Source organism: Leopardus geoffroyi, chromosome C2, assembly GCF_018350155.1.
Source record: "Leopardus geoffroyi isolate Oge1 chromosome C2, O.geoffroyi_Oge1_pat1.0, whole genome shotgun sequence".
In the NCBI taxonomy this organism is placed as follows: domain Eukaryota; kingdom Metazoa; phylum Chordata; class Mammalia; order Carnivora; family Felidae; genus Leopardus; species Leopardus geoffroyi.
Genome location: NC_059333.1, coordinates 16,205,620 through 16,277,708, shown reverse-complemented (window position 1 = coordinate 16,277,708; position 72,089 = coordinate 16,205,620). Strand labels below are relative to the sequence as shown.

Below are 72,089 nucleotides of genomic sequence, written 5' to 3'. Positions count from 1 at the left end.
GGGGAAAAAATGGATCAGCTATTCTCAAAAGGTGTTAATGGTTCACTGCTGAGCACTGTGGTCTGCAGTGTCTGTTGAAGGGTAGAACCCATGCTTTTCATGCCCTGGGAGTCACAGCAGACCTCTCCCCCTGTGATGCTTCCAGTAAAGCAACGGCCTGATACTTCACTGGCTGCTCCCATGGAGGATGGCTGCACTTACCCCATTTCTTAAGAAAAGACAAGAGCATGCATTTCTTATGATCCCTGTGAAGGGTGGGATGCGTGCCGGGTATTTTACATACAATCCCTTATTTGACAATCACCTTTTCAATCTCTTCAACCACACAGTTGCATTTTACAGAGAGCTATTTTATAAATGTTTATTTATTTATTTTTGACAGAGAGAGAAAGAGAAAGAACACAAACAGGGGAGGGGCAGAGAGACAAAGGGAGACAGAATCCGAAGCAGGCTCCAGGCTCTGAGCTGTCATCACAGAGCCCGACGCAGGGCTCGAACTCACGAGCCGTGAGATATGACCTGAGCCGAAGTCGGACACTCAACCGATTGAGCCACCCAGGCGCCCCTACAAAGACCTATTTTATACATAAATGGTTATAAAATATGTAAACAATATAAACCATATTTTGCAACTATTTTGTTTTTATGCTTTTAGAGAAAAACAATAGGCTGCAATTCAAAGAGTGAATTATGAACTGGAGAATTTTATGTTGTTTTCGTCTTGCAGTTTCGCAGCAACTGTGATATATTCTCACAGTGGGGATATTATATCTCAATTCACATGTTGCTTAGTTTTTTTTTTCACTCATAATTTTGAATCATAAAATACACAGAGTCAGAGACAATACAACTTTTAGATTCTCTTCTTCCCAAAACAATAACTGAAGTACCTAAAGCAGCCACTACTGACAAAAAAATTGTATTTTTCATTTACGGAAAAAGTGCAAATAACTGCTCCATATAAGCCTAATTCCAATTACTGCTGCAAAGGAGAAACACCTGTGGTTGTAGCAGCTCCACTTAGCTTACAAGATGGAACCAGTCAGTGGAAGTATTTTATGGTGCAATAGTGTCACCTGGTGGTTCACATGAAGATTTCACATTTAGTTGCAGAGAGTGACTATCTGGATGTTTGACAATGTTCCTGGCCTCTTTTCATCCACTTTATTACTCTCCTGATCTCTATTAGATACAAAGAATCTAATCTGTACACACAGACATTGTAGACTCTATATAGTATTTAAAACTTATGAGTGAGGTGGTTCCAGGAGTTCAAGCCTTAAACCTGGACAAGAGGGCACTCTGCTCTAGCCCATTTAGGGGGGTCCCCTTACTTCCCCTGGCTGTGCCTCTCCTTGCAGATCAGAGCCCTGGGGCCAAAGGACGTGCCTGCCCAAACCCAGCCCTTCTCTTACTGCTATAAACCCTCTATCTCACCTTCACCATCAGTTTCACTTCCTTGCATCCTGTTAATGCACGAATGCTCTCATTTTGCCTCAGGTTTTAATGACAACAGCGGGCTTCCACTTCCCAGACACGATTTGCGTTAGAGCAGCTTCCCAAAATAACCTGACACATGCCTTCCCAGCAGTAATAATAATAAAGGGGAATTTAAGATACAAAAACAGGACGTGGGATAACTCTTCCCTCCCCTTCAAGTCTTCGTGTCCACAAAAACCATCCACATTTTCCAAACCTTAGACCTCTGCTGCCACCTTCAGGACGCTTGTCATAACAGCACGTTCTGAAAGGCTGTTTACTTCCTGCAAAATGTTACATAAAGTTTCAGTTATACAAGATGAGTAAGTTCTAGCCATCTGCTTTGTAACATCCTGCCTATAGCTAACAACACTGTATGGCACACTTAAAACTTAAGAGGGTAGATTTCATACTGTGTGTTCCTACAATAAATAAATAAAAGCTATTTGAGAGAGAGGGGGAGAGAGAGGGGAAGAGAAAGAGAAGGAAGGAAGGAAGGAAGGAAGGAAGGAAGGAAGGAAGGAAGGAAGATGGAAGGGCAGACGGACAAGAGCATGCATTTAATATGATCCCTGTGAAGGGTGGGCCCGTGCTGGGTATTTTACATACAATCCCTTATTTGACAATCACCTTTTCAATCTCTTCAACCACACAGTTGCATTTTACAGAGAGCTATTTTATAAATGTTTATTTATTTTTGACAGAGAGAGAAAAAGAGAGAACACAAGCAGGGGAGGGGCAGAGAGAGGCAGGCAGGCAGGCTGGCTACCAGAGGAGAGGAGCCTGGTTGAATCTTGTAATAGAACCAGCTAAGAAAGAAGCGACTGGCATTTAGACCATGGCATTTTACTAATCTTATAACACATTTTATGTGCTGCTGTATCGAATAATAGAATAAAAATAGCTAACACTATATATATAATGTAGCTATGATAAATAATAAAAGCATGAAAATGTCATGTTTTATACATGTAACAAAACCGTGGATATAAATGATGCAGACATATCCTATAGTAAGAAGGGATGGCACTTACATGGCTCGCTATGTGGCAGGCAGGATTCTGTGTATTTTATCACTGATACCATGTTTACACATTTCTTGTCTGGACAACCACATGATACTATCATTAGCCCTATTTTACAGGTAAAGAAACTGAGGCTGTAAGAAATTAACTTGTCTGAAGTTCCGCAGCAAGTGATAGCTGGGCTGGGATTTAAGCCCCATGTATCTGCCTTCAAGGTCAGCGTTCCTCACAACTGGATGAACCCCTGTCCTTTCAGGAAGCTGGACAATGACAAGAAAGCATGAGGCTGTGAAATAAGAAAACTCAGATGTGGCGTTGCCTGGCATTCCTTCACAAGTATCACTAGGTGCTGGGAATGCAGAGGGGAATGAGACAGGCAAGGGCCTTGATCACTATTGTGCAAGCTGGTAGGAAGGAGAACTTCCCCTGGTAAGAAGAGAACACAGAAGAGACCTGTTTTTATTTTCAAAAGAAAAATATGTGTGATCTGTGTAGCTTATAAAATACATAAGATATTGAGAGTCAAACTAAGGTGGTTAAGAGAGGAAGTAACCAAGAAGCTGTTTTATGTTGGATGGTCTGAAAAGGGGTGACAAATACTAAATGATACTAAATTTTCTGGAAAGAAATTTTTTTTTAACTATCGAACTGAAGTTCTATGGAGATAAAGTTCCAAAAATACATAGGAGCTGGTGCAGAAACCCCAAGGGAGGGAAGCATGTCGACAAGCTTCAAGAGCACAAATAGGGCCTGTTGCAGGAGTGAGGAAGAGGAGGGAGAAGGAGCAGGGCAGAGGTCTGAGAGCCCGGAAGGGCTGCACTGTGGAGGGCTTCATAAGCCAGGGCCATGAATGGGGATTTTGTAGTAGGTAGGGAGAGAAGGCTTCGGAAGGCTTTACACCTGTTAAAAAGATCACTCTGGCTGCTCTATGGAGAAAGGGTCTGAAGGAACAGAGAATGGAAGCAGATGTCCCAGATGGAAATGACTTGCAACAGGGCATCAGGCAAGCTGTGCACATGCTTTCCAGTAGTAGTAATGGGGGTGGACAGGTCTGTCCATATGCTGTGGATGTCTGTGTTGTGAGCATGGACTCTACAGGTCACGTGATTTCAACGTGGAAGGGGAATGGAGAAAGACAAGTTGAAAATAATGCTCAGATATGGGGGGTTGCTATGGCCTGGGGGGGGCAGAGTTTAAGGGTGAAGGGGAACAAATCTGGAGTTGTACTTCAAGATTTGTTGAACTTCCTGTACAACAGGAAGACTTGTACTTCCTGTAAATCAGGAAACCCATTCTGTCTTTCTGATTGTGTGACTCCTCAAGCTAATAATGAACCTCACTGAGCCCCACTGTCCTCATCTCTAAAAATGCTGGAGCAGATCCTTTCTGGATAACTTCTCTACATGGGATTTATTGCAGTTTGCAAAGAATGGCTTTAAAACCTTCCCACCTACAGGTAATCATGGAAATCCACATTAGCTTACTTTGGATGATCCTGTGTGGAAAAATGAATGAAGGAAGGAAGGAAGGAATGAATGAATGAATGAATCACCGACCAATCAACCCACAGTGGGATTCAATCCTCAAAGTGAGTGTCCAGAAACAAAGATGAAGTTACCTTCTGGAGCCATAATACTCCTACCACATTACTGGTATAAAATGAATTTTCATGTTACATAATCTGAAAACTTGGGAGGTAAAATTCCTCTAGACAACAGAAATATCTGCTTGTGGATTTATACATACTTTCAATGAATGTTGTATACTGAAGTAAGTTCTTTTTGATTTAACAATGCCATTGTTCTTCACATCACTTTCCATCAAGTACTGGACCACCTGCACTCAATTCTTTTCCTCGGGTTATTTTTAGAGGGTCCCGTGAGGTTTGGAGATTATTGCTGGAATATCTGGGTTTCTTAAAGAAAATCCCAGAGAATCAAAATGGTTCTGGACTCAGCATATGTGAATTGAAAATAGAGAAGTGGAAAGAAATATTCCATCTTCTGGAAAAATAGGCAGAGTTATCCATTATATGGAGCTAAGCTGAATTTAAAACTTGGTCCTTCTTTCCACTGTCAGAAAGAGACTGTAAGGGTGGGGTGGGAATATCCCTGCCCTGTTCCTTAGAACTTTTATAGATTTTTCCATTTTCTGATTTGCTTTCTCCAAATATTTGAAGGGCAGCTGAATTATTCATGTTACCAAAACCACTAAAAATCTATATTTGAACAAACTGATCCAGATTTTTGATAAATCCTGTTGTACAATAAACAGCATACACATCGTCATCTACTTCTAAGATATTGGAGACTTAATACTTCAGATTCCTGATGCAGGGTGAATGAGCTCACCTATAGTGGAGTGTATGGAGTTCTACAATGTTGCCTCTAGTTCCTAACGTTGCTATTGTGGGCAATTCCAGCATCAGCCAAAAGACTGGGCTATCCACCCTTTAAGTGTCCTGGGAACCCTAAAACCCTATCAGTCTATGCCTCCATCAGAAACAAGAACATAGTTTGTTTCTTGACAGCAAGGATAATGATCAATATCTTTATGATCATAATAGTGCATAATTAACTTGTGCCTTTTATGTGCCAAGCACTGTTTCATGCACATATTCTCATGAGAACTTATAAGGTAGATACAATTATTGTCCCATTTTTCCAGAGGAGAAAACTGAGGCACAAGAAGTTGAAATGACTTCCTCAAAGTCAGAAGGTCCCTGCCTCCAGAGTCCATTTTAAGATACTTGAGGACACAAACACATTTCTTGGCATAAAGGACACACAGCCAAAGCTCCACACAAAATTTTTAACAGCAATGTCACCTTTTAAAATTTTTAAGAGTTTACAATACCAACTCCAAATGCTGATGGGGATGGCCGAGGAGCAGGAGCTCTCATTCCTTGCTGGTGGGAATACAAAATGGCACAGCCACACTGGAAGAGAGTTTGGCGGTTTCTTACAAAACTAAACATACTCTTACCATATGATCCAGCAATCACGTTCCTTGGTATTTAGCCAAAGGAGTTGAAGAAGTATGTCCACTCAAAAACCCACACATAAGTGTTTATAGCAGCCTTATTCATAATTGCCAAAACTTAGAAGAAACCAAGATGTCCTTTAGATGGTGAATGGATAAACTGTGGTATAGCCAGACAATGGATTATTATTCAGCATCAAAAAGAAATTAAGCCATGAAAAGACACAGAAGAAATTTAAATGCACATTACTGAGTGGAAAAAAAGGCCCACCTGAAAGGATATATACTATGCAATTCCAACTCTACACGATATTCTGGAAAAGGCAAAACTACGAAACCAGGAAAAGATTAGTGGTTGTTATGGGTTGGGCTGGAGTGGGGAGGGATAAACAGGTGGAGCACAGAGGATTTCGAGGGCAGTGAAAATACTCTGTATAAAACCCTAATGATGGATGCATATCATTATACATTTGTCCAAACCTAAAGAATATATAATACCAAGATAAAGTTTACCAAGGTAAACTATGGATTTGGTTGAAACACGTCAGTGTAAGTTAATCATTTGTAACAAATAAACCACTCTAGTGAGGGATGTTGATAACGAAGGAGGCTATGCATGTGTGAGGTCAGAAGGTATATGGGAACTCTCTGTACCTATCAATTTTGCTATGAATCTAAAACTGCTCTAAAAATATGTTTTCTTCAGTTTGATTCCAATCAAGAGGTGTGAATGCCAATACTGTTAAGGATTTGGTAACCTTGAGCCTGATCTTCAGAGTATGACTCTCTAAGAAACAATCTTCCCATTAAAACATAGTCTTTGCTCACAGTACAACAAGGATGGTAATTTCAGGAACGAGTAAGTATTCAGGGGATAGCTGAGATCGGATATGGCTCTCAGCCAATTTAACTGATCAGTCTACCAAGAAATTAGAATGAGTATAACCAGAGATTGGGCATCTTTTACAAGAACCTTGGAGGTGTCTCAATAGCTCTGTAATGACATTCTCTTTCAAAAATTAGCATACTTTCTAAGAAGATAGCAAACTGTGTCTTTACACACCAAAACAACTGGCTGAGAAATAAATATGATTAGTTATTAAGTCACTCACTTTATTATTACTATTTTAACTAACCCGACTAAATGAACCATTGCTTTGCCAAGAAGCAGGCAATCAGTGATCACCTTGAAGACAGAAAGGATCAATGGGCAAGAAAATATTTCTGATATATGCAGTATACAAACTTACAGTGTTCAAAACCCAGTGAAGGAATGTATTAGTATATGAAGCAATACAAGCATATGTCTATGTTAAATCAAGAAAAAGAAAAACACATGGAAATCTTATTACAGAATGCGCTTTGAGAAAAAAGAAACATCTTCTGTAAGCATGGAATTAGATTCCCTTAAGATTTTATTTTTTTATTCTCTTAAGATTTTTAATCCTTAGCTGTAATGTTCTCACTCTGTTTAGTACTGTTGTGTAGAGCACCACAGGATAGTACATGACCATTTAATAAGCAAATTTAGTAACTGTGGAAGTAACCACTGATGTCTACTAGGCCAAACCCATTCGACAGATTAGAAAACATCTCACAGAAGTTAAGTGATTTTCCAGGATCATACAGCTCATTGGTATCAGACCCAGGATTAGAACCTGGTTCAGTTTCTCTTAAAAAAAATGAAAGAAGAAATTTTTGGTAACTGAAATACACCTGGGCATTTGATATTAGTTATACAACTTTTCAGCCAACTCTTCCAAACTCGCCATATTTGGAGATTTCAAAGAATGTTAACTATATTGTTTCACTATCATGACACAGGGAAATCCTGAGGCATTTGTTACCTGATACTTCTAAGGGCTGCTGGCTTCCTATCAGATTTTTGAATCTGTAAATGATATTTAAAAGAACCAGCTATCATTTAGAATAATACTTGTAAACATATCTGCTGTTCAAAGTGACTTTGTTGAGCTTAGAATGATTGAAAAAAAGGAAGGTTAATATACATGTTAGTGAAAAATTCCACCATGGATTATTTTACGAGTAGACTTAAACTCTTTTCCTTTTCCTTTTCTTTGGTAATTGTACACATAAAACCAGCAGTTGGTTGAGGACAAAGAGATGCTACAAATGAAGATTTAGGCCAAAAAAAAATTTTAAGCCAATTTTTAACATCTATATTGTTTAGAACCAGCATAAGTAAAAGTTTTCTTTAAAATAAAACCTTCAGTTCACAGAAAGGATTTAGGAAAATAATAAATAGAACAGAACAAAAAATTCTTTAAGTCTAAAACACAAGTCAGGTTAGTCAATTATCTTGATTGTAAAATGATTGGTCAGCTCCCACACACTTTTTCTTCAAAGCTCTAAAATTAAGTTGATGCATTTAAGTCCTGGAACCAATTTCTAATCTACATTTTCTCAGTTCCTGTTTGCCAGTAAATAGGCTAGCTGGCCCCAAATGGCGGGGGAAATCTGCTCTCACATTACTGAAACAACTCAAAAGTGAAATACCTGAGAGTAACATCATCAGTCTGGTTATCTGGGTCGTCCTAACAAGCAGAGAGTGAATCAACTGACTCTCAGGATAGTTAAAAAAAAAAAAGACCAAATAAACAGCTGCTCTTTCCGTAAATAACACATCACCAGGCTGTGCTTTGTCCCTGATAGCAGAAAGTCCTTACAGTATATTTTTAACTTAGGTGGGTGAGTCTGAGTTCCAGTCATAACTCAGACATAGAAATGCCCCACAATAATCTTGAAGCTTCTTCCAGAAATATGTCTGCAAAGTTATGATTCTTGCAATACAGATATGTGTTTTCTTCTTCTGTCATATCATAAAAAAGGGAAGTGTTTCAAGTAGACACTCACTTACATGATTCTGCTTGCCTCTATTCCCATCTAGAGACAGGACCTCCCTGCCTGGGATACTGAGTGCCTACACACAGGGGGCAGAGCCTGGATTAACCTCAGGAGAACAGCGTTCCACTCTCAAAGCAGCCTTTTACCAACTGTGTGTCCTTAGTCAAGTCACATGTCCGCCTCTGATGGGTTCAAGGGAGAGGGAAGAAGTAACACCAGCTAGCATGCCTCCAAGAGTTATTTTAAAGACAGTGAATGTGAGATGAACTTGAAAAGTAGAAAGTACTATAAACTGCCTGGTGATGGTGGTGTTATAATGCAGTTTGCGGCCAGGACCATCCCATTACTCACTGCACCATGGTAGAGGCCAGAAAGGTTATCACCAGACGTCCCCATGTAGAAAGGGAGCCCATCCTTCTCCACCTTGGCTAGCTTCTGAACGGGCATCACCATAGCCTCATTTCCACAGAATGATTTCAGAACTAACAATAGTGATTCCTCATAGTTAAGAAGTAAAAGATGACAGGACACGACTCAGATGTTTCCAGAATCTATACTGGCCTCAATCAGAAAAGTATGTGCTTTCGTGCATACGGCCAGAATACATTGTCCGGCACCTCCCAGGGCCCTAATCTGGGGAAAAGAAAGGTTAACATTCTCGGCACCTAGAGAAAGGATGCAAGTAGTGGCATCCTGTGCCTTAATATGAAAACAGTGTCCAGGAGCTTGTAAATCCTCTATCAGCCTTTAAAAGAGACTATGTGAATTCTCAGCAGTACTTTATCTCCAGAGATAGCTACCCACAACTCTCAGAGTTAGTGTGAAAAAAAAGCACTATTTTATAAACCACACTATTCTAGAAATAGAAATCGTTTTTGCTTAGTCATATAAAATTCTTTCCTACAACCTACCTAACCTCTATTTTTGTCTACACAGAGATTCAGACAAACATATGCATGTGTGTGCCCACACACACACTGTTCTAGTCTCTCCTTTTTGGGATGTTCCTTCATCTACAAAGGCAGTGGAAATGCAAACTGGTGCAGCCACTCTGGAAAACAGTATGGAGATTCCTCAAAAAGTTAAAAATAGAACTACCCTACGACCCAGCAATTGCACTACTAGGTATTTATCCAAGGGATACAGGTGTGCTGTTTCAAAGGGGCACATGCACCCCAATGTTTATAGCAGCACTATCAACAATAGCCAATAGTATGGAAAGAGCCCAAAGGTCCATCGATGGATGAACGGATAAAGAAGATGTGGTGTGTGTGTGTGTGTGTGTATGTATGTACACACACACACACACACACACACACACACACACACACACACACAATGGAATATTACTAGGCAATCAAAAAGAATGAAATCTTGCCATTTGCAACTCCGTGGATGGAACTAGAGGGTATTATGCTAAGCAAAATTAGTCAGTCAGAGAAAGACAAATATCATACGACTTCACTCATGTAAGGACTGTAAGATAAAATAGATGAACATAAGGGAAGGAAAGCAAAAATAATATAAAAACGGGAAGGGCACAAAACATAAGAGTTTTTTTTTTTAATTTTTTCCTTAACGTTTATTTATTATTGAGAGACAGAGAGAGACAGAGCACGAGCATGGGAGGGGCAGAGAGAGGAGGAGACACAGAATCTGAAGCAGGCTCCAGGCTCTGAGCTGTCAGCACAGAGCCCGATGCGGGGCTCGAACTCACAAACCGCAAGATCATGACCTGAGCCAAAGTCGAACGCTCAACCGACTGAGCCACCCAGGCACCCCAAGAGATTCTTAAATATGGAGAACAAACAGAGGGTTAGTGGAGTGGGTGTGGGAGGGGGGATGGGCTAAATGGGTAAGGGGCATTAAGGAACCTATTCCCGAAATCATTGTTACACTATATGCTAACTAATTTGGATGTAAATTTCAAAAAAAAAAATAAATTAAATAAAAATAAGTAAATAAAAAGGCAGTGGAATTCCAGAAGTTACTAAATATATTCTGATATTTTTATGGAGCACAAAAGTAAAATAGTGCTTTTTTTATATATAAAAGATAGTATTTTTCAGAAAGAAGAGAGTAGGCCTTTTGGATTCTTATCTGGAATTTTCTAAAATCATTGAATACATGTTTGGAGTAGAGCCCTGTTCATTTTCATGTCTGCGAATCCCACACCAGGGCGTTCTAAAACAGCCCCAGCCCTACGTGCAGCTTCTGTTAGTGCCAACACCAGAGTGGCCCAAGGTCCCCCTCCCACAGGTGAAAATGTAACCTCGTGAATCCACAGCTCCACAGAGTACCTGACCCTTATATGCAGATGTCATTTCCCAGAGAGAAGAAGGGAGTGGAAATGCATTTGGTACCAGCAGCCTGTCAGTTCCTCCAGTAGCAAACAATAAATGCATCTGAAGAAGTTCTGGGGAACCAGTCAAAAGGGGGGCTTCATTTCTGAACTTGGCTGAGCCCACCCCATGCCTTGTAAATGTCAATGTGTGTACGTGTGAGCATCTGACATTGCTCAGCAGCACATACCAAAGGCCAAGAATTTGGCAGAGCTGGGGCTGATCAGAATGCCTAAAAATATCCCATTTTATCAAAATCCATTCTGGTGCCTTTTAGCATTTAGGCAAAATGCTAGAGCAGAAGGATATGTAGGAAGCATAAATTCTGAGAGGCTTCCCAAAAATTCAAGAAGACACAACCTCATTGGGTAAGATGCAACCCTTCAACTTAAGTTCTTATTTGTCTATTTTTATCCCAACAGATTTTTTTTTTGTAAACCATGTAAGGCAATGTTCTCTCATTTATAAATGTTTACAAAATATAATCTAATTTAACTCAACAAGTAGTTATTGAGAACCTATTATACACAAGGCACTTTGTTGGGCCCCATGGGGAGTATAAGGTCAAATAAGTAAATGTCCTTACTTTGACACTGCCCATAAAGACAGGAAGAGTTGAGAACTTTTCTGGGAATGAGCTGCTCTTGGGCCAAGCAAACCATGATCCATGCTTTAGAAGAGGCATAAACCAATAGTTAGAGAAGAAGAGACAAGGAAAAGATTAATCTGTCTGGTGAGGATTGGCAAAGGCTTCTTGATGATAGTGCCATATTGATCTGGGTCTTTGAGTAGACGGAGTTAGCCAACACAGAGATGGGGAAACACTACAGCCAGAAGGAGCAGCATGAATATGCAGAGATAGAAAGTGTAGGGCATTAGCAAAATTAGTGGGAGATCTTCATGTCCCTTCATTATCACAGGTGACAGGGTTTTCCAAAGTGAGAAGCCTAATGGCATCAGAATAAGAGCTCCCACAATCTCTGCAATCAAATGTGCTACAATGGAGCAGATTCTAAATGAGAGGGGAACTATCATTTCTGCAAAATGGCCAGAGTGATGATTTACAATGGAGGTAAGCAAAGCTTAGCCTTATTTGGTGACAGGTAAAAGAGCTGTCCTTTGACTGTCACATCCATGTACATTTCACTGTAGTCATTTTGCCTCATCTTTCTTTCCTTACCAGCAACCCAACTCCCCTTGGGCCTGACTTTTAATTTAGGTATCTCCCATCCACAATAATAGACTTACAAAAAAAAGCTGCAACTCATGGTTTCAACCATGTTTCCATAGAGTCTGGGGGAGTAAATCCAAGAAGCGTAATATCCTGGGTGGTCAGAGATTTTGAAGACTTGCTCGGGAACTACCTTTAATTTGACCCATAGGACGATAAAGAATTATCTAGCATTTATGAAGAGAATGGATTGACGGGGCGCCTGGGTGGCGCAGTCGGTTAAGCGTCCGACTTCAGCCAGGTCACGATCTCGCGGTCCGTGAGTTCGGGCCTTGCGGCGGGCTCTGGACTGATGGCTCAGAGCCTGGAGCCTGTTTCCGATTCTGTGTCTCCCTCTCTCTCTGCCCCTCCCCCGTTCATGCTCTGTCTCTCTCTGTCCCAAAAATAAATAAACGTTGAAAAAAAATTTTTTTTTTAATAAAAAAATAAAAAAAAAAAAAGAGAATGGATTGCCAAGTTCTGATACTACCAGATAGAGCCCATCGGATGGCTATGACACATTCATTCAATGAGCAGTTACTCAGTACCCACCGTCTATACACCTAGGAGGTGATGAAAACTGCAGCTGGAACACAGTCAGTAAGACTGAAATAAGAGTATGCTCTTTCTTTATGAAGAAAGAATTGGTTCATCTATTAATGGATTGGATGAGTGGGAGACAAAAGGATAGGAAGAAAATAAAGGATATATTCCAGCACAAAAGGTATATTGAACCAAATATCAGTCTAAATGTGTAAGCCCAATTCCCACACTTCTAAGAGGTGAACTGCAGCAACTGAAGTTAAGTGACCTCTGATCACTGGTGCAGTTTTCATGAGTGCAGACGCACGGCAAATTCAGGCATTTGACTCACTATCAATACTTACACATGTACCTTGTTGTTCTGAGCAATGGATGGATTGTTCAACTGTGCATTCTCTGTGAGCTATGCACCTGACCACACTGAAGCCACGTACTCCCATGACTAAGTTGACCTCAACTAGCAGAACCACATGTTTTGGCTACACCATTACATGGTTTCACTTCCAATCTCACTCACTGCACCTCCCAATGCAGGCCGATTATGCATATACCATGAGCGCAGGTTATTGTTTTAGTTCGAGGCAGGGGAAGTATAGCAGAGGGTTTTCTTCTCAGCAGTATGGAAGGGTTGGACATACAAACCAAATAACGTCGTCAAAGGATGGGAGGGTGATTAGACAAAAATGAATGAGCTAAGGAATTCAGCTGGCTGGTCACTTATTTCCTTACACTTCAGCAAATCCAAGGACGACAGAAGCCTGAACAGGTCAGGAAAACGACGGAGACAGGGAGGGCAGGAGCCACGATCAAGTATGAGCTGCACTGTGTAATCAGTTCAGAGGGACAGAGGGAGAAAGTTGTTCCTTAGATTCAAGGTCTGCAAATCAAGAGGAGAATCTGATCAGAGCAAAGAATAAAAGGAGAAATGAATGTGGAGAAGATTGATAGGAAGTTGGCAACAACACATACTCTTCATCATGGAGAACCAGAGGGACTGGCAAAAGAGCAGGGAAAGGAAGTCCTTGTGGCAGTGAGGGGCTGGGCACTGGCAGGAAAGAGGAACATGGAGGTGGAGGAAGGGAGTCAGGAAGGTGCAGTGAGAAGAGAAAAAGACTAAGAATAGAAATTCCTAATGGTCAGGCAACAAGAACACATCCAATCTGCCCTTGTTAACATGTATGTGTTGCATTGTATTAAATTCTCTGAAACATTTCCTGGGAAACTCAAGCCTCAGGCATGAAAATTACAAGTCCAACCTGACCACCATCGGTCACCTAAAAATAACAGCCAGGTACCGGGGAGAGCTGGTGCAGAGGCTGGAGCCACACGGCTGTGGATCCGGATACGCTCTACAGATCCAGAAAGTGCGCAATGCAGTAACTCAGGCCAAGTCCGAGAAGCATGCGCTCCTGGTGGGGCCCTCTCCAGAGCTGCCAAAGTGGGCTGCCCTCCTGCTCTCCGGGTCATCAGCAGAGAAGCATGGCATAGCCAGTTTTCAACATGCGACTGTCATAATCTATGAAAAGGTGGCCTCTGATGTCTCTCTGAACTCCAAAGTCCGAGGCTCAGGGCCGGCCTCCTGGGCAGGCAGCCTGGGCATTTGCACCGGGCCCTGCACTCAGTTTAACCCTATGGTTGCCATCTTGAAATGCTTCACAGTTTCTTTTTTTGAAACAACGGCCAGCATTTTCATCTACGCTAGGCCTCACGAATTCTTGAGCTGGCCCTACCTGGGGTCTGTGTCTGTCCTTGTCAAACCAGACAAGGACTGATGTGTCATCACTTCTGGGATCACAGTGACAGCTTCTCTTCTGGACCTGGTTCCTCGGAGCACAAAGTATCACAGGGTCCAGATCTCACAATGCAACCACGGTCCAGGGCATCTCACTGCTCCTGTCTCGACCAAGGAGAACATGATGCCACAGCAGCCCCCTACCACCAGGGTGAGAATTTGTGATGGTTCACTGTATGTGTCAGCTTGACAGGGCCCCACAGTGCCAGGATATTTGTATTTGGTTAAACATTACTCAGGGTATGTCTGTAGCGGGGGGCAGGGAATGTTCTCTGGATGAGACTGACATTTGCATTAGTAGACTGAGCAAAACATCACCCTCCCCAGTTGTGGTGGGCCTCGCCCAATCCGGGGAAAGCCTGAAGAGAGCAAAAGGCTGAGTAAGAAAGAATTCTTTCTCTCTGCCTATCTTTGAGTTGGGACATTCAGTCTTCTCTTGCCCTCAGGGGCGCCAGGGTGGCTCAGTCGATGAAGCTTCCAACTCTTGGTTCTGGCTCAGGTCATGATCTCAGAGTTTGTGGGTTCAAGCCCTGCATGGAGCTTCACATGGGGCCCTGTAACGGGCTCTGCACTGGCAGTGCAAGGCCTGCTTGGGATTCTCTTTCTCGCTCCTTCTCTCCCTGTACCTCCCCCGTTCACTCTCTCATCTCTCTCCCTCTCTCTCTCTCTCTCAAAATAAATAAACTTTAAAAAAAAAAAAACACCAAAATGATCTTTTAAAAAAAAGGTCATATCACATGAAGTGTGTTCTTTTGGTTACCTACGTCAGATAACCCCAACCAAGTCTGTCAGTTCACTGGCACCTCAGCTTTCCTATCTGCTCTACAAAGATTTTCTTCCATTTATTATCAGATGTTTAGGAGGAGCATAGAAAGCCTTAGAGGAAAACCATGTAGCCTGTCTTAGAGAGGTTTGCCAGTCTTCATTCTGTCCCCCTAGTTGCCACATGCACCGATCAGTTTTATAAAACTAAGCAGAGGGAAGGACCAAAGGGGGCTCGCAACAGGTTGAATAAAAGATGAGGAATCAAGACGTCGCAGAGGAGCAAGAACTTGGAAGGACAGATGTAGAACATAAAATGGGGCAGCAAGTTGGAAAGATGAACATGGGAATGAAAAGAGTTTGCGGCCAAACCACAGAGAATTCAACCCAATGAGATCACTCGATTGAGGTAGGAAAAGAAACATCATGACAGACTTCCAAATGTGTTTCCAGTCTCTGCTCATTAGAAATAAAATCTCCGCCATTGTGTATCCCTTACACTGCAGGTAATTTGATACTCACTCTGGGGCAACAGCGAGGATCTTAACTTGCCCTAAGAAAAGATGTTGCCCTCAGATTGCTGACAACCTGCAGGAACTCACGCAAGTAGAGAGGAGCGCTGCTGTGTGTGGCTCCTGGAGATGTTATCTCCAGTACATTCTGTTTCACAACCTTTCCCACTCGTGGCCCTAGTCAGTCACATCAGTAGCTATCGCTGTGACCCTTGTAAGTCTTTGCACAAGAAGACAAAGGACAAGAGCCCCTGGGTGGGTCAGCGTCCCACTTCAACTCGGGTCATGATATGGTTCATGGGTTTGAGCCTCACATTGGGCTCTGTGCTAACAGTTCGGAGCCTGGAGCCTGCTTTGGATTCTGTGTCTCCCTCTCTCTCTGACCCTCCCCCACTCATGCTTTCTCTCTCTCTCTCTCTCTCTCTCTCTCTAAAATAAATAAACATTTAAAGAAGAAGAAGAAGAAGAAGAAGAAGAAGAAGAGGTAGAGGAAGAAGAAGAAATCGTTGTCCCTGAATATTTTGAAAAGGTCTACAATATTTTTTGCTTGACATAGAAAGGCTATCCAAATCATGCTACATGTTAAACATAAATAAAGCTGAGCTTTTCCTTCATAACCAGCCCACTATGAAAGGCAAATCCTGGGGCACCTGGGTGGCTCAGTCGGTTGAGCGTCCAATTCTTGATTTCGGCTCGGGTCATGATACCAGGGTCATGGGATTAAGCCCCACATGGGGCTCCACACTGAGTGTGGAGTCAGCTTGGGATTCTCTCTCTCCCTCTGCCCCTCTCCCCAGCTAATGCTCTCTCTCTCACTCTTTTCTCTCTCTCTTTAAAGATAGATAGATAGATAAATAGATAGATGATAGATAGATAGATAGATAGATAGATAGATAGATAGATAGATAAACACAAATCCTTACCAAAAAAAGCAAACCCTCTGTCACCTGTCTCACATTGTTAGGGTACAAGGGATCCTCCAAAATTCACTGAATGAGAAAAACAAGCTGTAGAGAGCATACAGGCTTCATCTAAGTTTCTAGAGCTAACTAGAATTGGTAACAGGAGAATTGTTAAGCCATCTACATAACTATAGAGAGCTAGTGCACTAATTTCAGCTTAGGGGAAACAGGAAGTTCAGAAACAAAAAGCCCAGAGAGAAATCTACTGGAATGTGACCCCTTAGGTCAGGTCAATGACTTTGTTGAAGTCAGAGCTTCTGCAAGCAAAGCAGCTTGGGCCCTTTTCCATCCCTAGGACCACCTGCTATGGACAGCCGTGGAAAGGTCTGTCACTAAGCAGCCCTGTGACACTGGGCAATTCACTTGAGCTTCCCAAGCCTCAGCTTCCTCACTAGAAAAACAGGGATAATCCAGTAAATTCAAGCCTACGTGACTGTGGAGTGGTGATGTCTGACAGTCAGAGGTATTAAGAGGAGGAATTATGTTCACATAGAAAGAAGTGAGGGGCGCCTAGGTGGCTGAGTTGGTTAAGCGTCTGTCTTCAGCTCAGGTCATGACTTCAGTTTGTGGGTTGGAGCAGCGCGTCGGGCTCTCTGCTGCCAGCCCAGAGCCCACTTCAGATCCTCTGTCTCCCTCCCTCTGCCCCTCCCCTGCTCACACTTGTGCTCTCTCTCCCTCAAAAATAAACATTAAAAAAAAGAAAGAAATGAGGTATTATGAGCATGTTCTTCTCAGGAGCCAAACTGAGGGTAGTTAAGCAGTTGTGATAGAAGTTCCCCAGCCAATGGGTTTGAACTTCAAACACCAGCCACTCCCTCCCTGAGGGACTCTCTGGACACCATAGCCCATTTGGCTGCAGGCCAAAAATGCCAGGGAGTTAATGCACCCCAGAGGGAGTCCCCAGCCAATGACTGAAAAATCCCAGTTCCCTCACTCTTGGGGGTGGGAGCAAGGCCGATAGCTCTGGAAGCAAGTTCTACAGTATCACCCAGCAAAACTAAACCCCTGCCACATGCAGCAGTGACCTGCTTGACATCATGCCCTTTAATAGCTTCCTTTCCTTCGCTATCTCACCTCCCCACTCCCTGCTGTTGTTTCCTGGAATCGCCTCCCAAATGAACTACTTGTGTTCAAATCCTTGTCTTAGAATCTGCTGCTGAGGAGATGCAACCCAAGATAGCTAAGCAGGAACACCCAGCACGTAGTCCAAGATGCAAGCCTGGGATTTGCGTCAGAAGGACAAACTGTATTTGCAACATGTGCTATGCATGTTTACTGTGTAGAAAAGAGCTTAGAGGGAGTTAGCTTTAAATATAAAAAAATTTTAAGTGAGGTCAAAACTGCTGAGAGCAAGAGAGGACTTGAGCAGGAAATACTTTTGCAGAGGCCCAACAGGCAGCAAAAAAATAGATAGATGATAGATAGATAGATAGATAGATAGATAGACAAAGAGATAATAACAGTAAAGCCCCTTGTAATAAAGAAGAATATACAGGACATAGAAACTACAATGAAACCTATGTACCTCTAACACACCTGTATTCTATCAGGACATGCACACGTGACACACTAGTCCTTTAAAAAATAAAGAAATGTGTGGGGCGCCTGGGTGGTGCAGTCGGTTAAGCGTCCGACTTCAGCCAGGTCACGATCTCGCGGTCCGTGGGTTCGAGCCCCGCGTCGGGCTCTGGGCTGATGGCTCAGAGCCTGGAGCCTGTTTCCGATTCTGTGTCTCCCTCTCTCTCTGCCCCTCCCCCGTTCATGCTCTGTCTCTCTCTGTCCCAAAAATAAATAAACAATGAAAAAAAATTTTTTTAAAAATAAAGAAATGTGTCCCTTTGACACTCCACCAATTGGACCCTGCGTCCACCTGCCAGGGAAGAATGGAGAAGGCAGATGATTCTCTACTCAGTATCACCCCATCCTAGAAGTACCTGCAGATCCCAGAAGATACCATCTCTCGTACAACTTAAGATTGTAACCATCAGGGAAAAGAGGGAGACAGTCACAGAGCTCCACGCTGGCCACTCCTGACTGGCTAGGGATCAGGTGATATGACCATTCTACCTTTTCTCCCATCTGCTTTAGCAAAGCAAGAGTGCACAAAGATCACTACATTTATTTCTAATTCTGGCCATGAGTATTATTTGTTTTTGGGTGTTGCTAATTGGCAGATGACAGACTCTAAATTGGTCCCATTATCTACTTGATAATAATACTATCTTCCTGGTATTCGATGCCTTGTGTGATCTCCTCCTGAGTGTGGATGGGATGTCTGAGTTGCTTCTAACCAACATAACATGACAAAGATTATGGCATATGTGTGATTACATTACATAAGATTGTAACATGTATCTTGCAAGGAAACTCTTTTCCTTGCTTCTCCTGAGAAGCAAGTGCCTATGTTGGGAAGGTCTGTGTAGTAAAGAACTTAAGGGAGTCTCTAGACAATGGCCAGCAAGAAACTTGAAGCCCTCAATTCAGTATGTCACAATGAACTGAGTTCTAGTAATAACCACATGCATTTGGAACTGAATTCTCCCCCATCAAGCCTCAGATTCTGCAGCTCAGCTGACATTTTTTAAATTTATTTATTTGGAGGGGGGGGGCACAAGCAGGGGAGAGGCAAAGAGAGAAGGAGAGAGAGAAACCCAAGCAGGCTCCATACTGCCAGTGCAGAGCCCAACGCAGGGGCTTAAACTCACGAACCACCATGAGATCATGACCTGAGCTGAAATCAAGAGTCAGAAGCTTAACGGACTGAACCACCCAGGCACCCCCCAGCTGACAGTTTTATTGCAGACTTGTAAGCAGAGGACCAGAGGGCCTGGCTAAGCCATGCCACACTCCTGACCTACATAAATTACAAAATAAGTATATGTTGTTTTGAGGTATTAATTAAGTTTGTGGTAATATTACTTCACAGCAAGAGATAACTAACGTGCTAACTATAATCTTGTACTGACTTACAATTGGCTCTTAGTATTAAGAACTGTGCTGTTTATCTTAAATAAGTTCTAACTAATAAACCATGTGATTTGCAAATCGCTGATTTTGCCATTGTCTTTCAAAAACCTGTGATAGCGAATATGGGGGCTACCAAACTGGCCAAAAGCATTTCCACCAACACACAACTTCTTCAATGAGTGATAAGAGAAATCCTGACAATGGCCAGATTGGACAGAGAACTGGAGAAGTCCCACTGTTACTACTGTGGGTTCAGAATCAACCTCTAAACACAAGGGAATATTTAGTGCTCCAGGCTCCATTTTCCTCACACTTGAGCTTCAGGAAAAATTAGAGAAAGCCAGAAATGTGAATAATGACTAGCTAAAGAGCCATGATTTGAAAGAAAAAATTTAAAAAGGCACGTGACTAACAAAGGAGGAGGAGGAGGAGGAGGAGGAGGGGAGGAAGAGGAGGAGGAGGAGGAGGAGGAGAAGGAAGAGAAAAAGAAGGAGGAGGAGGAGGAGGGGGAGGAAGAGGAGGAGGAGGAGAAGGAAGAGAAAGAGAAGGAGGAGGAGGGGGAGGAAGAGGAGGAGGAGGAGAAGGGGGAGGAGGAGGAAGAAGAATCATGTTCTTGAACAACTGGTGAGATTCCCATACAGTGAACAGAACTCAAGAGAACTCAGGACTTCAGCCTCCATACAAAACCTGTCTGGGTGCCTAATTGTGTGGTTAAGGGTAATTGTGAAGGACCTGATAAGACCAACAGTGTAGTGCTAATTGGTATAATGCTTTTCTTAATGAAAGAAAGGAACTACAAAATTCATTATGACTTTATTGTAACCACACACAGAACCTAGAAGAACATATAGAACAGCCCTCTGTTACATATTCAAGTCATATCTTCCAATGCATACATGACTGGGGCACGTGCAGATGGGGGATATTTCAGGGGGCTCAGGAGGCTTCTTTCCTTTCTTGGATTTATCCTGCAGAACTCCTTGACATACATAGTTTCTTTGACATTGGCTCTTGAGATGTCCCCTTGTGGCCACCTGTCTTATGTCAGGAGAGTTCTCTCCCAGAGCCCCTCAGTCCCTTTAGCTCCTCTCTGCACCCTCCCCAGTGTCATCCCTTCAATTCACCTCAGCCTCCAACATGGTCATCAGCTGTTCTGTTCCATATGCCTCCCTTATGGATGAGGAGTAAACACTCAGGGTATCAGGAAAGTGTGGGAAAAGGAGAGATGAGAATCTCTTTCCTTGTATCTCTGAGATCCAGGCTTTTCATGCCTAGATGCCTACTTGCCTAGAGGTATTTTCATGCCTAGATGCCTATTTGCCTAGATGCCTCCTAGAGCCTATTTGCCATGAGGTATTCCTCTGAGGAAACAGCATGCACTTCTCTTAACCTGGGCTTTACTCTGTTACCCATGTACCAAGCTTCCACGGGAAACTGGGGAGTTTGGAGTCTGGAGGAAGCAAAAGGCCTCCAACCCCACTCTTTACCTAAACCAACTTTTTGAGTCTGCTCAAAGGATAAGTGTCTCTTATTCCACACCACAGCCACAGAATACTGAAAAAGGTATGCATAGGCAGGCAGTGGGCAGCATCCAACGACAGGGACAGTGTCCACTCTGCTCACATCCACCTTATTTCATGTGTCAGCCAAAAGGGTAGAAGATTTCTGAGGGTCGCCTGTACGGAAATACCACTACTTCTCTACTCAGAGCCCAACCATCCCACACCCAACTTCTTAGCTTAGGGGTACTTGGGACTTGCTCTCTCCTCTTCCAGCTTTCATCCAAGAAGTACCCTTCTCCTCATGTTCAGGCTACCACCCATTCCTAGATGGGGGGGGGGGGTATGGGGGGAGGCTGAGGAAAGATGCAGCCTCTCTTCGGTCCCATCTGGAGCACAACCAGTGTATAGTGGTACATCTCACAGGTACCAAAGCTGGTGGGCCAGTTTCCTTCTCCACTAATTTCTTGACTGCTCTAGGATCCAGATGCATTCTACACCCTGGCAAGGATCCCAACTGGTTCACTAGCAGATATAAGATGCCTCCAGAAGTCAATTATCTTGGGCCCATCTGGGATCCCCAGGTTCCAAAACAAGATCGAATCTTCTGGCATTGCTCCCTGGGTAATGTGTAAGTATTCAGGAAAAATTAGAAAGTTGCAAAAGATTTATTCTGGACTGTGGGCTAACATAACATTTGGACCTACATTTCAGCTCAGTAACATATTGAAGGTCTCCCAAAAAACGAAGGTCAAGATCTACTAGAACTTTCACAAAGCATAACAAAGCCAGAAGTTTGGCTACTAACAGCACCGTATGCATGCACTAGGACACCCATATTTGGATTCCATTGTCTTTTCTATTCCAGATGGAAATTTCCTAGGATATTATTAAAGTGAGGTTCCCTTGGAGATGAGACAAAATAATTGTAGATATTTTTTAATCTCTCCTAATTTAAATATTTCCCACTGGAACAGATCCTCATTCTCTCCTACTTGGTCATAATGATTCAAACAGGAGAACAGTGAACTGAAATTTTTCTCCACAAAATCCATGAGGTAAAGGCTTTCTTGTCCTATGTGGAAAAAGCTTTCACATACCAAAATTATTCTGCCCAACTTTTAACTGTCCAGTTCCAAGGATGAAAATTCAGAGCTTCATAACTATAAAGGTTCCCTATTCTGAATCATTTCTAAATCGGTTTCCTTTGTGAGCGATGGTTTTCACCGAATGAACTGCATACAAGCGTGACATTTTGAACTAAACATCCTCTGTCTCTGGGCTAATGGGCTGCATGATAATTAAATCTGAGGGCATCAAAGTCATCAGCCAGCACCCTGGGTACCGTGCGGCAATACTTATAAGGCAAAAGTAACTACTGAGTCCTGAATTTATCTTTAGAGTACGCTGTAAATGAGTGATTTTTACTTGCCATCCCTGCCGCAAAGCATTCATTCTTAAAGGCTTGTCCAGCTCACAGAAGATTTCACAAAAAGGTCCAGTTTGGGGTGGCTCCTCCACTCTTGTGCATTCCACAAACCTTCCCCCACCTCCTGACTCCTGGGTCACTAGGCTCAACATTCATAGAATTTTTCCTCTTCTCTATATCCCATGGCCACACCCAGTCTCCTTAAGCTCCTGTTTCCTTCCTGGTGGGCTCTTCTTGAGTTTTCCTCACCTATTCAGTTTTGTCTCCAGGTAAGCGGAAGAGAGGCTTTCCAATGATGAGTCAAATGTCTACAAACACCGAGATCCTTCCAAGCGCTCTTCCTAGGATACCTCCTGAATAGTATTATGTGACATGTCTGTCTCTTCCTCCACCTCAGCTCAGCTCCAGCACACCCCTCTTCTCTTACCCGAGCAGTGACGTAAGATGGAGAAAGAAGTTTGTTTGCTTGTTTGTTTTAAAAAAAAAAGACCCTCACTCTATACTCACGGGAATCTATAGAGCAGTTACCCTATGCCAGACACTGTGATAAGTACTTTAGAAACACAATACCAATTCATCCTCACAAATAATGCTATTATTCCCATTTCATAAATAAGGATATCGAGATAAAACGACCATATAACTAGAAAGTGGCAAACCAAGATTTGAATCCCGATCTGTGGTTGCCACTGTGCCCTGTGAACAGGAAGCACGCCAGGCAAGTGCTGGAATGTACTGGAACACATTGGGAAGTATGCTGGAGTTATGGTTCAGGGAGAGATGAGTTGGAAGTATAAAGTCAGATATTTTCTTATTAGTCTAGGGTAGATGTTCTCAGTTGGAGGTCATTTGTCCCCCTCCCACCCCCGACTTGGGAGACATTTGGTAATGTCCAGAGACACTTTAGGTTGTCAAAACCAGGGGCTGCTACTGGCACCTTGTGGGTAGAGGGCAGGAATGCTGCTAACATCCCTCAGTGCACAAGACAACCCCCCACAGCAAAGAATTACCCAGCCTCGGATGTCAACAGTGCTGAGGTCCGCACCAGCACTCAGGGTTCGGTCTAGCTGGCATACTTCCCACACACTACCCCATTCTTTGTTGTGGATTTTTACTGTTTTGTGTGCATTTTACTGGACTTATGTTAATCTTTTACTGGGAGGCACCCCAAGTCCTTTTAGGAAGCAGGGAGAGGGTGACTAAGGACAAACACACTAACTTTTGAAAACTCTTTTGGGGACAGCACCTTGCTTGGAACAAAATGCTCTGAGGGCACTATTTTGGGAATGGTGACCCAGCAGTCTGTCTGTCTGTCATTTCCACACCCTTCACTGTCAGGACTGGTGCTTCCTGGAATCTTGTCCCAGGAAAATGTTTGGGGGTGGGGAGAGTGGTTGCCCTGGAACATGCTGTTGCAATGAAAAATCCTCTAAGAGGGAAGAAAATGTTTAATTAAAAAAAAAAAACCTGTAACCTAATGCTAGTCTTAAATACTCTCCACTAACCATAAATCAAGAGAAAGTGAAATAATTTCCATCACACTCAAATGGCATGTTCTCTGACATTTACAGAAATGGAAGAGACAACATGGAGAAAAATGTATTGTTCTGTGGTTCTGAAAGCAAAGCCCAATTAGTCAGAAGATAAATTCAAGAGGCTTCAGTAATAAAACATATGTCCCAACCATTCCTATATTAAGCAAGCCCTAAAAGTCAGGAAACGATAGACAATAAGGCAACGTTAGTGGAAAACATCTTTGTTTACATTACAGTACTTACACGTAAACTTTGAAAGCACGCTATGGACTGAAGAAAATATTTTAATTGGCCTTTGAAATATTCTTATGGGGCAAATTCAACTTGTTTAAAATGTTGCCTGACTGGTCTCTGGTTATGACAGCTCATTAGGCTGTCTTAACACCATAAGAACTATTAATCATTATGTCAGTTTTTTTATTTTTTTTTTCAACGTTTATTTATTTTTGGGACAGAGAGAGACAGAGCATGAAGGGGGGAGGGGCAGAGAGAGAGGGAGACACAGAATCGGAAACAGGCTCCAGGCTCTGAGCCATCAGCCCAGAGCCCGACGCGGGGCTCGAACTCATGGACCGCGAGATAGTGACCTGGCTGAAGTCGGACGCTTAACCGACTGCGCCACCCAGGCGCCCCTATGTCAGTTTTTTTAAAAGCATTCCAGATTGTATCCAGTTCTGGGTAGAGGTTATTTATACCTTAGAATGTACTTAATTGCCTCACAGCAAAGGAAAAATCTGGAATATGTTATAATTATTACCTCATTTAATATCTTTTTAAATTATGATGTTTGACAAATTTTGTTCATATAATTCTTTGAGCCTGGGGTATCCTTTTCTCTCCTTCCTTGCCACTCCTTACCACTCAAGCCTAAATCAGATACCACTGGAATTGCCCCATGGAATTGCCCCTGAATCCCCCATGGAATTGCCCCTGAATCCCCATCAATATAAAACCAAAGGCTCCTCTTTGCTCCCCAACTACATTACTTGTCTTCATTAAGCATTTTAGGGGGCCTGGGTGGCTCAGTCGGTTAAGTGTCCGACTTCGGCTCAGGTCATGATCTCACGGTCCTCGAGCCCCGCGTTGGGCTCTGTGCTGACAGCTCAGAGCCTGGAGCCTGCTTCAGATTCTGTGTCTCCCTCTCTCTCTGACCCTCCCCCATTCATGCTCTGTCTCTGTCTCAAAAGTAAATAAACATTTTTAAAAAAGCATTTTAATGATCATTTTGCTTTATGTTTCAGTTATTCGTCTGCATCGGTCTTCCTGAGTTAAAATACCTTCAGTGGAACAGACAGCAAGCATCATACTCATTTTGCATCCGAGGAAACTGATGAGGAGCCTGGAATTAGCAAACACTCAATCATGGCTGATCAAATTACGTAAACAGGTTTGATCAGATCGAAATTCCTTTTTCAGCTTGTTCTCTTGGTTTGTTTGAAGTAGTTTGTTCATTTAAATAGTTATGAGACACAAACCTCAATCAGTTAAGACAAATAGTTTCAGTACCTTCCCTCTCCTGGACTTAAGTTTGAGTGCCAGTAAGTGCCAGGAGATAAGCAAAACGTTTTCTGATACATATGCTGTCTTGGATTGGGACCATACGAGATACCACGCTCCAAGTGGGTGAATAACACACTGGATATTTGGCCTGATTCTAGGTGCTTGCAGGCAAGCTAGCTAGTAAGTAATTAAGGTAGGCTCTTCTATAAATACTTTGTTTCAAACTACCCCACTTATTCTCTCGCTTAACAACAGCCTCATTTATTATCAACAAATGAGGTTTGAACAGCTAATATGTGGTAGGTATCTTCAGCAACTAGAAATACAGAGCTCAGTAAGGACATAGAGCTGAACCCCTATAAAGAAATAAAATAAAATAATAGGGTCTTTTAATATAAAAAAAAATCTAAAAGATTGTTTTAGGGGCACCTGGGTGGCGCAGTCGGTTAAGCGTCCGACTTCAGCCAGGTCACGATCTCGCGGTCCGTGAGTTCGAGCCCCGCGTCGGGCTCTGGGCTGATGGCTCGGAGCCTGGAGCCTGTTTCCGATTCTGTGTCTCCCTCTCTCTCTGACCCTCTCCCATTCATGCTCTGTCTCTCTGTCCCAAAAATAAACGTTGAAAAAAAAAATTAAAAAAAAAAAAAAGATTGTTTTAACAGAAAATATTTACCCAGAATGTCCTGGGTGAGCAAGGGAGTTTGTTTTGCAGGAGACAGGAACTATCCTAATGACTACATTTTAAATATATACAATGTGCCACTGAAATCGTGTAATAATACAGAGCTAAGTCACCAGCTCCACTTGGCGACAGTCATTGCAAAAATAAATCCAGAGAAAAGGGACTATCTCTGGGGAAAGCCCAGCTCACATGCTGTACTGATCTCTCTCCACTGTCTCCGGGAAGGCTAAAGCCCTACTAATCTGGTTTGATTTTGTTTTCCTATGACCTGAAACCTGATGTCCCCTAGCAGGAAAACTACTCCCAGGCTACAATTTGTGGCTGGGATTCTGCTTACAAATACCGAGGATGGTACAAATCTTTCACAGGCTGTGACATTATTTTTGTAGAGAAAGAAATCAAGCACAATTGAAGAGTAGATTCCCACGGGTGCTTCATCATTTGCATTCTTTAATTTATGACTCTGGTTAGAAACCCAGAGACATGGGCCTGAGTGCCGGCCGGGTTTCGGCAAGTTACATAAGTGAGGGTAAATCACTTAACTTCACAGACCCAGTTTTCTTATCTTCAAAATAAAAGAGGTTGACAGGGTTATCTTCTAACTACATAAGATCTACTTGGTTTTTAAGTTCAAGCGGTCTCAAGTTCCTCCTGGAGCATTCTATCAAGATATCTGTAGATCAAGTTTACCTCCTAAAAATTATTAAGACACACAAACGTTCAGACTTCCTTGAAATTCTGTCAATTATTTATTCCTTCTCTGTAGTGATATGATGATCTCATATGGACATTATCAAGGTCACTAGAAGCAGAAATATTTTCCTACTTCAAGACTATTTTTTTTTTCAACGTTTATTTATTTTTGGGACAGAGAGAGACAGAGCATGAACGGGGGAGGGGCAGAGAGAGAGGGAGACACAGAATCGGAAACGGGCTCCAGGCTCTGAGCCATCAGCCCAGAGCCTGACGCGGGGCTCGAACCCACGGACCGCGAGATCGTGACCTGGCTGAAGTCGGACGCTCAACCGACTGCGCCACCCAGGCGCCCCCAAGACTATTTTTTACGACCAAGCATTACTTCCTTTGTTCCTAAATTATGTATTGCTGAGTGACACAGCGATGATAAGCACCCTCGCAATATTTGTTTTACTTCAATAAGAGTATTTCTCCCACTTATCTCAAGTTTCATCTAAATTTGGATCAAGACCCCGGGGCCCTTCAGACCTCAGCATAATTCCCGTTAGAGTCAAAATACAGCTTTTGCAGGAGCATCAGCTGACAGCTCTAGACACAACATCTAGTGAAGACGAGGGGAGGTTCTTCCCATGTCTCCATTGTGTTTAGGAAGGAAATTTCCAGAAGCACCCCAGGTGACTTTTCCTCAGGGACTATTGGCTAGATTTCGTCACATACCCCTCCTGAAGTCAATATCTGCAAAGGGAATGAGTCCACCATGATTATCTTAGACTAGCCATAATTCACTCCCTGCATCCATAGAGGTTGTCACCTACTCTGTGCTTATGAGGTGACATGAAGACAAAATCAACCCTCTGCCCTGAAGGAAAAGGAGATGGGATGGCCTAGGATGGGCAAACAATGGTCACAACAGAATTAAAAAGTACATTTGGCAGGAGGTGACTGGTCACAGATGAAGGACCTTTGCTATTAGAGTAGAAACTGGCCTTGACCTCCCAAAGATGAAAGATAGGGTTGCCAAACAGTACTTGATTTCAAAGAGATTTTCAAAAGCCTCACTAGTGAATTCATTTATTTATTCAGCAAAGTTAATGAGGATTTTTGTACATATGAGATACCATTAAAATTCCAACGTAAATTTCCCAATTCTAAATAACATCTTTACTTGAGGAAAGACCTCTGAAATCCCTTTAGAACATTTATTTTAAAAAAAAATACATTTTGAAGTTTGAAAATGTTCTCAACAGTACAAAAGAATTGTCCTAAATTTCTAGGTTTCACATAATTTTCTTGGATATCAAATTTTCAAGAGGCAGAACAAATTTTTTCTGAAATCCGCATGCAAGATGTGATAAGCATGGTTTTCTCTTTGGACAAGCTTGTCTCAATATCTTTCCATCTTTTGTCTGCTGCTGCCTTTTCCTCCCCCTCAATGCTTTTTCTCATGTCTCTTGCCCATTCTTCTCCCTGTCTCTCCTTTCCCCACACCTCACCACTTTTCATAATAATTTGGCACCATTTTCTCTCTTCTCTGACTTTCATTTCCTCATCTGCCTTTTCCCTTTTAGCCCTCTCCATTCTTCTTCAATCCCCATTTTCCCTTAACTGCTCCTCTTATGACAAATAATGAAAATGATCTTAAACATAAAAGTCCTTTACTACCTAAAAAGACCATACATATATATATATATATATATATATATATATATATATATATATGATCTCGTCTAATGTATCCCTTAAATTGCCTGTGTTATGGCTGGTCAAATAGTATTCAATAAAAATGAATTTAATTGAAAAGTCTTCATCTTAACCTATAAATTATGCCTATTATATTTACATGTATAAATTATCAATTGTTGAGGCACCTGGGTGGCTCAGTCGGTTAAGCATCCGACTTCAGCTCAGGTCATGGTCTCAAGGTCTGTGAGTTCGAGCCCCACATTGGGCTCTGTGCTGACAGCTCAGAGCTTGGAGCCTGCTTTGGATTCTGTGTCTCCCTCCCTCTCTCTGCCCCACCCGTTCACTCTCTGTCTCTGTCTTTCTCAAAATTAAATAAAAATTAAAAGAAAACAAGTTTAAAAAGAAAGAGAAAGAAAAAAGAAGGAAGGAAGGAAGGAAAGAAATTAAGAAAGAAAGAAAGAAAGAAAGAAAGAAAGAAAGAAAGAAAGAAAGAATCTATTGTTGCATAACCAACCACCCCAAATTTTACTGGCTTAAAATAATACTGATTTATTTCCCATGATTCCACATATTGACTGGGTGGTTCTTCTGCTTCTCTTACTTGGACCCACATGAGGCTTAATTCAGTTGGTGACTGAGCTGAGCTGAAAAGTCCAAGATGGTCTCACTCACATGTCTTCGCTTAAGCAAAGATGGAAGGCTGGAACCACCTTCTCTCCAACTGGTTTCCCAAAATTTAGTCTATCTTGACCCCCTTTCCATGTGACTTGTTACTAAGAGAGCAAAAAGGGAGCCTGCAAGGCCTTCTAAGTCCCTGAACCAGAAATCACACATCATGATTTCTGCCTTTCTATTGGCCATTGCTAGTCACAAGGCTAGACATGAAGCAAAGAGAAGAGAAGAGGAAACATGCTCCAGCTCTTGATGGAAGGAGTAGAAAAAGGGCATGTAAGACAGATCGTTGGAGCCATTTTTGGAAATAATTTACCATAGGTGGTGATGTAATAAGTGAAATTTCAAAATATCTATTTATAAATCAGCCAATCTTTCAGAAACAGCAAGTTCAAAATCTTCATGTTGTCCAGACATAAGACCAATTAAAATAAAATATAATATCTAGGAAAGACATAAATATATAGGGAATTTAATTCATGAAAAAGTTGGAATCTCAAATCTACAGGAATAAAAAACTTTCTTAAATGAAATTTTTATTGAGATAATTATAAATTTGCATGCAGTTATATAAAATAATACAGAGAGTTCCTTTGTTCACTTTGCCAGCTTTCCCTCAATGACAACATTCTGCAAAATAGAATAGTAAAATATGATCGACATTGACACAATCTACCTACCTTATTCAGATTTCCACAGTTGTACTTGTACTTGTGTGTGTGTGTGTGTGTGTGTGTGTGTGTGTGTGTGTTCAGTATGATTTTATCACCTATGCAGGATTCCCCACTATCGCAGTCAAGATACTAAACATATCCCACAAGGATCTCTCATGTGGTCTTTATATAACCACACTCTCCACCTTCCCCTCCCCCCCAACTCATGTCTCCAGTCCTTGGCAACCACTAGGCTGTCCCCCATTTCTAAAATTTTGTCACTTCAAAATATTATGTAAGTAGAGTCACACAATATGCCATGTTTTTTAGGACTGGCTTTTTTTTCATTCAGCATAATCCCCTGGAGATTTGTCCAAGTTGTTGTGTGTATCAACAGTCTTTTCCTTTTTATTACTGAGTAGTATTCCAGGGTATGTATGCACCACAGTTTACCAATTGCTTGTTGAAGGGCAGACAGACTGATTCTAATTTTACAGTATCACAAATAAAGCTGTTATAAACACTGTGTGTGTTTTCATATGAATATTAGGTTTCATTTTTCTACAATAAATGCCCCAAAGTAGAATTGTTAAGTCATATGAAAATTGCAGTTTTTTTAATTTTTTTAAAGTTCATTTGGAAAGAGAGACAGACAAGAGGGGGGGCAGAGAGAAAGGGGGAGAGAGAGAATCCCAAGCAGGCTCCACACTGTCAGCACAGAGTTGGATGCAGGGCTCAAACTCACAAACCATGAGACCCTGACCTGAGCTGAAATCAAGAGTTGGCCACTTAATCAACTGAGCCACCCAAGTGCCCCTGCAGTTTTCTTTTATAAGAAACTGCCAAACTTCTCCAATACGGCTGTATAATTTCACATTCCCACCAGCAACATACATGTAGTTCAGTTTCACTATATCCTCACTAGCATTTGCTCTGGTCACTATATACTATCCATTCTGATAGGTATGTAGAGCTATCTTACCATGGTTTTAATTTGCATTTCCTAATAGATAATAATGTCGAATACCTGTTCACATGCCTACTTGCTATCTGTATGCCTTCTTAACTAACATATCTATTCATATCTTTTGCCATTTTGCACTTGGATTTTTTACATGAATTTGGTTGACTTTTGAAAAAAATTTTTGTATTCTAGATATAAGTTTTTGTTGGAATGTAGTTCCCAAATATTTTCTCCCAGTCTATATATTATCTTTTCATCCTTTTCACATGGGTTTTCAGAAAGCAAAAATGTTTAACTCTGATTAAATCTGATTTATCAACTTTCATTTTATGCATGTTTTGGGGTCAAGTCTAAGAATTCTTTGAAAAATGGTCTTTTTCATTCATGTGTTACCACTTCTCCAGGAATCTCTAGAAAAATATAAAGTCAAATCCATACCTCACACCATAACCAGAAAACCTCCAAATGAATAAAAAAATATGTATATAAAAAAATAAAACAAAAATATTCCAGAATAATCCATAAATGAATTTACAGGTATAAATGAATACATAAGTGAATAAAATGGACAAAGGAAATAAGTAATTCACAGAATTAAAAAATTATAAATGGCACTTACACTTATGAAAAGATGCTCAGCCTCTCATAGTACAATAAAAACAAGTTAAAACTTAGACTTAAATACCAGTCTCGCATATCAGCTTGTCAATTAAAGTTTAGCCACATACTCTGTTGGCATATGTTCCAGTCAAGGTCATTTAATGAAATACAGGGCACATTTAAATGGGGTGACTATTTACAAAAAGAATACTTACAGAGCTGCAGGTTAAGGGGACCCAGCAGGCAGAGAAATTAACAAAAGCTGAAAGTTACTACCACCTTGAGGCCTGAAAGAGCAAAGACAGTAAGCAACTACCAGAACCTAGAGACAACAGAAGTAGGAGACAGAGCTGAGGTCTTTGGTAAAGGGAGTCAGTCAACCCACAGAAACCTATGAAAAGAAATGATAACAAGCTCCATGATCTCTCTCTCTCTTCCCTCTCCAGCCTCCTCATCTTCCATTCATTAGATGAACCCAACAAGATGCCGTAGGACAAGGTAGTCTCTTTAAAAAAAATTTTTTTTAATGTTTTTTAATTTATTTTTGAAGGAAAGAGACAGAGCATGAGTGGGGGAGGAGCAGAGAGAGAGGGAGACACAGAATTCAAAGCAGGCTCCAGGCTCTATGCTGTCAGCACAGAGCCTGAGACAAGGTAGTTTCTTAATGATGAACATTAAAATTAGCCTCTGATGGCCTAGATCAGTATGGAGAATGCTAAAGTGTAGATCAGGAGAAGCTATCCAGCACCGCAAGGCTATGGGGAATCATGCCCTCTTCTCGTTATTACTAAAAAAAGTACAAGGGCGCACAACCCCTATAAGAGGGTAATTACCTAAATGCAACTAACTATAGGACACCTAGCCTTTGTCCCAGCAATCCTGCTACTGGGAATTTATCTAACAGTTATACCTGCACTCATGGGAAATGTTGCATGTTCAAGGTTATTTACCGTAGCATGATACTTAATGTAAAAAGACTGAAAACATCTGGAGAAAAGTATGGAGGTTCCTCAAAAAACTAAAGTCTAAAAATAGAACTACTTTACAATTCAGCAATTGCACTATTAGGTATTTACCTAAAGGATACAAAAATACAGATTTGAAGGGGAACATGCACCCAATATTTATAGCAGCATTATCAACAACAGTCAAACTACAGAGAGAGCCCAAATGTCCATCGACGGACAAATGGATAAAGAAGATGGGGTATACATATACAAAGGAATACTATGTAGCCATAAAAAAGAATGAAATCTTGCCATTTGCAATGATGTGGATGGAGCTAGAATGTATTATGCTAAGCAAGATAAGTCAATCAGAGAAATACAAATACCATATGATTTCACTCACATGTGGAATTTAAGAAACAAAACAGATGAACATATGGGAAGGAGCAGGGAAGAGGAGAGAGGGAAACAAACCACAAGAGATTCTTAATGATAGGGAACAAATTATGGGTTGACAGAGGGAGGGAGGTGGGAGATGGGCTAGATGGGTGATGGGTACTAAGGAGGGCACCTGTGATGAGCACTGAGTGTTACATGTAAGTGATGAATCACAGAATTCTACTCCTAAAACCAATATTGCACTATATGTTAATTAAGTATTAAAATTTTAAAAAAGACTGAAAACCCACGTGTCCATTTTTAAAATAAAATAAGCTATAGTACATTTGCATAATGGTATATTATACAGCAGCCAAAAAGAATGAGGAAGACCTGTAGGCAGTGACATGGAAAGATTTCCAAGATACATTAAATTAAAAGTAAGATGCAAAACAGCATAAAGAATGCTAACTTTTTGTTAAACAGAGAGAAAAATAGTCTATATATCTCCATAAAAACAACAGGGGGATATGTAGAAATTTAATAAAAAGCTACCCTCATAGGATGAACAGGAACCAGAATGTGAATGAGACTTCTCAATAAATATATTTTTATTAATTTTTTTTACATATCCATTGATTTCTATAAATTTTGTTGTTTGCATTTTACTGATTTATTTTTGCTGATATGTATTATTTATAAAAAATGTTTTTAATTATCATGTGCTATCTTTCTTAAAACCCTAAAAAAGAGTTATTAATGGGGAGGAAAATATCAGAGTTCACTTAAAGTCTCTCCTCCTCTCTCACAAATTCTACTATCCAAAAAATCTCTCAACACAAATGTCCATTAGCCTGACAGCCTTCTGAGATCCTCCTTTACTTTACTATCCAAATAAAATTGTTTAATACCCCCTCCCAAATGCCACAAAGGTCAGATTTTTTCCTTGAGATGCCTGAAGATTTCTACTCTAGCCCCACTCTTAGCTTGAGTCTTGGTATCCACTTACAATCTGGTGTTCTCTACGTGCTGTTTTCTTTGGTCTTGCTTTACCGACATTCATCCACATTCATCCCACTTTCATTTTTACAAAGCACCATTAAAATGTGGCTGCTATAACAGAGTTTTATGGGGGCGCCTGGTGGCTCAGTTGGTTGAGCATCCGACTTCAGCTCAGGTCATGATCTCACCATCAGTGAGTTCAAGCCCCACGTCAGGCTTTATGCTGACAGCTCAGAGCCTGGAGCCTGCTTCCAATTCTGCGTCTCCCTCTCTCTCTGCTCCTCCTCTGCTCGTGCTCTGTCTCTCTGTCTCTCTCTGTTTCTGTGTCTCGCTCAAAAGTAAATAAACATTTAAATTTTTTTTAAACAAACACAGAGTTTTATGGACGGTTGAAGGTTTCAGGGGGATGTCAGGACAAACTATCAAAGACTTGGAAATGGGGCACAGTAATTGCAAAAGTAATTGCTGGGTGCCCTTTCCCTACAGTGCTGGCTCTGTCTACCAGAACCTCCAGGGGGTATGCACTGTCTTCACTGACTAGGCTATCTTACAACTCTGAAGGAGTAAGCTATAGAAACTAAGAATGACATATTTGAATTTTATCTAGGAGAAATACAATTGACTTCCATCCTGTAAAAATGATGTTCTCAAGCCTTACACTTTATTCCCCTGTAGGATATCACTCAATTTTGCATCTATTTGACATTCCTGATTACCTAAATGTGTGTGTGTGTGTGTGTGTGTGTGTGTGTGTGTGTGCTCTTCAAATTATCCTTTAAACACATGATTTTAAGCTATGAATGAAATAAAATTCTTGTAACAGAGTCATGATTTTAGGTTTTTGAAAATTATTCTTTGGTAAGGGACACAACACACCAGGAAATAAAATAAGAACTTCAAACTGAATTCTCAGACACCCTATTCCTGAAATTCTTAGCCACTCCCCATGTATTTCTCATGGGTCCTATCTCTCCTTAGGCCATGGGCGCCTGCCATGTCTGCCCAGCGCTTCCTCTCCAGACCTTCCCCAACATCCCTCTCCTTCCGGTTCCCAACATCCCAAGCATGAGGGGACAATTTCAAGATGTCTATTTCTTTATAAGGTGGAGGAATTTTACTCCGCACACCTACCTGAGACTTAGATCCTGGCCTCCTTTGGGTATGCAAGAGAGGCTTACTTAAATATTTTCTTCATAATTTAAAAAATGCATTTATTCCTGAAGTTAACACCGCTGTTGCCTGAGAATTTCTCCTTTAGTTGGCACATAGTTTCTCTTAAACATGTGACACGCTCTGCCCACAAAGCATGTGTGACACTCTAAACAAACAAACAAAAGAAAAACCTCTAACTATAACTATCCATAGCAAGAAGAGCCTCAGTATCCAATAAGAATTGGATTCTCATCAGATGCACCATCGCTCTGGAACAGGTACTGATGTGGCAAATGAGACTCCATCGGCTTCTGCTTGGGTGACTTTGGGAGACTGAGTTAGACAACTTTCAAACTTCCTTCGAACCTTAAGATTCAAAGAGATCACCATAATATTTAGTTAAAACTAAGGTTTTACTCACTACAGTGATCACACTCATTGTCTATACAGCAAAGAAGTTGTTCAAATCCCTCAAGCCCCAAACCCCTGGAAGAGTCCTGGGAGACTCAGGAATTGCTCTAAGTCACCATTACAGTTCTTCTGTGGCTGTGTTTGACATCTTCGTCGCCTGCTGGTCATCTTTACCTGCCTCTGCTTCTCCGACTCTTGAACCTTCCCTGGTATTGTTCCTGAGCTATGACTATGACATCACCACTCAGTGACATCACTCATGCATCACCAGGGCCTCCAGGCAGGCTACACTTATGTGCAGTCAAGGCTTTTCACTGACACAGCAAGAGCTTTCTCATCATGTTTATAGATCTCCAGAGATTCCCAAAAGTATGGTCCTTCCTCTCTCTGCTTCCTAAATAACTTCTACTAAGGTTGCTTTTACTATTTTACTTTTCAGATTTTTTCCAAGGCCTGTCTCAAGGAACATGGGATATATTCACCCAGGAATAGGTCAGCAGATATTAACGAGGCACCTTATAACATCTAATTTAAAGCACACATCCCTTGCATGACTCCTACCTACAGGTGAATTCCCTATCAACTCAGGGAACTCCCTTAAGATTAGAATGCAGTTTTGTATGCCTCCTGTTATATATGTTTAGATGTGCAGCCTATTCACCAATCTCTAACATCATCATCAATTAAACAGGGCATGTGACCACCCATGAACCCATGCTAGAGTTTTCCAGGTATGTTCCTGTGAGGTCTTCAGTGATTCACTGGAAGTACTCACGGATCTCAGAAAACCTGTCATGTTACAATTATAGTTTATTATATAGCAAGAGGATTCAGATTGAAGTCAGCAATGGAAAAAGGTACATAGAGCAAACTCCAGCAGAAACCAAGTACATGCTTCTAGTTCTCTTGCAGTTCATGCACGTGACCAGCCTAATTCTCCCTGTTACAACATGAGATGACACGCAGACAGTGTTGCCAACCAGGAAGGCTCACCTGAGCTTTGGTGTCCAGGCGAACTGCCCATGGGACTGACCTTCGGTCTCCAGTTCCTCCAGAGGTCAAGCTGATACCACCACCAGGTAACAAAGACACTCTTATCGAGCAGGATATTCCAAGGGCTCAGAGGTTGCCTTCCAGGAGCGAGGCAAAGGTCCATCTTTCTTTGGAATGTGCAAGGTACAGACAAACTGCAAAGTTGATTTTTTACTGTACAGTTCTGTTAGACTATCTCGTTTTGTCTTAATACAAAAACTACTTCCTCCAAAATGAAAATGCTGCTCAAATATCAATGTCAGTGTTTATCACCTCTTAGCCATGTTCCCTTCTGACTTTTCAAAACTGAATAGTCCTAATCTTTGCAGCATGGTCTGTTGAGAGGCTCTTTATTCTTTTGGTCAATTTCTTATTTCAATAATTTTATTTGACATGAAGAACAGAACTGCACCTAATAATCCAAGTATGTGCATTATACATAATTTATACATAACTTTAGGAAAATATGTGTTCAAAATATTTTCAAAATATCGTGTGTCCAAAATACTTGCTTTTGATGCTCAACATTTATAAGCATTTAGGCCAAAGAAATGGACCTTATGATGGTTAATTTTATGTGTCAACTTTGCTAGATGAAGGGATATGTAGATAACTCATTAAATATCGTTTCAATATTATATGTCTATAAGGGTATTTCCAGAAAATATTACATCTCAATTGGTGAGCTGAGTGAAGCAGATGGCCCTCCCTGATATGGGTGCACATCATCCAACCTGTTGAAAACCTGAACAGAAAAAAAAAAAAAAAAAAAAAAGGTGGAGGAAAATTGAATTCTCTCTCTTTCTTGTATCTTGAGCTAGAATACAGATCTTTTTCTGCCCTCAGTAATCCTGGTTCTCAGGCCTTCAGAACCAGACCAGAATCTACACCATTGACTCTCTGGTTCTCAGGGCTTTGAACTACACCCCCAGCTCTTCTGTGTCTCTAGACAGAGATGGCAGATTGTGGGACTTCTCATAACTGGGTGAACCAATGCCTTCTTTTACATATATAAATATAAATACACACACATAAATATGTATACTATTGACTGTTTCTTTGGCGAACCCTAACACAGACTTGTGTCTTTGTGAAACAATCAAGACCTAGGTTCCCCTCCTAGTTAAAAGCAACAAATCCAGTTCATTCAATATATACATAAAGTTCAGGAAAGTTATCCATAAATGCATTATCTTGTGTTTTCACCAATCTACATCTAATTATACCTATTCAAACAGAAAATATGGATACTTAAATAAAAAATTAAAACTTCTACATATCACAAAAGGAGAAACAAATAGTTTCTAAAAACTTAGGTAATAATTGTAATATATGTGATGGAAAAAGTTTAGTATGATTAATTTATAAACTCATAGAGAGAGAACTTTTGAATTTTTACAATTTATTTTAATTTTTTAATGTTTATTTATTTTTGAGAGAGACAGAGAGAGACAGAGAGAGACAGAGTACAAGCAGGGGAGGGGCAGAGAGGGAGGCACAGAGTCTGAAGCAGGTTCCAGGCTCTGAGCTGTCAGCACAGACCCTGACACAGGGCTCAATCTCACAAACTCCAAGATCATGACCTGAGCCGAAGTCAGATGCTTAACCAACTGAGCTATCCAGGTGTCCCTGAATTTTTACAATTTTTAAATGTCCATGGGGATAAATGAAGAGTGATGGCTAATGAATATGGGATTTCTTTTAAGGGAATAAAAAATGTTCCAAAATTATGGTGATGGTTGCACAACTCTGGGAGTATACTAAAAGCCAATGAATTGTACACTTCAAACGAGTGAATTGGTGGGGCACCTGGGTGGCCCAGTCAGTTCAGCATCTGACTTCTGCTCATGTCATGATCTCACAGTTTGTGGGTTCAAGCGCCATGTTGGGCTCTGTGCTGACAGCTCAGAGCCTGGAGCCTGCTTCAGATTCTGTGCCTCCTTCTCTCTCTTTCTCTCTGCCCCTCCCCTGCTCATGCTTGGTCTCTCTCTCTCTCTCAAAAATTAATAAACATTAAAAAATAATAATAAAAGTGGATGAATTATACGGTGTGTGAATTACACCTCAATAAAGCTGCCGTTGCCTTTAAAAAGTCCAACCTCTCTATAAATTAAATAAACTTAATGGTAGGTCAATACATAATATGCTATTTTTTTCTTGTGCTGGTGAAAGTATAGAGTAATGAATACTTTCATACAACCTCGATAATAACGTAAATTGGTACTTTTCAGGAAAACAATCAAACTTTAAAATTATGCAGGTTCCTTAACACAGCAGTTTTACTTCTAGCACTTACCCCCAGTAGATTGCAAATGTGCCCCCAATTCTTCACCTCTCCCTACATCCACTGCATTTTCCACTTGAGTATATTCCCACTCTGACTCTTGCCTCAGCCCTGTAACTTCTTGGGGCAATGAGATACTGACAATATTACACAACAAGGACAGAAAAAGTGCCTATTTCTGTTAATATTCTCACACTTCTGTCATCACCATGAGTACATGCCCAGGCTAGCCTGCTGTATATAATAAGAGGCTTGTAGAACAAGTCAAAACATCCCAATTGCCCCAGCCAACAGCCAGCCATTTCCTAGACATGTAAGCAAGCCCAGAGGAGACCAAAAGAAGCACCATCCCTAAACCCAGCCTAAATTACTGACCTAAGATTCACAGCCATCTCCCATATATATACCATGTCCCTTTACCCCTTGCATGTTTTAGTCCTTCTATTTGAAATGTCTGTTCACAGGTACTCCATCAGGCAACACACATTCATGCCTTATTTAATCCAGGAATCCTCTGTAAATGCCGCTAACATGTAAGACATTTGCTTATACTTCTGCACACTTTCTTTGTAGTCATATATGCTTTCCATGCCTTTCTGTCTCTATGTGACGAAGTCCTCCTGATCAAGGACTTAACTCTGTCTTTGGTTCCCAGTGTTTAGTCAGTGATGAAATGCTCATTAGGTGTTTGTTATATAAACTACTGAATTGACACTAGATCAGAGCTCTGGCTCTAGATTCATCACTTGGACAAATCATGCCTCCACGTTTCAGACTTCTCACCTGTGAAATGGGTACAATATCTTATCTCTCCACTTCACAACATTGTTAGAATGATCAAATTTAATTTTTTTATTTAAGTATAAAGAACATATGGTGTTATATTAGTTTCATGCGTACAATATAATAATTCAACAATTCTATACATTTCTCAGTGCTCATTAAGGTAAGTGTACTATTAATCCCCTTTATCTATTTCATCCATCCTCCCTCCTACCTCCCTTTTGGCAACCATCAGTTTGTTTTCTGTATTTAAGAATCTATTTTTTGTTTGTCTCTTTTTTCCTTCGTTCATTTGTTTTGTTGCTTAAATTCCACATATGAGTGAAATCATATGGCATTTGTCCTCTGGCAAGGGAAACAAAAGCAAAATTAAACTATTGTGACTACACCAAAATAAAAAGCTTCTGCACAGTCAAGGAAACCATCAACAAAACAAAAAGGCAATATATCGAATGGGAGAAGATATTCGCAAAATCATATATCTAATAAGAGGTTAATATCCAAAATATATAAAGAAATTACATAGGTCAACACCAGAAAAAATAAAATAATCCAGTTAAAAAGTGGGCAGAGGACCTGATGGACATTTTTCCAAAGAAGACATAAGATGGCCAACAGACATACGAAAAGATGCTCAACATCACTAACCACCAGGAAAATGCAAATCAAAACCACAATGAGATGTCACCTCACAGAATGGCTAGTCAGAATGGCTAAAATGAAAAACACAAGAAATAACAAGTGTTGGCAAGGATGAAAAGGTACTCTCATGCACTGCTGATAGGAATGAAAGGTGCATTAGCCACTGTGGAAAACAGTATGGAGGTTCCTCAAAAAATTAAAAATAGAATTATGGTCCAATACCATATGATCCAAAAACTCCACTACTGAGTATTTACCCAAAGGATACAAAAACATTGATTCAAAAAGATATATATGTACCCCTATGTTTATTGCAGCACTATTTACAATAGCCACATGATGGAAGCAACCCAAGTGTCTCCCAATAGACCAATGGATAAAGAAGATGTGGTATGTAGATACATACATAGATAGATAGCTTAGACAGATAGATAATAGATAGATAGATAGATAGATAGATAGATATAGACATATATAGATATATATAGATATATATTCCATTATGTATATAGATATCTGTATCTATAGATATAGGAGATGATGGGTGAAATAAGTGAAAGGGATTAAGGGTACACTCATTGTGATGAGCACTGAGTAATGTACAGAATTGCTGAACCATTATATTGTACACCTGAAGCTCATATAACTGTATGTTAATTATACTCGAATTGTAAAACATTTTAATAAATAACTAAATAAGATTAACCAAATCCAAATTGTCCCCTCCCCCCCAAAAAAAAACTGTCATGAGACAACTGAGAAGCACTGAGCAAGCATGGATATAGACTTACATAAACAAAGAAGAGAATTAACTGCTCCAAGAGCCATTAACTACAATCCTGTTATAAGAAGATGAAGTTTCTTTCTATTTTGCAACATGAAGCTGCCCTCAGTGAAAGGAGGACAGTGACAAAAGCAAAAAATGACTCCATCTGAGACCACAGTCAATCTTAATGGAATTCCTGGAAGCCAATGTCATGACCCTAAACCTCTTTAAAGAGAAAAACGAATGCAACCACAAATGTGAAGGAAGGGAGGGAATGGTTCTTATAACTTTCCTTTAGAAAATAAAAAACTCAAGTAAATTCTATAAAAAGGGAAAAACAAAGCCTCTCTAGGAAAATAAACTATAACACTGGCAATGGCTTTTGATAAAAACATATTGACCAAAACTTATTAGGAGAAAGAAAATTCAATCAAAGCAAACATACTGAAATAAGTAAACGAAACTTGCAAGCAACATCTTTGTTGTCACAAAGACAGACGTAAGTAACATTGCTGCTAGTCCTTTGTAAAAAGGCCCATAAAATAAAGGAAACTTTTTTTTTCTATAAAGCTCTTCATTTTCCTATTAATGAAATATAAGGAGGGATATGATCTGGAATTTTACTAGGGGGCCCAAAATTCAAACTTTCTCTGCTTAAATGGAATCAAATTAACAACCAGATGAATTATCAGTGCCATTTTTTACCAAAGCAATCAAAAAGAAATTTCAAAGTGCAGCCTGCTTAAGAATTGAGGAGCACCTATGTAATTACATGATAGGAGATACAGGCAAAAATCAGAGCAGCCATCATTGTCTTTGGGATTGCAGAGGTCTAAATAACATAGATGAGACCCACAAATAAAATATGTCAGAATCACTCAAGACCAAGATCCCTACAAGGAATATATGATAGTGGAAAGGATGAAGAAATGGGGTAAAATCATAGGGTATAGGTTACAAGCTGGTCATTATAACATCAGTGCGATAATGATCACAAACCAGTTTGGATGGAAGGAAAAAAATAATTTTAAAAAGAAGAAAATGTGTTGTGTTCTTGGAACCATCAGCAAGAAGGAGGTCTGTCCTGGTTTTCAGGAAGATATATCATTCTCTGAAGTGGAAAGAGAACGGAAGAGAGTTTTTCTCTTACTGGACAAATGCATGGCCGGACAAAAAGCCTGGCTTCTCCACATGCCCCCTTACCTGATCCTCACAATTCCAGCAGTAGACATTACTGCTCCCATTTTACAAATGTGAGTAACAATTTAATGAGTGCTTCTCGTGTGCAAGGAATTACACTAAAGACTTCTCGTGGATCATCTCATTTAAGCCTCACGACAACTACTGAGTGCCAATGCGATCCCATTTTACAGAAGTGGAAACTGGGGCTCAGAATGTTTAAGTCACTTGTGTATGGTCATGCATGCACTAACCGTGGAGCTGGGATTTTTAAGAGGCCTGGACTCCCCTTATATCACATGCTCTTCCCATTACAGTAAATAAAAAATTTTATATGAGAATGAGCCACAGAAAGCATGCTGATGAAGAAACTGACCCATGTAAGACCAGGCCATCAGTGGCAAAATGTGTCTGGGTTTGACCCTCAGTCTACCTCTCCTTCTAGGACCCAGCAAGACCAGAATGAAATCTACCAAATCAGCTAACTCTCTGTCTGAAGGTTTCTCATCCTGGAAAGAAGAGGCACCTAAAAAGAAGTCATTTTAAAAAACGAAGTCTGTAACGGGAAGTCACTTAAAAACTCCCTTAAGAACTTACTTTCATAATAATATAATCAGATGGCCAGCTGGTTTATGGTGTAATTCCAAAAATCACTTTAGCTAGCATGTGTCAAGCTGCCTAGACCTGAGCCAGCCCAGGACAGGGGCAACCAGTGTTAAACCCATTCATTCCCAGAGTCTATGGCTTAGGCAGATAATCATGAATGTTAGTTCTGATACCTTGTGCTGATTCCTTTCTCTGTGTGGACACAGGCAGAAATCACTGAATGACCCCATTTGAACAATAAGAAGTAAATGTCAATCTTCCTTGAGAATCATCAAGAGAGATGCTCGCTGATGGCTAGCATATCCATCTCACAGACCTGAGCTTTGAGTTCCCAAACCTGTCAAAGAGAATAGAAACTCTGGAGTAAAGAGCAAAGGCATCACAATTAATTCCATAGCCATAATGCAGTCATGCTGTGTTAGATTGTGTCTGCCCTCACAGAGGTTACAACCTAGCAGGGGAGGGAGACACTGAATAAATAATGATAAGAATGAAAAATGGCATGCATGAAAAGAGATATGGAGCCTGGGGACCTGACATAATGTGCAGCCAGGAGGGGGTGGGGGGTACTGCATCCATAAAGGCTTCCCTGCGCTTGTGTGTGTACGTGTGGGTGTGTGTGCATGTGCAAGATAGATAGAGAGACGGGGCTCAATGAGTGATGTTGAAAACAGAGATCAATATCCTCGGAAGAGGAACAACATACAAGCATACTGACGAGAAATAAAGAACATGACAGAACATTCAGGAACTAAAAGAAAAGTGTGACTGGAGCAGAAGGCACAGTGGAGAAGAGGCCTGAGGACACAGCTGGAGACGTAGACAGAGATATTCTGATTTCATTCCTTGGCCTCGTGAGCTTATTTAACAAGTCTGCTCACGAGAGATGGATCTGCTCTCAGTGTTCTGCCAAAATCCAGCGTAAGAGCCTACAAGACAGAAGGCCAGACCACATGATACATCTACCAAGGCAACAACGCCGTCCTATCAACCTCGTGAGAAACAGCCCACCAGCCCTCTACCCCAGAGTCAATAGTACAGTTCTGCCATTTGGCTAGGAAAGCATGTTTTGATTTTCTTTTCTGGTTAATCATAGCTCATCAGCATAGAGACAGAGGGATCCCTTGTGCTGTGAAAGACAATTTATTGATTCCCTGTGGTAAGAACTTAAATATCTACTGGTTGCTGAATTTTACACATGGGCCAAATATCCACCTCCTTAAGCCAAAACTGACTTTCTAACTGATCAATATAAAAGTTTCTTCGATTCTAAAACCCAGTCAGTAGGATCCCAGAAATTCAGAGCCTACCTATCCTACAATTTCTGTGCCTCTTAATCAGCACCGTAAAGAACAGTAATTGATAACATAATTTAACTTAGTAATTCTGAATATGTTTATGTTAATTAATCCCTCATGAGAATTTCACAGAATTATCAGTAAATGAGTTCTGCCCCAAAAGCCCTCTTTCACAAGAAAAGTTTACGAAAAACGTGCACTCAAGCTTTCTCTTGCTGCTCTGCCAAGTGTTTGAACACAAGTCTGAAAAATAAGTAGCCGTGTCTAATGATTACACTTTCCATTTCCACGCGCAGTTCCAGGAGCAGATGCGGGCGGCCCCATAACATATGTTTAAAATGTTTCTACATTCTAGCAAATATCCAACGGGAAACTGGAAAAGTGAGTTCAAAATCGATACCTAATATCCAGGTCTTGAATGCATAGAGATAAAAACCCCAGGTTTTCAACTGAATTTTTCAATTAATAGCGTATCATCGGAGGTATTCAAACATATGCCGGAAGTCAGAAGGACGCAGTCCAGAGAAGAGTTAAACAAGGCTCACTGGTCTGAGCAGCTTTGCAGTAGGAAGCCTCAGTCCCTGTGGCATGTTTTCACTTCTCGAAGGAGCCCGGTCAGGCTAGACATTGACAGTTTTCACCAGAGTTTGACGAAGAGCAAAAAAGATAGAAAACTGTGACTCGTGTACTAAACATGAGACTATTAAAAAGCAAAACCTCAGCTCAGGGCAAATGTTTATGATAATCATCAGCTTTCAACTCCAGAAGAATATTGAATGGTAGGAGATCAGAAAGATTTCCAAAGGGGAGAGTTAGGATTGCCAGGTAAAACACAAAACGTCCAGTTAAATTTGAATTTCAGACAAACACTGAGTAAATGTTTCGTTTAAGTATGCCCCGTGCAACACGGATGGTATTTTTATTTGCTAAATCTGGCAAGCGTAGCAATAGGAAACTATTTTTTATTTTTATTTTTATTTTTAATGCCCTCCTGCTTTATCAGGATTTGAGTATGCAAGCTTGGCAGGGAGGTGCCGATACTAAATTGATCTTCATACAAAAGGGAGAGATATGGATGCCCAGGCAAAAGCTGGGAAGATTAGCGCCAGCATGGAAAGGGTGAAAAGACATTTGGCAGAGGTCTGAAGGGCACAGGAGAAGGGGCGCAAGGAAGGAACGCTGAAGATATTTTATGCCATTTTCCTGAGGTGTAAAATCATCCTCCTCATCCTCTACGAATACATCAGGAAAATCTACGTTGCTCACTAATGCACTGGGGTAAGGGTAAATTCTAGAGTAAATTCTTTCTTGCCACTAAAAGGTGCCGAGCCCTACTTAAAGTCTGGCGCAAAACAGCCAACATATGGATTGCATGAATAATTGGAGAGAGGCTTCAAGGAAGAGCAAATCCACATATATTTGTTTCAGCCTCTATACCAGGAGGTCTACAAACCCACCCTGAATAATCGTGAACCAAAGTAGAAAAGGTTCTGCTTAGGGCCAGTGGATGGCATCTCCTGAGCAAATATAAAAGAGTTTGCTACCAAACCAGACTAAAACCACTAAACCTACCCATACAAAGATTTTTTCACTATTGTTGTTAAACATTGGCCTAATGCTATAAAGGTTAAACACTGACACAGCATTGTTAACGCAATGCCCTGTGAATTAACTTTAACTAACTTAGTTACCTAAATTAACTAAATTTTTAGCTTCTTGTTTCCTTTTTTAACAATAAGGTTGACTGTCTTACAAACACTTTGCAGCTACTTTATAACATAATACATTTATAGAAATGAAATAAATTTCAGTAGCCTGAAGCAATGAACTACACCATAAAACATCTCTGAAATCTTTTTGAATGCCAGCTTTCAAAGCAAAAACTTGGAAATGTGATTCCATTTTGATGACAAACACCTGCAATAAACTAAGAACATTTTTCCAAACCACTCTCCCAGTTCCACTGAACATCAAAGTGCTATTTGGTTAAGTTTGAGGGGAGAGGGTTATTGTTGTTAAAAATGTTTTGTATCATTCAGAGAGAACTTAAATCAGTGAACCCACACGTGTCACTGCCACAGGGCGTGCCAAAGTTCAGGTGTCTCGCTGATTCTTTTTTTTTTTTTTTTGGACATTGTATGTCTTGTCTGAATACAGCAGTTTCCATCCGTAGAAGACAGAGGACGAGATTACTCCATGGCTGGTGTGAAAAATCACAACATGAGTATCTGATAAACAGTGTGCCAGGCATGTAGGGGTGATTGATAAACACTCACTGAATCATTAAGTATTTCTTTACCTTTCCCCTAACTTTACAAAGAAACTTGAATGAAGGGAAAATGAACTCTAAATGTATTTTGTAAATAACATAAATGATTCTATACACATATACATTCTAAGTGCATTTTCTCTTTTTTAAAGGATATTTTGGAAATAAAGTAAAAAAAAATGCCTCTATTTACATAACATTCCTACTGTGACCTGGTGGCTGGACATAAAAAATGACGACTGTTACTGTGTGAATTAGGAACAGCATATAGACCAAGGATTCTCAATCTTCACTACACATTAATATCACCTCAATTGCTCTTTTAACACCTGGATTTCCAGGCTTTATTCACACCTACTTAACCAAAACCTGTGTAGGTAGAACCCAGGCATCAGTATTTTTAAAAAAGGGATTTAATTATGTAATCAAGGTTGAGAGTGGCTGATACAGACTCTTATTCTACTCTTTGGCCCCCAAAATTGTGCATATAACTCTATTCTACACAAAGAATAGATAAAAACTCATCCTCCGTTCGTGAGACATTGAGGTATTGTCCCTCCCTGGCTGAGAAGCATTCATCTTCCTTTTCATTATGTTCCCAGACAGCAGTCACAAAAATGTTACACAGCTGACCCTTGAATAACAAGGGAGTTAGGAGCACCAACCCCTATGGAGTCAAGAATCCACATATAAACTTTTGAATCTCCCAAAATTCAACTACTAATAACCTACTGTTAACAGGAAGCCCTACCAGTTAAAACATGAACAGTCAATTAACACATATTTTGCGTATTATATGTATGTATACTGTATTCTAACAATAAACTAGAGAAAAGAAAATGTTATTAAGAAAATCACAAAGAAGAGTGTAAGTGGACCCACACAGTTCAAACCCATGTTGTTCAAAGGACAACTGTAATTAAAAAAAAAAATGGGGGGGTGTTGAATGTTCTATGTTCCTCTTCCAGTAAGGTTCCTCTTATGGTGCTCTAACTGAATAAATTTATAAACATTAATGTTTAAAAGAAATGCACAAGTTCTTTTAAGAAATGGCTAATAGAGACAGAATTTGGGGTCAGGCAGGGTCAAGTTGGGAACTACTACTCTAGTTTTGGATGTATTGGTGCCTGAGTTGCCCATGAGTCAGTCACCAGGTGGCTTTAAGCAGCAGGAGGAGGACTAGCCAAATCCACTGCGCTCAAGTCCCAAGTCCCCACAGGTATGAAGGATGAGACAAGGAAACAAGGAAACACTCAAGAGAGTCCACATCCTCACGGGTAGAAGGTCCCCTGTGCCCTGCTCTTGGGATTACAAGAAACAGAGTCCCATTGGCTGCCTCGAGTCATGAGGACTTAGTAGGTGGCTACTTGGGGGCAGTAAGAGGAATGTGAATTCCAAACCTCGAAATGGTCCCACTCAACAACAGCTGTCTATTGAACCTCTGCCAAAAGGAGATACGGCACTGCTCCCTGTATCTCCTACCTTCTCAGCCTTCCTCCCCTCATACTGCATGGCTCTCTGCCAACCTACTGTTTGTTTACTGAAGCAAACAGCTGCCTATGCCTTCCCAGGAACATTGTTGCTTTTGTCTCTCTCTGGAACTTTTCAGCTTTCTCTCCCAAGGCCCAAGCATATCAGAAGCTCCCATGTGGCATTCAGGCATCAGTGTCTTGTAAAGCTCTCCAGAGGAGTCCAATGTGCAACCACAGTAGAGAACCACTGCACCTTGTTCTTACAAGGAATATGTGCAAGGCAAAGTGGACCTACACGTGCAGATTTAGCCCAAAACAAAGAAAATTTGAAGATGACATCTCAAAATCCCTGGAAATTCTGTTCTCCTTGCATTTCAAGTTTAACTCAGTGTTTCATTTCTCTTTCTATAAGTATAAATCTATTTACATGTATTTTAGTATTTTAACTGTGTTGTTTTTAAAGGCAAGCAAATACTGCCTTAGGAAGTTATGGTCTCCGGGCAATCACTTCCTGGAGAAACCAGTAAGTAGTCAAGAGATTGAGGCTCTCTAATGAGTCAAGACTGACATCTAGTGGTGACTACCTCTGAACTGCAAATACAAATCTCAACTTTTAACAAAGCTCTTGGGCAAGTTGGCTGTCAATTCCAACAATTTATCTGCCTGAAACAAAATACACCTATTAGTAAAAGGAGCTTTGCCATTTTCAAGTTATGTGTGAAAATATGTCCAGGATAAATCATTGATATTGAACTGAACTTATAAAGGAAAAGCAACTTCTTGATTCTGTCAAGTAAGTCTGTTTTGGTGAATTTCAAAGGTTATATGACTGATATGATGAGAATTCAGAGGTTCTGTGACTGATAGGATGAAAGTAAGTGGCCGTTACAAAATAGTTTATATACACCCAAAATGAAATGGGTAGTGATAAAATCTTAGCTTTTGGTGTGGGTTGAATGGTGACCCCTGAAAAGAGCGGTCCACATCCTAACCCCCAGAACCTGTGAATGTGATCTTATTTCGATAAACAGTCTCTGAAGATATATAAATTAGGAATCCCAGATGAGATCGTGCTGGATTATCCAGATGAGCCCTAAATCCAATGACAAATGTCCTCATAAGGGACACAGAAAAGAGGGGAACACACAGGGAGAAGGAGTCAAATGCGAAGATGAAGGCAAAGATCAGACTTAATGCAGCCACAAGCCAGGAAACACCTGAAGCACCAGAAGCTAGAAGAGGCAACGAAAGAATCTCCATTAGACATTTCAGAGGGATTGTGGCTCTGCTGACACCTTGACTTCAGACTCCTAGCTTCCAAAAAGGTGAAAGAATAAATTTTTGTTGTATTAAGACACTCATTTTGTGGTCATTTGTGACAGCAGCCACAGAATACTAAAGATGTGATAGATGAGATAGATAGATAGATAGATAGATAGATAGATAGATAGATGATAGATAAATAGATAGATGATAGATAGATAGATAGATAGATAGATAGATAGATAGATAGATAATAGATAGATAGATAGATAGATAGATAGATAGATAGATAATGGAATATTAGTAATCAAAATGAATGAAATCTTGCCACTTGCAACAACGCGGATGGAATTACAGTGTATTATGCTAAGCAAAATAAGTCAGTCAAGAGAAAGACAGATACCATGTGATTTCACTCATGTGGAATTTGAGAAACACAACAGATAAACATAGGAGAAGGTAAGGAAAAATAAGATTAAAAACTGAGAGGGAGGCAAACCATAAGAGAGTCTAAAATACAGAGAGCAAACTCAGTGTTGCTGGAGGGTTTGGGTGTGGGGGAATGGGCTAAATGGGTGATGGGCATTAAGGGGGGCACTAGTAGTGATGAGCACTGGGTGTTATATGTAAGAGATGAATCACTAAATTCTACTCCTAAAACCATTATTACACTACACGTTAACTAACTTGGATTTAAATAAAATTTTTTAAAAAAGAAAACGAATGCAGTTTATTATTCCTTCCTCTGCAGCATACTCCTTCAGGAAATAAAAATAGCATGTTTAGGAATTAACTAGGTACCTAAAGTTTTTTTGTTGTTGTTTGCTTGTTTTGTTTCATTTAGTTTTGTTTACACAGGAGAGAGAATCGGCTTGACTTGAGGATGCCTCTCAAGGTAAAGTACTTCATTTTTGGCCAATACCAAGTAAAATTAGGAGGTGCTTAATGATTTGGTCCAACAGAAATCAAGGGGAAAAATGTAAAGCAGCCAGTAAACCTTTCCGGAACATTTGCTCAATTGGCGTGAAGAGCTTATACCCAAGCCTGAGACTGACTGCTAGAAATAGATGCCTAAAGGTTTTTTTTAATAGGATACATGTAAATTCATTAGTCTACAATACTACAGAATGCTACTCAATAAATATTTCACTGCCTAACCATCATTTCCAAAAGTATTTTGGTTATCAAAATGTTTGTTTCAGAAGGTTCTCACTAAAAATGCTAAAGCTGAAAGACCAGTCAACTAAAAATCTCCTAAGAAAGTGAAGCAACAAGAATTTTGCCTAAATATGCATACATGAAACCAGAATGACTCAAGTGTCAGGTCCAGTTGGGACCATGTTGTAAATTCAACAGGAATTCAATTCATGAATTTCCCATCATGTGAGGTATCTGGACGATATGTGAACACTGAAAACAACAATGTCAATACAATTGAATGCAGACATTAATAAACCTGTCATTTGGATCAGCAGATAATCTTGTAACTGAATATTTGGATATTTGGGGGAAGGAAATGTACAAATCATCAAAGGCGGCAAATTCCCTTCAGGAATTGTGGTATCCACACATTGTATCACAGGTTTGGTTTGACTGAATAATGCATGAAGATGTCTGTTTTAAATTATTCACTGACTACAGAGTTGACAAGTAACCACTGAAGAACCAGGAGATTAGCCACCAGGAGCCTCCATTTGATGTCTGACTCAGTGAAGGCTGTTTTTTCTCTAGAGAATGAGAGGTTCTATGTAATATGAGACTAAGGAAGTAAGGTAGAGTCTGTGGTATGCTCACAAGATGTTGCTTTAAATGTGCTGATAGAATTCTGGAGCCCACAAGTCTACAAATGAGTGCCATTGAAATCCACACCTGGGTCTATAGCACTTTGATATGTCAAAGGGGTAGGTTCTGCCATTTTTCTTACTAAGTATATTGAAACATAACACTACATAAAATTTAAAATTACTCTGTAGGGTCAAATGAGCATTTTTTTAGAGAATGCACAATGTCCCTAGGAGAAGAGGGTGCTGTCTTTGTTGAATTGACTCCATTATTTTTCATGCATGTTGTTTTCAAAAATTTTTAGAGACACTTTAAAAGAAGGAAGGGAGCTTCTCAAATAATGATGGCTGTCATTTAATTAATCCATGATAAATAACATTGATAAAATAGATAAAAAATCAAAAGCTCAGAATGGTTGAAGAACTTTCTCCAACATCACAGAAGTACAGTTCTTCTCTCCCAAAGCCTGTGCTACTTCCTGGTTGATGGCAATATGCTGCCTAATAGGACCTTAAAAAGTCTTTCTCATCAGCTGACCACGGGCCAAGAGCCTCTCTTCCCTAGTTCAAATGGACTCTGCTGGAACTCTGTAAAGGACCATGTCTCTGCATCTTTACATATGCAACATCTATCATGGTGATCATTTATTTTAATAAATTGGGTTTTCCTTTTCTTCTTTTTTTTAAGTTTATTTATTTATTTTGACAAAGAGAGCAAGTTGGGGAGAGACAGAGAGACAGAGAGAGAGAGAGAGAGAGAGAGAGAGAGAGAGAGGATCCCAAGCAGGCTCCACACTGTCAGCGCAGAGCCCAATATGGGTCTCAAACCCACAAACTGTGAGATCATGACCTAAGCCAAAATGAAGAGTCAGATACAACCTACTGAGCCACCCAGGTGCCCCTCACAGTGATCATTTAAACTCACTAAGTACTCAGTAAGTATTCATAAAGTACTCAATAAGTGTTTACTGAATGAACAGATAAAAGGTACAGAAAAAAGGAGGAGCATTTAAGAGAAAATATTTCAGGTGAATTTTCCACTTCCATACATGAGTGTCAGTCATATATATATATATATAGTCATATATATATATATATATATATATATATAGTCATATATATATATATAGTCATATATATATATAGTCATATATATATATATGTTTATATATAAACAACCCAATAATGTTGATCCATAAAACACATCTAAGTAGCTCAATGTTCAATAAATGCAAACTATGGCAGTGTGAATCTGGATCACAATTTGGGAAACTTAGAGGTCGATGAAGAAGGAAATTTGATAACAGGCTTTTATAATGTTCAAGTGTATGACCCAAATAAATTATCCTAAAGTGATGTCCAAGGTTTGGCCCAAATGTGATGAAAATATAACAAATCTGAGTTAGAAAGTAATTAGCAGTTTGATTATTTAAAATCACTGAATTTTCCTCCTCTGGTTTCTGGCTGGAGTACCATGAACCCTGCTACCTCTCAGGCTTAGTTTCTGCCAACAGCCAATCTAAAGGATTACTCACCAAAGAAAATGACCCTGTGCTGCCCGAAGCCATTGAGGACTCCAAACCCCTCCTTCCGCTCCCCCTGCTTAAGGTTGCCTCTCCTTTGCCCATGTAGCAACAGATGCCTAATGCCAGTGCTTCTGAGTATGTGAATCTCAGCATGGGGTTCAGGTTGGGTATTTAAAACCACTACTCAAAGTGCCTGAGTGGCTTAGTAGGTTGAACGTCTGATTCTTCATTTTGGCTCAGGTCATGATCCCAACGTCGTGGGGTTAAGCCCCAAATCAGGCTCTGCGCTGAGCACGGAGCCTACTTAAGATTTTCTCTCTCTCTCTCTCTCTCTCTCTCTCTCTTTCTCTCTACCCCTCTCCTCAGCTTGCACTTGCTCTCTCTCTCTCTCTCTCAAAAATAAAATAAAAATAAAAAATAAAACAAAATAAAATAAAATAAAATAAAATAAAAAACCACTACTCAATGCCTCTTGTCCCTTTCTGGATGAAATTCCAAAACAATTACATATCAACAGAATAGTTAGTCCTACTTTTATTTCACTTCGCAGCTCTGTGACCATTGACCTCTCTGGGCCTCACTTTCCTCATCTGTAGAGATAATAAAAGTACCTACCCACAGTGTTGCTGTGAGAATGAAATGAGGTGCTGTATATTTAGCAGTTAGTTTATAGCTAGACACTATGCTACTAACTGGATAAATGAGATTAACTATTATTTATTTTTGTTATTCTATTTCTTAGCATGAGATTAGCCACCAGGAGCCTCCATTTGATGTCTGACTCAGTGAAGGCTGTTTTCTCTCTAGAGAATGAGAGGTACTATGTAATATGAGACCCAAGGAAGAAAGCTACAGTCTGTAGTATGCTCACAAGATGTTGCTTTAAATGTGCTGATAGAATTCTGAGTCATTTGGGTTTTTTGGGTTTTTTTTTTTCCTTTTGATCCTCACTTTTTGCTTTTTGGGGGCAGAAAAAAATGGCAGTGGCAGATCACAGACCAACAGAAACTAACAGCAGCAGTAGCAGCAAGCATAGTAGGACTCATACATCATTTTCGGTAGCAGGTGCAGTTAATAGTTGATATTTTGTGGACAGCTTTGTGCCAGGGACTGTGCTAAGGACACAAATCTCAATTACACCTCTCATTGCCACTACTTTTATAATGAAAGATGTGCAGGGTGCCTGGGTGACTCAGTCAGTTAAGCATCCAACTTCAGCTCAGGTCATGATTTCTTGGTTTGTGGGTTTGAGCCTTGCGTCGGGCTCTGTGCTGACAGCTCAGAGCCTGGAGCCTGCTTTGGATTCTGTGTCTCCCTCTCTCTCTGTTCCTCCCTCACTCATGCTCTGTCTCTCTTTCTCTCTCAAAAATAAAGATTAAAAAAAAAAATTTTAGTGAGAGACGTGCTGGTCCTGGAGCAGTCAGACCTCTTCTGGCAAAAGGCTGCCTTGTCTCTGACCCAGTAAGTTGAGACATGTGTGCTTTCCTGAGGATCCTTCTAGATGCTCTGTCCACCTACTGGGACCCTAATTTGAGTGCTGTCCTAAGACTCTAAACAAAAAGCAAGCTGGCGTTTTTTAAGCTGCATTATGCATAGCACTAAGAGTTCCAAATTCCACATCACCTCCCTAGAAATGGCAGGGCAGGTGGCATGGCCAAGAACCTGAGTTCCAGGGCTCAGATCCCCCTTCACTCAGAGTAATTCTGTTTTGATCTGTTTTCTGCATTGACTACCCCCACCCCCTGACCTCATTCATAAAACATTTTAGACCAAAGGCTCACAGTTTTCAACAAACTGAAAGCCACTGCACTAAACGTGGTTTCTTTATGTGTAATGACAGTTCTACACTCTCTGTGGTGTTTTCATAACCAAACCAGTGTTTAATTCCTGAAGGTCTGCAAAGTCTTATGAAATTTTCAAAAATGTTTCTTATGTGAATAGAAAACTTCATTTTTCATTTATCTTCTCATTCCTAGGTCTGTATTTTATTTAGACTTAAACTATCTTTATAGCTTGATTTTGATCAGGTATTAAGTTTGGCATATCCAAATTCGGAATAGTCTCTCATGATGTTCCTTTTTTTGTGTGTGCGGTTCAGGGAGAAGACTCCGCTTCAACCAAACAGAGAGATATTCATTTTTCACTTCTCTTGATATTGGTTTTCTAAGAGCATTTGAGTTTAGCAGTATACCCTCTAAGACATCATAGCTCTGCAAATCCCGTTCCAAGCATATGACGCTACAGTTTACGCACCATCGAGGTCTCCAAGCAGAGAAATTCCCAATGGCTGCCTTCATTGGTCCAGACTTACAAATGGTTGGGAAATCAAAACACTGTCACTACACATGAGTTATCTGCCTCTTGCTTCCAAGCAGACCCCTTTGTTTTAAAGCAGTGGCACTTATATAAACATCAGACTTATTCATCTTATGCTTACGCATGTGTGAAATTCTCAAATTATACAATCTTGGGTTGTTTAATGTTGTGACAGAAAAACCAACCCAACCGCTAAAAAGTCCAGTTAAAACAAAACTATAATCTTTTTCTTTTAAAATTTGGTGGGAGCAGGGAGACAAAGTGGAAGCTGTGTGTTCAGGACCCGTCTAGACCTCGCCTTATGTGTCTTTTCATTGGGCTAGTCCCCACTGTACCTTTTATAGCCAAACTGTATCAAAAGTGTGTGCATATGTGTGTATGTGTGTTATAAAATATATATGTATTTACAAATAAATACATGTATTTGTAGTAAAGGATTGGGAGACCTCTAAAGACTGGAAAAGTACTAATTTTTTTTTTAAAAAAAGGTTTTTTCAAAATATAGAGGGATAATGTCAATTCCTGCAAAAACACTCTTTTAGAAAAGGCCAATTTTCAATGATTTCAAGAGTTTATGCTATTCTGTCACAATGTCAGTTTTCAAAAGTAGCCAAAAGAAAAACAGAATAAATTATCTCCTAAACAAGATCTGCAGGCCCTTCAATAAAAAATATTTCCATTCATTGCATTCAGCCCCCCTCCCCAATAAAAATAAAGCAACCTAGTGAGAGTGGCAGAGAGAAAAGGTATATAGACAGATGTCTGTGGGGCAGCACAAGGGCAACAGTCTGGGGAGAGCTACCAGTGTTCTGAGCACATGGGTGCCCTGTAAACATGCATTAATCAACTGCACATAGGGGCATGGCAATGGTAGGAAATATCACGTGTCCTTAAAAAATCTGGGGGTGTCTGGTGGCTCAGTCTGTTAAGCATCTGGCTTCAGCCCAGGTCATGATCTCATGGCTAGTGAGTTTGAGCCCCGCATCGAGAACCCCACTCTCTGTACTGACAGCAGAGAGCCCACTTCAGATCCTCTATCCCCTTCCCTCTCTGCCCCTTCCCCACTCACACTCACTCTCTCTCTCTCAAAAATAATAAAAAAAATTTTTTTATTCTGATTACAGTTTTCACCCAATGTATCAATCAAGATTCTCCAGATATACAGAATAAATAAGAGATACACAGAGAGAGGTCTGGTTTACAGAACTGGCTCATGTGATTGTAGGGGTTACAAAGTCTGAAATATATACAGCAAGCTAGCAGGCTGGAAATTCATTTAAAAGTAGATGTTGCAGTCTTGAGTCCAAAATCCACAGGGAAAGCCAGATAGGCTGGAAACTCAGGCATGATTTCTATGTTGGAGTCTTGAGGTAAAATTCCTTGTTCTCCAAGAAACCTCAGTCTTTGCTCTTCAGGCCTTCAACTGATTAGAAGAGGCCCAGACACATTATGTAGAGTCATCTGCTCCACTCAAAGTCTACCAACTATAAATGTTGATCACATCTAAAAAACACATTCACAGCAACATCTTGGCTGATGTTTGACCAGACATCTGGAAACCATGCCTAGCCAAGTTGACACATAGCATTAACAATCAGTCATTATTCTCTTTTCTACTTTTTATTGCTATAAGTCAGCTTCTACCAGAAAAATCTTAGACACAAATCTGCTTACACAGTACTTGTATGTCCCTGACTAAAAATATCAGTAAGTTAAGCCAAAAAATTGTCCTTATTAGCCCAGGTTTTTCTCTCTTGCTAGATGTCGTTATGGGTCATGGGGTTGACAATAATTAAAGATGTAAGGTCCTAGCACATGAAGAGAAACAAAGAGAAACACCCATATAAGAGACAGAAAGTCTCAAATTCAAATGTTTATAGGGATTAGCATATGATGAAGGTGGCATATCAAACCAGTTTGAAGAAGTCTATTCAATAAATGTGTTGGGGGGCACCTGAATGGCACATCAGTTAAATGTCTGACTCTTGGTTTTAGCTCAGGTCATGATCTCAGGTTTGTGAGATCGAGCCCCGAGTCAGGCTCTGCACTGACAGTGAGAAGCATGCTTGCGATTCTCTCTCACTCTCTCTATTTCTGCCCCTCCCCCACTTGCATGCACACTCTTTCTCAAAATAAATAAATAAATAAAACTTAAAAAATATATATTTACACTTGTTGGAACAACTGAATAACCAACTAGAAGGAATAAAATAAAACAAAATTGGACCCATACCTCACATCTTATGCCAGGATGAATTATGAATGGATCAAAGATTTCTAAAGTAAAAAGTAAAACTATAAGTGTCCTTTTTTAAAAAAAGACCTTGCAGTTATATAGAAATTCCTTTATAATTTTGGACTGTGAACAACCTTTCTAACTATAATTCAAAATCAATAAACTTGATATAAAAGGAAAAGGATGATAATTTGATGACATAAAACCGCATGGATACAAATATGAAAAGCAAGTCAAAAGGCAATTTTGGTGAAAAAAATATTTGAAACATGTCATAGAAGGCTAATCTCTCAAATACACAAAGATCACCTGGAAATCAATAAAGACCAACACAATAGAAAAATAGGCAAAGGAAATGAGCAGACAGTTCAGAAAAAATTAGTATAAAATTAGGTTAAATCATATGAAATTGTAGTTTCTGTATTTCAAAATTGCATAGAAATTGACAATTTCATATAGTACAAACTAACAGCTATTAAAACATATGAAAGAATGTTCAAACCAACTAGTAAAAAGAAGCGCAAATTTAAACATCATTATTGGATTGGCAACAAAAAAATTCAAAAGTTTGGAAACTCACCCTGTTAGTGAGGCTGTACGGAAATATGCATTCACATGTCATTGGTATTATCTTTAAATATATTTAAATATATCCTTGGAGACCAATTTGGCATATCTAATGAAATTACACTGCCTAAGGAATTCTACATTGGAGAATTTATCCTATGGCTATACTTATTCATGAGTAAACTGATGAGTGCACAATGTTATTCTTTTGAGCCTTGATTATAATAACAAAAGAGTGGGAATAAGCCAAATTTCAAGCAATAGGGACCAGTTAAATAAACAATAGGTCACTGATACAGTGACATTCTACGTACCTTGTAAAAAAGAAAGAGGAATTCCCTATATACAGATATGGTTAAGATCTCCAAAAAATATTCGGTTGAAAACAGTTGATTAAAAAAATACAGTGGGAAAAACACGATACAAAACAGTGCAGACTGTGTGTTACCTGTTAAGTAAAACAAAAGGAATAAACATAAAACTCTTAATTCATATTTCTTTTATGCATAAAGAAACTCTGGAAGGATACTACATTAGAAATCAATAACACCATTTATGTAGAAAGGGGTTGGAACTACGTAGATTGGAGACTGAGATGAAATACATTTCCTTGTCAATCTTTGAATAATTTTGAACCAGGTGAACGCATTACCTGTTCAAAACATGTAAAAGCAACCAACCAACCAATAAGTCTTGTGGCTGATTAATAAAGAATCTAGAGTAGATGTCCATTTATATAAGTTATATACCAGTTCATCTACATAGTTTGTGAGGCCTAATGAAAAATGAAACAGTGGGACCACTTGTTAAAAAATTCTTAAGAATTTCAAGATGTCAGCAACAGAGCATTAACCAAGTGGGTGACCCTCCTAAACACAGGGTGTGTGAGACTACAAGTCACACAAGAAGTTGGCCCTTGTTGTATACATGACCATACTTGCCAGCAGAAAGAACTCAAGATACTGTTGTAGTTCCCAAAGGAAAACAACTTGCTTCTCTAAAGTCCCAGGCAGCAGAAGTCTTAGAAAAGTTTATTGTTAGGGTCAGGAGTAAGGCAGGGTAAAGATAGGAGTCAGAGGCTAAAAAATTTTAGCAGTCAAAGGCTTTATTTGGGAACTAAGGTCTCGGGCGAGGTTCCCTGACTCAGGCAGAGAGAGAGAGAGAGAGAGAGAGAGAGAGGAGTCAGGGAAGTCGCCCCCAGGTGTGGTGGGGTGGGGTTTTTAAGCTGCAGCGGTTCCAGGGTTTAGGTCTGGGGGCCTTTTTCGCGTCAGGTGGTGCTGTCGCTCCGTGATTGGTTGACCTCCAATTCGTTCTGGCAGCTACTAGGGGCTTTTCGTTGGGTTGCGCTGGCAAGATGGCCGACCCCTCTACTGTGGTTCCAAGGACATCCTAACATTTATTTCCCCTGATTTCTCACATACTTTATGTCCTCATGGTTCCCAAGCAATTAACCCGAATATGCACTGATTTTAATCTAATGGGATTACCGTACACATTTTGGATTATAAATTTCTTCTCATCCAAAATGACAGAATCTTCATAAATGGTATTGTAGACAAGGTCAGGGTTTTTTCTGAAATAATCAAAGTTTTCATTTTACTGCACTCAGTTAAGTTGTTGAAACTAAATAAACCCCAGAGCCTAACGTGGTCCAAGCTCAGCCTAGTGTTGCAATCAAAGAACTGTAGTTTGGCAGCCAGAAAGTAATGAAAAAAACTTCGAAGGATTTGGGGGTTTCTTTTTTTCAGCCTTCTAAGGAAATGCCAAAGAAGGAAATACATTCTTAATACCCAGACATCTTTAAAGTCCCCTCCATTACTGCCTCTGCCTCCAAGCATCTGGGATAACTTCGTGAAAGTCTCTCCCTGCCCACTACTCTCCATCCCACACCCACATAGGATTTTTCTTCTCTACTTCATTTCTTTCTACCATCTTCTTCTCACATGTTCAAGTGTGCATCATCCATGTCCATCTCTTGAGCACCCCATTACAGACATCTGAATAGTTAAGGGCCGGACTGGGGGAGCAGGAACTTCCAGCAATGCCAGAATTTTTTTGCAGTGGCAAGAGAAGGGAACAAAGTGGTGCACACTCACAATGTTTGTCCCTGTTACACTTATCAACACTGCTGTTAACAGAAGTTCTCACAAAATAAGCCCAGCATATTCCTGAGGAAAAGTCACAGCTGAAAATTGTTTGGGAATGGAGTAATGAAGAACACGTGTTCTAACAAGGTCTAAAAACATGAAGTCAACATTCTAAATGAAATGTCTATGAACCAGATTTTTTTTTCCTCTAGAGCCTCTATAATCAGAGGCTCTGATAAATTTACTTGGTCTTCTGTGCAATCCAAACGAGCCCATGGACTGCCTGTATGGCACTCTGGTACCACTGAAGTTTAGACAAAGGTACTGCATTTTTTTTTAAAGTGCAAAAAACAAAAACAAAACCCTTAAACATTTTGTAATTCAAAATAAAGATGACAGCCAGATTTTTTTTTAACTAACAACAAAATAATTCCAGTAACCAACTTGAATATGTGACATAATTTAAAATGTTGAAATCATTTTTGAATGTTGAAAATATTTGTAAATATTAAATCACTTTACATTTTTTTAAGTTTATTTATTTATTTTGAGAGTGACAGAGACAGCACAAGTGGGAGGAGGCAGAGAGAGAAGGAGAGAGAGAGAATCCTAAGCAGGCTCTACACTGTCAGCACAGGGCCCAACGTGGGGCTTGAACCCACGAACAGTGAGTTCATGACCAGAGCCAAAACCAAGAGTCAGACCCTTAGCTGACTGAGCCAGCCAGGCTCCCCTAAATCATTTTAAAATGTATGTCCCAACAGTGATAAACTCTGTGGTGAAGAGATCATGGCACTTGGTAGGCTAATGGATCATAAACCAATAATCCTGTTCAAAAGTCTTAGCACTCAGAACCCTTCATAATTTTAAGTTAGAGAGGCACAGAAAGAATGATTCTGCTACCAGGCTCAACTATAACCACACCACCTGAGCACACTGCCCTTATCCCTGCATACTTACTAAGGGAAGGTGTGGGGAGAAAACTACCGTTTGTCAGGTGCCACATGCCCAATTCTAGACACTTTACATATCATATGTAATTCATGTTTCTCAAAATACCCTGAGGGTTAAATATACAGAAACCAGGGTTGTCATTTAATATACAGATTCCCAGGCATTGCCCCCTGGAAATTCTGATTCAGATGTGCCGGGTTGGGGCCCAAGAATCTGTGCTTTTAACAAAACTTACTCTTGACTGCAATGCTGTGAAATGACGGTCATTATTCCCGTCTTACAAAAGCAAGAAAATTGAAGTACTGAGAAATTAATTTTCTAGGACACCCAAGTGCACAAGGTGTGTGTTCAGTCTCAGGGAAGTGGGTTGCGAAGCCGACTTTATCACTACGGCATGCCACAGGCCAATAAAACCCCATCTGCACACTGTGCCTGCAAGAGTAGCCCCAGTGTATGTCTACAGCAGCTCTAGCTCCCTGTGGCCTTTTTTCCCTTCCCATCACCTGCTCCCGATACCCAGCATTACAGGCTCTTGCATTATATTCCTCGTTCTTAAATAGTAGAATTTTGCCTAGTAGCTTGAACAAAAAGACAAACTAATGAGTACCATATGATATTTCCTAATTGTCTCTAACTATACCTCTATAAAGGAAAAAAAAAAAACAGTTGGTTAAAACCAAAACGTTTGGAAATTATAACTAGCAGTTTCTAATAGACAAAACTTGTTAGGAATCTGGAGGCTTCCCTTAGCTGAGTTGTTTCTCAGACAAAATACAGTCTCAAGTCCCTGGACCCTTCAGCTGCATAATATCTCCATAGATTCATCTGCATGACTTTACATTGTTTTATTTAAAAGTTCTGCTTCCTTATCTTGGAAGCTAGTGTATTTTTAGGTGCTACATGCCTTAAAAGTGTATAATTATGAAAAATAACGTGACGCTGAAACAAGCAAAACCTTTGTCACAAAGTTGAAACTGAAGTTGTCCAAGAATTCAGCCAGTACATAGTGTTTCTGCCCATTCTGAATCCACAGCAGTTTTGTGAGCTCTTATCCCTCATTTGTTTTTGAGTACACATATCAGTATGTACTGTGGCGTAGTGTCTGTTTTCCAAAAATCCAGAAACATGAGTCAGCTGTTCGAGTATTATCTACAAATTTGGTAAAGTACTGTATTCATGGAATCCGAGTGTGTTTTCCAGGAATTACATCTCCATGCCTCCACACTGACTGTCCTCATTGGCATGTGAGGCTTCTGAAGTGTTCGTTTCTTTTCTAAGGGAAGTTGACAGGATAGTTAATTATGGGCTCTCATTTATTCAGAATGGTTGTACAATGCAAGGATTTAAATACATTCAATACTCTGGTTAATGTAAAATGTCATATACCATGTGTAACATGACTGTAACTTAAGAATATCCTTTTAACTCTGTAAACTTGGTAAAAAATCATTGTAGGAGCCTCTTATGGGATGAATTGTGTCCCCTCAAGAAAGACACGTGAAGAAAAATAAAAGCCAGGAGGTGGTTCAAGATGGCATCATAGGAAAATCCTAAACTCACTTCCTTCCACCAACAAAAGACAACTACGGTCACATATAGAACAGTTTCCTCTGAAAAGAATCTGAGCTCCTGAACATCCACAACAAAAGATATAAAAAGGCCAAATCAAGGCAGGTGGGTGAGGCAGAGATGTGGTCTTACCAAAATAACCCACCCTTGCATGGGAATCCACAAGCAGGGGAGATCTCACAAATATGGAACCTCTCCATGAAGAGTAAGGGCTTTGTGCCCTGCATCAGGCACCCAGCCCTGGGAACCTGCGCTGGAGAGACAAGCTCCCAAAACGTCTGGCTTCGGAAACCAAAAGGGCTTGCTTCCAGGAGAACCATAGGGTTGCAGAGAAAGAAGATTCCACTCCGAAAAAAAAGGCTCACATGCAGACTCACTGGCCCCAGAACCCAGAGCAAAAGCAGTAGTTTGAAAAGAACCAACACAATATGCAATGGAAATTTATTTGCTAATTTTAAAGCTTCTGCCAGAGGGGCAAAGTCTGCCGGGAATCTCTCCAAGAATGAAGACATCGGAAGGCACCATTTTTAGACTGTCCCTCTACCTTGTGGCACCAGGGCTGGTAGATGCCATTCTTGCACTCTCTACCCTGCTTGCACCCTCCCCCCACACCGCTGCTGCAGCACTACCATAAGCCACGGATGAGCACCCTGTCCCCACCCTGTGCTGCTGTTGTGGCCCCACCTCCCAGGTCACTCTCATCTACAATACAAAGAAACAAGAAAAATCTCAGGGTGCGTGGGTGGTTTAGTTGATTACGTGTTCAACTCTGGATTTCGGCTGAGGTCATGATCTCATGGTTACTGAGATAGCACAGAGCCTGCTTGGGATTCTCCCTCTCCCTCTCTCTCTGCCCCTCCCCAAACTGCACTCTCTAAATAAATAAATAAATAGATAGATAGATAAATAAATAAATAAATCATCTCAAATAAATGATCTAACTTTATAACTAAAGAAACTATGGGGGCGCCTGGGTGGCGCAGTCGGTTAAGCATCCGACTTCAGCCAGGTCACGATCTCGCGGTCCATGAGTTCAAGCCCCACGTCGGGCTCTGGGCTGATGGCTCAGAGCCTGGAGCCTGTTTCCGATTCTGTGTCTCCCTCTCTCTCTGCCCCTCCCCCGTTCATGCTCTCTCTCTGTCCCAAAAATAAATAAACGTTGAAAAAAAAAAAAAGAAACTAAATAAAAAAGAAAAGAAAAACCCATATCCCTCTCAGAAACTCTTCCAAAAAATTGAAGAAAAAGAAACTCTCCCAAACTCATCTTATGAGGCCAGCATACCCTAATACCAAAGCAGACAATGATCACACACACACACACACACACACACACACACACACACACACACAAACTACATGCCAATATCCCTAATGAACACAGTTGCAAAAATCCCCAACAAACTATTAGCAAACCAAGTTCAACAATATAGTAAAAGGATCATATACCAAAATCAAGTGGGATTTATTACAGGAATGCAAGGATGATTCAATATCCACTATTCAATCCATGTGATATATTACATGAAAGATAAATATCGTATGATCATCTCAACAGATGCAGAAAAGCATCTGACAAAATCTAACATACATTTATGATAAAAACTCTCAAAAAATGGGTATAGACAAAACATACCTCAACATAATAAAAACCATATATGACAACCCCACAGTTAACATCAAACTCACTGGCAAAAAGCTGAAAGCTTTCCCTTAAGATCAGGAACATGACAAAGATGCCCACTCTCACCACTTTTATTCAACATACTATTAGAAGTCTTAGCCAGAGCACTTAGGCAGGAAAAATAAGTAAAAGGTATTCAAATTGGAAAGAAAAAGTAAAACTATCACTATTTGTGGATGACATGATTTCACATATAGAAAACCCTAAAGATTCCACCAAAACAAAATATTAGAACTAATAAATGAAGTCAGTAAAGTTTCAGGGTAAATCAATATACAAAAATCTGTTGTATTTTTATATGCTAACAATGAACTATCAGAGACAGAAGTTAAGACTACAATCCCTTTTATACGTGCATTAAAAAAAATAAATAAAATGTCTAGGAATAAATTTAACAAAGGTGGTAAAAGACCTAAATTCTGAGAACTATTAAGACTGATGAAAGAAACTGAAGACAATACAAATAAATGGAAAGATATTCCATGCTCACAGATCAAAATAATAAATATTTTTAAATGTTCACATTACCCAAAGCAATCTATAGTTTCAATGCAATCCCTATCAAAAGTCCAATGACATTTTTCACAGAGATAGAACAATCCTAAAATTTGTATAGAACTATAAAAGACCCCAAATAACTAAAGCAATTTTCATAAAGAAAAACGAAGCTGGAGGTATCATGCTCCATGCTTTCATGCTACACTACAAAGCTATAGTAATCAAAACAGTATAGTATTGGCATAAAAACAGACATACAGTTCAATGGAATTGAATAGAAAGCCCAGAAATAAAATCAAGCATATATGGTCAGTTCATTTCCAACCAAGAGGTGAAAATATACAATGGGGAAAGGATAGTCTCTTCAGTAAATGACGTTGGGAAAACTGGATAGCCACATACAAAAGAATGAAACCAGACCGCTATCTTACACCATCCACAAAACTTAACTCAAAATGGGGTAAAGACTTGAATGTAAGACCAGAAACCAGAAACCTCCTACAAAAATACATAGACATTAAGCTTCTTGACTTGGCTCTTGGCAATATTTATTTGGATTTGACTTTAAAGGCAAAGGCAACAAACTAAAATAAACAAATGTTGGGACATCTGGATAGCTCAGTAGGGTGAGCGTCCAACTCTTAATTTTGGCTCCGGTCATGATCCCCCATGAGATAAAGTTCTACATTGGGCTCCACACTGAGCATGGAGCCTGCTTGAGATTCTCTCTCTCTTTCCCCCTCTGCCCCTCTCTCCTATTCAGATACTTTCTATATATATTAATTAATTAATTAATTAATGAAACAAATGAATCTACATCAAACTGAAAATCTTCTGCACAGTGAAGGAAAACACAAATAAAGAGCAATCACCTTCTGAATGAGAGAAGACATTTGCAAATCATGTATCCAATAAGGGATTAATATCCAAAATATATAAAGAACTCCTACAACTCAATAATGAAAAAAAATTAATTAAAAATGAGCAGAGGCTCTAAATAGACATTTTTCCAAAAAAGACATACACAGATACCAACAAGCACATAAAAAAGATGCTCAGCATCACTAATCACCAGGGAAATCCAGATCAAAACCACAATGAGATATCACCTCATACCAGTCAGAATGGATAATATCAAAAAGACAAAAATCACAAGTGTTGGCAAGTATACGGAGAAAAGAGAACCCTCATGCATTGTTGGTAGGAACATAAATTGGTGCAGACACTGTGGAAAACAGTATCGAGGTTCCTCAAAAAATTAAAAATAGAACTACTATATAATCAAGCAATTCCACTTTTGCATACTTACTCAAAGAAAGAAAAAACACTAATTCAAAAAGATATATGTAGTCCTATGTTCACGGCAGAAGTATTTACAATAGCCAAGATACGGAAACGTGTGTCCATCAATAGATGAATGAACAAAGAAGATGTGTATTACACTAAGTGAATAAGTCAGAGAAGGACAAATACCATAAGATTGTACTGATCCATGGAATCTATAAAACAAAACAAATGAACAAATCAAACTCATAGATGTAGAGAATAGATTGTTGGTTGCCAGAGGGGAGCAGGGTTGGTGGATGGGTGAAGGGTATTAGGAGGTATAAAATTCCAGTTGTAAAATAACTAAGTCATATAGTCAATAATATTGTATTACAAATTTGAAAGTTGTTAAGAAAGTAAATCTTAAAACTTCTCATTACAAGACAAAAAAATCTGTAATTGTGTATGGGGATAGATGGTAACTAGACTTATTATGGTGACCTTTTTGCAATGTATACAAATGTATGTTGCACACCCAAAACGAATATAATGTTGTATGTTGATTATATCTCAATTTTTTAAAAAAGAGAAACGCACTACAGACACACATACACACACACACTAAAGGCCTGATGCCCAGTAACTCAGAATGAATACAACTTTACTTAGAAACAGGGTCACTGAAGATGTAATTAGTTAAAACGAGATCACACTGGAGTAGTTGGAACTTTACTCCAGTATGACTGGTGTACTTGCAAACAGGAGAAACTTGGGACACAGAAACAGACATGTACAGAGGGAAGATTATGTAAAGAGACACACAGGGAGAAGAAAAATCATGGGAAGATGAAAACAGAGATTAAAGTTACCCTGCCACAAGCCAAAGAATGCCTACGGCCACTGGAAGTTGGAGACAAGGAGGATCCTCTCCCAGATGGTTCAGAGGGGGGCATGGCCCCTTACAGCTATATTTGGAACTTCTAGCTCCAGAACTGTAAGACAATAAATTTCTATTGTTCCAAGATACCCTGTTCCAAGATACATTTGCTCATATTTTTGTATCTGTGACTGCTGGAAAACGTCAGAGGGAGCCAGAACTGAACTGAGATCCGTTTTTAAGTAAAGTTATCCAGCTCAAGGGTTTAATGCCATTTATATCATATGACTTCCAAAGGTATTCTCCATACTCATGACCTCTCCCAGAGCTCAAGAATCAAATCTCCCTGGATAGCTCCCCTTGACTGTCTACTGACGTCTCAAAATTAGCATGACCAAAGCAGGATTTTGAATTCAATACCCACCCAACCTTCCCGTAGTCTACCCCAGCTAAGTCAATGACATCACCATCTACTAGGTTTTTCAAGCTAAAACACTGGAGTCGTCTTCTACCTTCCCTATTACCATGCACAATTCATTTGTGTGTCCTCTTAAGTTCTACCTCCAAAATAAGTCCAGGTCAGTTCCCTGAGAGACCCACTGTGAGATGGAGATTTATAATAAAATATTTCACTAAAAAACATTATTGGGAATTTGATAGGGATTGCATTGAAGGTATACACTGCTTTGGAATAATATGGACATCTTAATCAAATTAGGTCTACCAGTGAGCACAGGATGTTTATCCATTTATTTGTGTTTTCTTTAATTTTTTTCAGCGATGTTTTATAGTTTCCAGTGTACAAGTTTTTCATCTCCTTAGTTAAGTTTATTCCTAAGTGCTTTATTATTTTGATAACTGTTATAAATGACGCTATTTTTCTAATTACTTTTTTGGATTGTCCACTGTTGGGGCGCCTGGGTGGCGCAGTCGGTTAAGCGTCCGACTTCAGCCAGGTCACGATCTCGCAGTCCGTGAGTTCAAGCCCCGCGTCAGGCTCTGGGCTGATGGCTCAGAGCCTGGAGCCTGTTTCCGATTCTGTGTCTCCCTCTCTCTCTGCCCCTCCCCCGTTCATGCTCTGTCTCTCTCTGTCCCAAAAATAAATAAACGTTGGATTGTCCACTGTTAGTATATAAACACAAAACTAATTTTTGTATGCTGATTTCATATCCTATAACTTCAATTAATTCTTTTATTGGTTATGACAGAACCAATTTTTTTTATTGGTTATGGTTCTTTTTATTGGTTATCCCTCCCTTTGGAGGGATTCCTTAAGGTTTTCTACATCTAAGATGTAGAAGATGGTTGAATTGAAGAAGTGAAAGCACTCATCCTTGCCTTGCTCCTGATCTTGAAGGAAAAGCTTTCAGTCTTTCACCATTGAGTATGATGTTCACTGTGGGTTTTTAATATATGGCTTTTATCATATTAAGGTAGTTTCTCTGTTTACCCATTTTGTTGAATGTTATCATGAAGGGGTGCTGAATTTTGTCAAAAACTTTTTCTGCTTCAATTGAGATTATGGTTTTTTTTGTTTCATTCTGTTAATGTAGTGTATTACATTGATCGGTTCTCCGATGTTGAATAGCCAAATTATGGAAAGGCCCAAACTCAAAATTATGTGGAGCCCAAACATCCATTGACTGATGAATGGATACAGAAGACGTGGTATTTGCACATTTGTGCCATTTGCAACATGGATGGAGCTAGAGAGTATTATGCTAAGCAAAATAAGCCAGTCAGAGAAAGACAATTACCATATGATTTCACTCATATGTGGAACTTAAAAAACAAAACAGATGGAGATAAGGGAAGGGGGGAAAAAAGAGAGGGAGATAAACCATAAGAGACTCTTAACTACAGAGAACAAACTAAGGGTTGATAGAGAGAGGTAGGCAGGGGGATGGGCTAAATGGGTGATGGGTATTAAGGAGTGCACTTGTTGTGATGAGCACAGGGTATTATATGTAAGTGATGAATCATTAAATTCTACTCCTGAAACTAATATTACACTAGATGTTAACTAACTAGAATTTTAAAAAATCTTGAAACGAAAAAAAAATTCTATGTTGAACCATCTTTAAAGCATTTGAGGAATAAATCCCACTGGTCATCACATGTGATCCTTGTAATGTGATGTTAAATTTGGTTTGCTAGTATTTGGTTGAGGATTTTTGCATCAATGTTCATGAGGGATACTGCTTTGTAGTTTTCTTATAGTGCCTTTTTCTGGCTTTGTGATCAGAGTAATGCTGGCTTCACAGAATGAGTTAGGAAGTGTTCCCTCCTCTTCAATTCTTTGGAAGAGTTCAAGAGGGACTGACATTAATTCTTCAAATGTTTAATAGAATTCACCAGTGAACTCATAAGATCCAAGACTTTCCTTTGTTAGAAGATTTTTGATTACTGTTTCAACCTCTTTACAAGTTATAGATCTATTCATATTTTCTATTTCTTCATAATTCACTTTTAGTACATTTGGTGTTTCTAGGGATTTGTCCATTTCATCTAGTTATCCAATTTGTTGGCATGCAGTTAGTTGCTCAATGTGTTATGCTTTTTGATATTATTATAACCAGAATTGTTTTTATTTCATTTTCCAATTTTTTACTGCTATTATATGAGACACAACTGATTTTTTAACATTAACCTTATATCCTATGAACTTGTTAAATTCATTTATGTATTCTAATGGGCACTTTATAGATTCCTGAAGATTATCTATGTAAACCATCCTATCATCTACAAATAGAAACAGTTCCACTTCTTTCTTCTGATTTTTGTCTTTTACTTAAATGCATTTTAACCAATTCAATTTAAAGGTTTTAAGTAAGAGAATGATATTTTAAATTTTCACCAAGATGTCATTTTTAAAGCTCTCAAAGGCTAAAGATTAAAACTGTCATTGAATTCAGCAAATGTTTATGTACTCTATTCCTACTGTGGCAATAAAGCAGAATAAGATTCTGTTCTAGATGAATTGTCCTAAAGGAATTCACAACTCACTACAGAAGTGATATGGAAGTTGTAACTTCAAAAGCTGGGAGGGATTGCTAGTCAGTCACGTAAAGCAAAGAAATGTTTTTGGAGAACAAGACATCTGAATTAGCCTTTAAAAAAAGAGTGGCATTCAGATTAATAGTAGGAAAGATTCAGAAACAGAGTAAACAAAAGTACAGATGGAGAGATACGCAAAATATGTTCCAAAGGTAGAGACAGACACCAAATCAAATTGTTATAAGGAATACTGGCAACTACCGGCAGAAGGTCTCACATGACTAGCTACTCGGGTTGAATTTCCTGTTCTACTTACTTAAAGGTTATCAAGCAGGAAAGCAGGACAAGAGGCAATCTCCCAACTAGACCACAGTCCAGGAAAGCCAGAACTTTGAGAGGAGATCATAGATATAAATATCATTACCACTGGCAGTCCACATAAGGGTTGAACGGTTTTTCTGTGCCGGTGTTTATGCAAAGCCAAATAAGTAATGTTCCTGATGACATCCTGATAACTCCATTTAAAATAACATAGCTGGAAGTGCCCATATCAGATTCTATGTTGTAAAAATGACTTAATGTAAGGCTAACATACATTTGACATTCCGAAAAGAGGGGCACCTGGGTTAAGCGTCCGACTTTGGCTCAGGTCATGATTTCACGGCTTGTGAGTTTGAGCCCGGCATCGGGCTTTGTGCTGACAGCTCAGAGCCTGGAGCCACTTCAGGTTCTGTGTCTTTCTCTCTCTCTCTCTCTCTCTCTCACTCTCGCTCTCGCTCTCGTTCTCGCTCTCTCTGACCCTCCCCGCTCACACTCTGTTTCCCTCTGTTTCTCAAAACTAAGTAAACATTTAAAAAATTTAATATTCCAAAAAGAGGAAGCACTTCTGCCATGTGGGTGAAATTGTTCAGGAAAAAAAGTCTTTCATTCTAAAGGTTTTCTTAAAATGCTTTGATATAGTGTGCTGAAAACTCATTCTAAAGCTACTAATTACAGAGAGAATTTATAAGGAGTTCGATCTTTTTTTTTAATTTTTTTTAATATTTATTTATTTTTGAGAGAGAGAGAGAAACAGAGCACGAGTTGGGGAGGGGCAGAGAGAGGGAGACACAGAATCTGAAGCAGGCTCCAGGCTCCAAGCTGTCAGCACAGAACCTGACACAGGGTTCAAACTCACAAGTCATGAGATCATGACCTGAGCTGAAGTCAGACGCTTAACCGACTGAGCCATCCAGGCACCCCAAGTGTTAGATCTATCTTAAGTGCCACCCAAAAAGAATTTCATCTTTGAAATTAAAAAAAAAAAAAAAAGTCTGAGAGACTCAGAAAAATGCTTTAAGTAGTTTTATCAGTATCTGGGTATAAATCTTCTTACATTCTCTCATTGTCTTGATCTCCCACATAGTCTCATGGTCTACAAGACTACTGAAATGGCACATTACAAAACCCAACAAATCTGAATGCCTGGAGCCACCGTGGCCATGGTGCAAAAAGAGATTCCCTCAGTCCAGTGCCAGTGCTCTGCCCTGTCCTGCCAGAAATGTACTCCTCTCTACCTACTAGCATCCATGCCTCTGGTTCTTGGGAAGACCATTTTTGGAAAGAGCCCTAAATTAGGCTCCCCAACAGCACACACACCTTTTGTGCCAGCTCAAGCAGCAGTAATTTCCCTTCAGTCAATCAGGGTTCAGCCAGGAAAACAGAAGCCACTCTAAGTATTTCAGCCAAGAAATTATTTTAATAAAGGGATTCCGAAACTTGAAAAACCGTTTAAAGGACTAAGGGAACAACAGTCATGGAAGCCTCTATCTACATTCAGTAAATCAGGAAAGGCAGAAATCCCAAGAAATTTCCACCAGCATCAGAGTAAATCTCAGAACACCCACTAACCATTTGCAAAATCTCACTTCTGTCATCTGCTGGTGCTCAGTCACCTGCAGCCAAAGACCAGTAACCCTTCCTTCTCTTCTGCTTTCCCAAACTCACACACATGCCTCACACCGAAGGAATATAAGCTGGAACCTGCTGACAAGGTAAACTGGGGAATGTAATTTTTAGCGTTCCCTACAGTGCAGTGAGAAGCTTCGAAAGGCAAGGACATTGCCGAACACCAATATCCAGCACACCTTTATTCTCTTCACAATCCACAGCTAAAAGCATTCCCAGGAAATCCAGACTCATTCCTTCATGGTATTCTCATCGTGATGATTTCCCTCCAGAGATTCAGTTCAGTGCTCCGCCTTCCCTATGCTGTGTTCTTCTGGTCCTACTTGTAACCATATCTGCTTCCCCCTGGAAACCGTGCCTCATCTTCCAAAGAGCTACTTTTCCAGAGTTCAAATAACGGTGTGTGGGCTATTGTGGGTGAAGAGGTAGGGGAGAAATAGTGTGGAGAAGCTTTCGCTAAACTCAAGATGAAACACCTAACATGAAAATAATAGGTTGTGCAAAATATACTGAACGGTGCTCCAGTTAGCCAGCCTAGTACATACAAACAATCAAGAAGTGTGTACGTTACTTTAGTTCAGAATATTCCAACTCAGAAAGAAGCCACAGAGTAGGTAGAGATCTGTTGTGTCTGATCCCCATTATTCCACTCATCCTCCACACCCATTGCACACATATCTTTTATAGTAATTCAATATGTGTCTGACTCTCTTATGTGTCTGACTTTCTCACTGTATTGTGAGCTACATGAGTGCAAGTATCATGGTTGGCTAATCTTTGTATCTCTGCTGCATAATGTGATACCAACTATAGAGCAAGATTTCCATGAATAAATTGAATAGGAAGATGGAGCTTAAAGAGTTTTCTACCATATCTCCAACTGGCTGTTCAATGTTCCTGTGTGTATATCACTTCATCACTTCAAATATAATATATCCAAAATAAAATTCAT

At 40.0% G+C, this 72,089-nt stretch overlaps 1 long non-coding RNA gene across 1 annotated transcript; it reads left to right on the top strand.

Moving 5' to 3' along the window:
- The first annotated feature begins 34,263 nt into the window (after nt 1–34,263).
- On the top strand, nt 34,264–51,289 carry LOC123610669. The gene is made up of 2 exons (XR_006718239.1): nt 34,264–36,320; nt 49,694–51,289. It is a non-coding gene; the product is annotated as an uncharacterized LOC123610669 (long non-coding RNA).
- Nucleotides 51,290–72,089: the final 20,800 nt, after the last annotated feature.